Source organism: Choloepus didactylus, chromosome 2 (genome assembly GCF_015220235.1).
Source record: "Choloepus didactylus isolate mChoDid1 chromosome 2, mChoDid1.pri, whole genome shotgun sequence".
NCBI classification, from domain to species: domain Eukaryota; kingdom Metazoa; phylum Chordata; class Mammalia; order Pilosa; family Megalonychidae; genus Choloepus; species Choloepus didactylus.
The window spans coordinates 6,785,612-6,857,700 of NC_051308.1; the positions used below are offsets into that span (position 1 = coordinate 6,785,612).

The 72,089-nt window shown below is 39.9% G+C and overlaps 1 pseudogene; it reads right to left on the bottom strand.

The window, feature by feature from the left end:
- Nucleotides 1–1,497: 1,497 nt before the first annotated feature.
- LOC119528234 lies at nucleotides 1,498–24,490 on the bottom strand (annotated as a pseudogene).
- Nucleotides 24,491–72,089: the final 47,599 nt, after the last annotated feature.

Genomic DNA, 72,089 nt, shown 5'->3' on the forward strand with positions numbered 1-72,089 from the left:
CATTTGCCTCTCTACTATTCGCATTGCCCAGCTCAGTGGCCCAGTGTTCTAGTTTGCTGATGCTATGGAATGCAACACACCAAAGATGGATTGGCTTTTATAAAAAGGGGGTTTATTTGGCTACACAGTTACAGTCTTAAGGCCATAAAGTGTCCAAGGTAACACATCAGTAATCGGGTACCTACACTGGAGGATGGCCAATGGCGTCTGGAAAACCTCTGTTAGCTGGGAAGGCACATGGCTGGCATCTGCTCCAAAGTTCTGGTTTCAAAATGGCTTTCTCCCAGGACATTCCTCTCTAGCAAGCTTGCTCCTCTTCAAAACATCACTCACAGCTGCACTGAGTTCCTTCTGTTTGCCAGCTCATTCTGTTTGCCACCCTGAATGGGTGGGGCCATGCCTCCATGGAAATATCTCATCAGTTATCACCTACAGTTTTGTGGGGCACATCTCCATGGAAACATCCAATCAAAAGGTCACACCCTAATCAAAAAGACCAATCAATCTGCCCCACAAGATTACATCAAAGATAATGGCATTTGGGGGACACAATACATTGAAACTGGCACACCCAGCTTCCAGGAAGACAAACAGGGTGGACCTGGGGCTCACCTTCTGTCCAGCCCCTCAGGTGATATCCTAACACACTCACTCCTCATACCCACACAAAGGTCCAGATCCCAGTGATGCTTGATTACATTACTTTCTTAAGTTTACACCCTCACCCCAGGTTCTAAGATTGGCAGACAGATGAAAGCTGATGTGCCAGTTTGGATACATTGCATCCTCCAGAAAATCTATATTCTTTAATGCAATCTTGTAGGAGAAGACTGATCAGTCTTTTGATTAGGGTGGAAAAGTTTGATTAAATTGTTTTATTGGAGATATAGACCTCACCAGTTCAGGATGGGTCTTAATTAAATCACTAGAGTCCTATAAGAGAGCTCACAGATAGAAGGAGCTCAGAGCAGCTGAGAGAGACTTTTGGAGAGATGCTTGGGAGCTGACAGAGATGCTTAGAGATGCATGGGGATGCAGACAGAAGGACGCTTGGGTATACTAAGCTAAGGATGCACAGGAGCTGAAAGGGGAACTGAGACACAACCTGGGACAAGGACATGCCAGCCACGTGCCTTCCCAGCTGACAGAGGTGTTCCAGATGCCATCAGCCTTTTTTCAGTAAAGGTATCTCTTGTTGATGCCTTACTTTGGACACTTTCATGGCCATAGAACTGTAAATTTGTAGTAATATAAACCCCCTTTATAAAAGCCAATCAATTTTTGGTATTTTGCATAATGGCAGCATTAGCAAACTGGAACAGTTGGTTTTATGGAGAATTCAGAGCTTTGGGAATGTTGGTGCCTCCTCCAGATGTGACAGCACAGCTCCCAGGGGGATCTTGGCTCCCCTGAAAATTCTTCTAAATCCTGCAGGTCCATCTCTCTTGCAAAGTGCTCAGGGATGCAGAGCATTTGGGTGCTGATGACCACCTGGGTCTAACAGCTGGGCCCAGGCCTTTCTGGAGGCAACTGTGAGCAATACCTCCTGCTCTCCCTCCAGGGGTGGAGGGCTTTCTTCTAGGCAATGTCCACCTCTGTGTCACTCTCACAATTTCTCATCTAGCCTCAAGTGCACCTTCGTCATCAGGAAGCAGGTAAGGTGGTTACACAAGGAGACAATGGTGAAGGAGAGCTTCCCTGCCTGCAGACATACTGCTTCTTGAAGTTCTCCAGATTGACCACAGACTCCTTGTGCACCATGGCTTGTTGGTTGTTCACTGGCATGATCCAGGGGTGCTTAAGAGCCTCCTGGACTGTGAGCTGCCTCTGGGTCTCTTTAACCAAAAGCTTCTGAATGAAGTCCTTGGCCAGCTTGCTGATCTGACTGAAGAATTTCTCATTAAAGTTATAACTCACTGCTATGATATTTGCCAGTGTTTCCTGCTTTGTGTCTCTTAGGAAAGGGGATGTTCCACTTAGGAGAATGTAGGTGATGACACTTACGTTCCACATGTCAGCCTCCAGCCCCAGGGGCTCAATAGTTCATGATTTCCGGAGCAACAAATTCCAGTGTCCCAAAAATGTTCTTAAACTCAACTCCGTCTTCTATTTCATGAACCAGGCCAAAGTCAATCAGCTTGATGTGTGGAATGGGAATATTCTTGTCTAACAACACAATGTTTTCTGGCTTGAGATCAAAGTGAGCAATTTTCTTGGCATGAAGTTAGTTCACCCCATCCAGGATCTGCTTAATGAAGATGGTGGCCTCCTCCTCACTCAGCAATTCCTTCTGGGCCAGGCAGTCAAAGAGCTCTCCTCTGTACACTAGCTCAAGGATGAGCACCACGTCAGCGCGGTTCTCATAGATGTCATGCAGCATGATGACGTTGCGTGCAGCACCTGCCACAGGATGCTCACCTCCCACTCAATCTCCTCCTGCGCATGCCCCTGCTGGTTGTCCTGGCTCTACCACTTCCTGATAAACTTGGCTATGTACCCAAGTCCCTGTCCTTTTTTTCCCAGCACTACTTCATGATGGCACACTGGCCGAGTTTTGAGGCCATGAAAATATCCAAATCAAAGCATGATCTATGTGATGCTTTCTTCCCGAAGATGAGCTGCTGGAGATCTTTGGCAAAGCACATGGTGGGGTCTACTGGTCTCTCCTTTCTCTTCTGGGTCTCATTAATTTCACCTTCTTGCTTCCATTCTCTCCTGTTGCTCATTTTTATGTGAACTTTGTATTTCAAACTTTTAGAAGGTGGTATGATTCAAATAGATTTTGTAACTTCGCTGAATTCTTTCCCCTGTTGCTTTTATGCAGTGCTAAAAATATGGTGACTTGTTTTCTGAGATTTCTTGGTTACACATTTATCTGTATCTTCCTTTTTCTTTCCTTTCTATGGTCACTGTCTTGCAGAATATTGATATCACTTCCACCTGTTTCTTTTCAGTGCAGTCCTTAGCTTGTCAGCTTCAAGAGTTCACAGGTTACAGAGCTCCATCCCCTTCAAGCCTTCTGCACTTCCCTTGAACTTACTCAGCATTAGTGGGAAACTCCCCTCCCCCATTTTCAGTTGTTTTCAAATCAGCCCTCCATATTTTCCAATGAAAACCTTTTGGCTTCTTTTACGTCTCTTGTTTTCAAGTGCATCATACATCCATTGCTTTCTTCTGATTTCACCTACACAGGCAGATAGCCATGCAGATCTTGTGGCTGTGGTTCATTCGTCCCCATCCACTAGTATTTTGGCATTTGTAGGGATAACTTGATTCCTTTTCGCCACATTTTGTGATGTTTCCTATGGGTGTTTTATTTTGTTATCTACTTGCTCACTTTGTTTTTATGTAGGAATTTGTAAAGATACAAAACTGTACACCACTGCCACCACCTTTTTCCCAGTATGGAATTTATATCATTTTACATATAGTATATGAGCCCCATTTGTAATCTTGTCCTTGACCTAAAATGTATGGATGAGTCTGCTGAGGAGGTAGAACTTCTATTTTGACTGGATGTCTACGATAACTGAATCTTCTGCTTATAATTTTATACAATTGGTTATTAGAAAAATCCCCCACAGACTAATTTCTTTCCCTGTTAATGTCTCTTCCATTTTCCACATACTCCTGGTGCTAAGTGACATAAGGATATAGATATAATCAAAATATGGCTTTGGCCTGAACCAGGTGTGGTAGATTATTTAATGCCCCCCACAGACATGGAAGGAGAAGTCAGAGGAGGAGAAAGAGGAAAACAGATGCCCATGTGATGGATGCAGAGATTGATTGCTAGAAAGCCAGCAGCAGAATGCTGCTGACTTTGGAGAAGGCATGGCCGGCCAATACCTTGATTTTAGATTTCTAGTCAGCAACCTGTGAGAAAACACATTTCTGTTGTTTAAGCCAACCTGTCTGTGGTATTTGTTATGACAGCCTTGGCAAATTAAGACACCAGGTAAATCCGCACGGCGGGAGCTAAGAATATTCCTAGAAGCCAATCTTACCCAAGGACATCTGGAAAGACCTTAATTATTTATAGGAATTGACTGAAAAACCACATAAATATGTTCTAATTAGCCTACATGTAATGGATCTACAGCCCAACTTTTCCTTAATTGCATCACAAAATTCTCTCTGGTCACCCAATGCCACCCAACACAAGGGAAAGTTTGACAGAGGGGAAGTTGAGTTTAAAGGAAAGAATGGTCTCAACCAATTGTGGTTAAAATATTTTACTTTTACAATTACTTTATTTTTACAAACATATAATTATATGGAAACATTGGAGGGACCCTGAAAGTTAAGTTTCATTTGCTTCTCAATAAATCTACCTCTAAACCTTTCACTACTGTTCTTTTCACACACACACTCATTACTGGAAAACAATCTGCTATATAATTGATTGTGGAGGGAGACAAGTGTTTCATCCATTGCAACAGACACAATGAGGCAATTATTGAATTAGTGGATAATTCCAAAAAATAGATTTCTTACAATATGTATAAACTTTAGAACAAAGTACTTTTAAATTATTCAAAAATGCATGGTCTGCTATTTTGCAACATGTTAAATCTGTAAATAAGTTAATCTGTTCCCAGATAATGAAGTAAACTGCAAATTTACTTCATTATCATGAATATGATAATGATTCATATTATCATGAATATGAGTAGAAATCTAAGTATACTTTTTAGATGTTTAGCCCAGTAGGCTGCTTATGGAAACATGGAGAATACCTTATTAATTAACATGCCACTAAGCAGTACATTTCATCTATCAGTCAGTTACTCTGCACAACCTAAATTAACTCACATTTGAGGTTTATATCAATGACTGCTGCTAGAACCTGAACGCCTTTGAAATCAAAGAAAAATATTCATAGATATGTTGATGTTTAGTTAATTTCTTTATTCTCTGATTCCTGAAAATTGATAATTTACTTACAGGGCCAAATAAAATAACAAATGTTTAACATTTATTGACTTCTTACTTTGGGCTGAGAACTGTGTTAAGTCTTTATATATCTATATCATTTAAACCTGAAAGCAATTCTATGCTGCAGATACTATTTTACCTATTTTACAGATGGGCTTTTGTAATTAAGAATTTTGTGCAAGGCCATGTGGCAAATGGTAGATATGGAATCCAAATCCAGGCAATTTATTCACAAAGTTAAACCTCTTAACCACTATGACAACTCTCCATTGATAAGAACATGTGACTAACTTTAACTTTACAATTCCTATCTGTGTGAGATAATATTGTATCACATACTTTCATGTAATTATATATGTATTTTTTTACTTGTTATTTGAAGTATATTCAAACTTACAGGACAATTAGCAAAAGTAATACAAACCCCAAACAGAGAACTCCAACAATATCCCCCCTCCCTCCACATACCCAGAGCCATCAATTTTAACATTTTGCCACATTTGCTGCATCTATCTATCTATCTATCTATCTATCTATCTATCTATCTATTTATCATTGATCATCTATCTATCATCTATCTACTATCTACTATCTATCTATCTGTTATCTGTCTGTCTCTCTATCACTCTATTTTCTGGACACTTGAGTATAGTTTGTATGCATCATGCTCTTTGTTTTTGTTTTTTTTTTAATCTTCATTTTATTGAGATATATTCACATACCACGCAGTCATACAAAACAAATCGTACTTTCGATTGTTTACAGTACCATTACATAGTGGTACACTCATCATCCAAATCAATCCCTGACACCTTCATTAGCACACACACAAAAATAACAAGAATAATAATTAGAGTGAAAAAGAGCAATTGAAGTAAAAAAGAACACTGGGTACCTTTGTCTGTTTGTTTCCTTCCCCTATTTTCCTACTCATCCATCCATAAACTAGACAAAGTGGAGTGTGGTCCTTATGGCTTTCCCAATCCCATTGTCACCCCTCATAAGCTACATTTTTATACAACTGTCTTCGAGACTCATGGGTTCTGGGTTGTAGTTTGATAGTTTCAGGTATCCACCACCAGCTACCCCAATTCTTTGGAACCTAAAAAGGGTTGTCTAAAGTGTGCGTAAGAGTGCCCACCAGAGTGACCTCTCGGCTCCTTTTGGAATCTCTCTGCCACTGAAGCTTATTTCATTTCCTTTCACATCCTCCTTTTGGTCAAGAAGATGTTCTCCGTCCCACGATGCCAGGTCTACATTCCTCCCCGGGAGTCATATTCCACGTTGCCAGGGAGATTCACTCCCCTGGGTGTCTGATCGCACGTAGTGGGGAGGGCAGTGATTTCACCTTTCAAGTTGGCTTAGCCAGAGAGAGAGGGCCACATCTGAGCAACAAAGGGGCATTCGGGAGGAGGTTCTTAGGCACAACCATAGGGAGGCCTAGCCTCTCCTTTGCAGCAACCGTCTTCCCAAGGGTAAAACCTGTGGTAGAGGGCTCAACCCATCAAACCACCAGTCCCCTATGTCTGTGGTCATGTTAGCAACCATGGAGGTGGGGTAAGCGAACACCCCTGCATTCTCCACAGGCTCCTCAAGGGGGCACCACATCTTTTTTTTTTTCCTTGTTTTCTTTTTTTTTTTTTTTAACTTTCCCTTCTTTTTTAAATCAACTGTATGAAAACAAAGTTAAAAAGAAAACAAACATACAATAAAAGAACATTTCAAAGAGACCATAACAAGGGAGTAAGAAAAAGACAACTAACCTAAGATAACTGCTTAACTTCCAACATGTTCCTACTTTACCCCAAGAAAGTTACCTAATATAGCAACATTTCTGTGAACTTGCTCCTACTACATCCATCAGAAATTAACAGACCATAGTCATTCCTGGGCATTCCCAGAACGTTAAATAGCTTATCTGTTCTACTTGGATTATTGTTCCCCCTTCCTTAATTGCTCTCTATTGCTAGTTCCCCTACATTCTACTTTATAAACCATTTGTTTTACATTTTTCAAAGTTCACATTAGTGGTAGCATATAGTATTTCTCTTTTTGTGCCTGGCTTATTTCGCTCAGCATGATGTCTTCAAGGTTCATCCATGTTGTCATATGTTTCACGAGATCGTTCCTTCTTACTGCTGCGTAGTATTCCATCGTGTGTATATATCACATTTTATTTATCCACTCATCTGTTGAAGGACATTTGGGTTGTTTCCATCTCTTGGCAATTGTGAATAATGCTGCTATGAACATTGGCGTGCAGATATCTGTTCGTGTCACTGCTTTCCGATCTTCCGGGTATATACAGAGAAGTGCAATCGCTTGATCGAATGGTAACTCTATATCTAGTTTTCTAAGGAACTGCCAGACTGACTTCCAGAGTGGCTGAACCATTATACAGTCCCACCAACAATGAATAAGAGTTCCAATTTCTCCACATCCCCTCCAGCATTTGTAGTTTCCTGTTTGTTTAATGGCAGCCCTTCTAACCGGTGTTAGATGGTATCTCATTGTGGTCTTAATTTGCATCTCTCTAATAGCTAGTGAAGCTGAACATTTTTTCATGTGTTTCTTGGCCATTTGTATTTCCTCTTCAGAGAACTGTCTTTTCATATCTTTTGCCCATTTTATAATTGGGCCGACTGTACTATTGTCATTGAGTTGTAGGATTTCTTTATATATGCAAGATATCAGTCTTTTGTCAGATCCATGGTTTCCAAAAATTTTTTCCCATTGAGTTGGCTGCCTCTTTACCTTTTTGAGAAATTCCTTTGAGGTGCAGAAACTTCTAAGCTTGAGGAGTTCCCATTTATCTATTTTTTCTTTTGTTGCTTGTGCTTTGGGTGTAAAGTCTAGGAAGTGGCCGCCTAATACAAGGTCTTGAAGATGTTTTCCTACATTATCTTCTAGGAGTTTTATGGTACTTTCTTTTATATTGAGATCTTTGGTCCATTTTGAGTTAATTTTTGTGTAGGGGGTGAGGTAGGGGTCCTCTTTCATTCTTTTGGATATGGATATCCAACTCTCCCAGCCCCATTTGTTGAAAAGACCATTATGAATCAGATCAGTGACTTTGGGGGCCTTATCAAAGATCAGTCGGCCATAGATCTGAGGGTCTATCTCCGAATTCTCAATTCGATTCCATTGATCTACGTGTCTATCTTTGTGCCAGTACCATGCTGTTTTGGCAACTGTGGCTTTATAATAAGCTTCAAAGTCAGGGAGTGTAAGTCCTCCCACTTCGTTTTTCTTTTTTAGAGTGTCTTTAGCAATTCGAGGCATCTTCCCTTTCCAAATAAATTTGATAACTAGCTTTTCCAAGTCTGCAAAGTAGGTTGTTGGAATTTTGATTGGGATTGCATTGAATCTGTAGATGAGTTTGGGTAGAATTGACATCTTAATGACATTTAGTCTTCCTATCCATGAACATGGAATCTTTTTCCATCTTTTAAGGTCCCCTTCTATTTCTTTTAGTAGAGTTATGTAGTTTTCTTTGTATAGGTCTTTTACATCTTTGGTTAAGTTTATTCCTAGGTACTTGATTTTTTTAGTTGCTATTGAAAATGGTATCTTTTTCTTGAGTGTCTCTTCAGTTTGTTCATTTCTAGCATATAGAAACATTACTGACTTATGTGCATTAACCTTGTATCCCGCTACTTTGCTAAATTTGTTTATTAGCTCTAGTAGCTGTATCGTCGATTTCTCAGGGTTTTCTAGATATAAGATCATATCATCTGCAAACAATGACAGTTTTACTTCTTCTTTTCCAATTTGGATGCCTTTTATTTCTTTGTCTTGCCGGATTGCCCTGGCTAGCACTTCCAGCACAATGTTGAATAACAGTGGTGACAGCGGGCATCCTTGTCTTGTTCCTGATCTTAGAGGGAAGGCTTTCAGTCTCTCACCATTGAGTACTATGCTGGCTGTGGGTTTTTCATATATGCTCTTTATCATGTTGAGGAAGTTTCCTTCAATTCCTACCTTTTGAAGTGTTTTTATCAAAAAGGGATGTTGGATTTTGTCAAATGCTTTTTCAGCATCTATTGAGATGATCAATTGATTTTTCCCTTTTGACTTGTTAATGTGTTGTAATACATTGATTGATTTTCTTATGTTGAACCATCCTTGCATGCCTGGAATAAACCCCATTTGGTCATGGTGTATGATTTTTTTAATGTGTCTTTGGATTCGATTTGCAAGTATTTTGTTGAGGATTTTTGCATCTATATTCATTAGGGAGATTGGCCGGTAGTTTTCCTTTTTTGTAGCATCTTTGCCTGGTTTTGGTATTAGATTGATGTTAGCTTCATAAAATGAGTTAGGTAGTGTTCCATTTTCTTCAATGTTTTGAAAGAGTTTGAGTAAGATTGGTGTCAGTTCTTTCTGGAAAGTTTGGTAGAATTCCCCTGTGAAGCCATCTGGCCCTGGGCATTTATCTGTGGGAAGATTTTTGATGAGTGATTGGATCTCTTTTCTTGTGATGGGTTGGTTGAGGTCTTCATTTCTTCTCTGGTCAGTCTAGGTTGTTCATATGTTTCCAGGAAAGTGTCCATTTCCTCTACATTATCCAGTTTGTTGGCATACAGTTGTTCATAGTATCCTCTTATAATTTTTTTAATTTCTTCAGGATCTGCAGTTATGTCACCTTTTTCATTCATTATTTTGTTTATATGGGTCTTCTCTCTTTTTGATTTTGTCAGTCTAGCTAGGGGCTTGTCAATCTTGTTGATCTTCTCAAAGAACCAACTTTTGGTGATACTTATCCTCTCTATTGTTTTTTTGTTCTCTATGTCATTTATTTCTGCTTTAATCCTTGTTATTTCTTTTCTTCTACTTGGTTTAGGATTGGTTTGCTGTTCATTTTCTAGCTTCTTCAGCTGATCCATTAGTTCTTTGATTTTGGCTCTTTCTTCCTTTTTAATATATGCGTTTAGTGCTATAAATTTCCCTCTTAGCACTGCTTTTGCTGCATCCCATAGGTTTTGGTATGTTGTGTTCTCATTTTCATTCGTCTCTATATATTTAGCAATTTCTCTTGCTATTTCTTCTTTAACCCACTGATTGTTTAGGAGTGTGTTGTTTAACCTCCAGGTATTTGTGAATTTTCTAAGTCTCTGATGGTTATTGACTTCTAATTGTATTCCACTGTGGTCAGAGAATGTGCTTTGAATAATTTCAATCTTTTTAAATTTATTGAGGCTTGTTTTATGTCCCAGCATATGATCTATTCTGGAGAAAGTTCCATGAGCACTAGAAAAGTATGTGTATCCTGGTGATTTGGGATGTAATGTCCTGTATATGTCTGTTAAATCTAATTCATTTTTCAGATTGTTTAGGTTTTCAATTTCCTTATTGGTCTTCTGTCTGGTTGATCTATCTATAGGAGAGAGTGATGTGTTGAAGTCTCCCACAATTATTGTGGAAGCATCAATTGATTCCTTCAGTTTCTCCAGTGTTTCTCTCATGTATTTTGTGGCACCTTGATTGGGTGCATAGACATTTACGATTGTTATTTCTTCTTGCTGAATTGCCCCTTTTATTAGTATGTAGTGGCCTTCTTTGTCTCTCAAAACATCCCTGCATTTGAAGTCTATTTTATCTGAGATTAATATTGCTACACCTGCTTTCTTTTGGCTGTAGCTTGCATGAAATATTTTTTTCCATCCTTTCACTTTCAGTTTCTTTGTGTCCCTGTGTCTAAGATGAGTCTCTTGTATGCAACATATTGATGGTTCATTTTTTTTGATCCATTCTGCAAATCTATATCTTTTAATTGGGGAGTTTAATCCATTTACATTCAACGTTATAACCGTGAAGGCATTTCTTGAATCAGCCATCTTAGCCTTTGGTTTATGTTTGTCATATTTTTCCCCTGTCTCTATTAATATCCTTTATTGTGCCCATACCGAATCTCTTTAGTACTGAACCTTTCTCCAAGTCTCTCTGTCCTTTCTTTGTTTCTCTGTCTGTAGGCTCCCTTGAGTATCTCCAGTAGGGCAGGTCTCTTGTTAGCAAATTCTCTCAGCATTTGTTTGTCTGTAAAAAATTTAAGCTCTCCCTCAAATTTGAAGGAGAGCTTTGCTGGATAAAGTATTCTTGGCTGGAAATTTTTCTCACTCAGAATTTTAAATATATCATGCCACTGCCTTCTCGCCTCCATGGTGGCTGCTGAGTAGTCACTACTTAGTCTTATGCTGTTTCCTTTGTATGTGGTGAATTGCTTTTCTCTTGCTGCTTTCAGAACTTGCTCCTTCTCTTCTGTTTTTGACAGTGTGATCAGTATATGTCTCGGAGTGGGTTTATTTGGATTTATTCTATTTGGGGTTTGCTGAGCATTTATGATTTGTGTATTTATGTTGTTTAGAAGATTTGGGAAGTTTTCCCCAACAATTTCTTTGAATACTCTTCCTAGACCTTTACCCTTTTCTTCCCCTTCTGGGACACCAATGAGTCTTATATTTGGACATTTCATATTATCTATCATATCCCTGAGGTCCATTTCGATTTTTTCAATTTTTTTCCCCATTCTTTCTTTTATGCTTTCATTTTCCATTCTGTCATCTTCCAGGTCACTGATTCGTTGTTCAGCTTCCTCTAGTCTTGTACTATGAGTGTCCAGAATCTTTTTAATTTGGTCAACAGTTTCTTTAATTTCCATAAGATCATCCATTTTTTTATTTAGTCTTGCAATGTCTTCTTTATGCTCTTCTAGGGTCTTCTTGATTTCCTTTGTCTCCCGTACTATGGTCTCATTGTTCATCTTTAGTTCTTTGAGTAGCTGCTCTAGGTGCTGTGTGTCTTCTGAACTTTTGATTTGGGTGCTTGGGCTTGGGTTATCCATATCGTCTGGTTTTTTCATATGCTTTATAATTTTCTGTTGTTTTTGGCCTCGTGGCATTTGCTGAACTGGATAGAGTTCTTTTAGGATTTGTAGACCAATTGAAGTCCTTATCTCTAATTTATCAGATCTACAGCTTCGTGGAGTACACTTTCTCTAACTAACCAGCAGGTGGCGTCCACGAGCCACCTGTTCTCCACAAGCCAGTTCTCCCCTGCTTAGCCTTTTGGTGAGTGGGGGAGTGAGTCTTGTGGGGTCCAATTGGTGTACCAAGCTTGCGTGTGTAGTTGATGTTGCCTGCCCTGTATATGGGGCGTGTTTCTGGGCAGTCAGGGAGGGGGGGGTGGCTCTAACAATCAAATCTCCCTGGTGATCCTAGAGTTTTAAAGCTGCTGCAATAGTCTAATCCTTCAGTTCAGTCCTGCCACAGTTTGTCTCTGCCACTGACCCACAAGTCCTTGGTATTGGCGTATGGCTCCTGAGACTTGCAAGTGGGCCCCTCTTCCAGGCCATGCACCCCGGTTCCTCTGTTGAGGGATGACTGTGCTATGTCACAGGTGAGTGCCATCCCCCCAGGGCAGTTCTGGGCTGCTGGGCTGTGTAGGGAAGCTCCCAGTCTGCTGAAATGATGGCTTAATGGGGCTTTGTTAATTCACACTTCTCTACCTTCCCAACTCTGGGACAATCAGCTGAGGTTGCAGGGAAGGCTAATGTCCACGCCCAGTTTTGTGATGTGTGCCTGTTATTTGAAGCACTTCCGTCACACTGGGTTGTCTGGGGCAGTTCTGGGCTATGGGGCTGGCGATGGGCAGGAGTGTTTCCTGTCCACCAGGATGATGGCTGTGAGCGGACACCCCCCTTTTCTTGGGAAGTTGTGGTGTTTAGTGAATTTTCTCAGCCACTGGATTATTGCGTTTTGTCTCAGAGCTCTCCTAGTTCTGCTCTTGACTTGACCTGCCCAAATTGCAAGTCTTTGAAGCTTTCTGTATTGGGCTTCTTAGAGTAATTGTTTTAGAAAAAGAAAAAAGGATTAAAAAAAAAAAAAAAAAAAAGGGCCCTCCTCAGAGATCTAATGGGTTATTGAAATGCTAAGAGACAAAGCAAACAGGGCCATTAAGGAAAGGTCCACAGGGCAGAGAGATCAGCTTTTCTTCGGGATTTGCATATGCGCCTCAGGGCCTGAGCTTGGGCCTGAGCTCTGCCCTTCCCCTTTCTATGTTCACCAGAACTCCAAAAATCCTCCGCTTTTATTTTGGAGTTTTTCGTGTTGTTTTTTTTCTATGCCTGTCTCCTCTCTGCTGGGCTGGCTGCTCTCAGATTCTCTGGTGTCTGGTCTCCGTCTATCTATGGTTGGAGTTTGGATCAGCAGAATGAGTTTCCGATAAGGGCTGCCACTGCAGTTCTCCCTTCTCCTTCCCGGAGCTGACAGCCCCTCTTCCCACGAGACTGAGCCTGGTAGGGAGGGGCGCGGGTCCCCTGGCTGCAAAAACTTACAGATTTCGCTGATCTCAGCAGTTCCACGTTTTCATGAGTGTTGTATGAAGTATGCCCAAAGTCAGATTGCTCTGTGGTGTCCAGTCCACGCAGTTCCTGGCTTTCTACCTACTTTCCTGGAGGAGTAACTAAAACATACAGCTCACCAGTCTGCCATCTTGCCCCGCCTCCCCATCATGCTCTTTGGGCACTTAATACTGCCATGTACTTTTCTTAAGAGCAAGAATATCTGGCTATTTAACCCACCTGAAGTGCAGCTATCAAGTTCAAGAAATTTAACATTGTTACAAAGCTTACAGTCTGTAGTTTAATTTTTTATCATCCCAATAATGTCAATTTGAACCTTTTCTCCTCCTTTGCTAGATCCAACCCAGGATTATACATTGCATTTAACTGTCATTATTCCTTTAGTTGGTCTGTTTTTTAAAAAAAAAATTGGTGGAAACATATATACAACATAGATTTTCCCATCTCCCAAACATACTATTCAATGGGATTTATCACATTCACAATATTGCAGTATCCTCACAACCTTATGTTACTAAAACTTTCCCATTTCCCCAAACAGATACCCTACAATCATTATGCCTTAACTCCCCATTCTCACTGCCCCCTGCCCCTGGGAAACTGTATTCTAATTTCTGTCTCTATAAGTGTGCATATTCTCTGATATTTTCTTTGCATGGGGCTCAAATTTAATATCCTAAAATTGTAACAATCTTGATTGCTTAACTTCAACAATATTCACAAAATATATTCCTATACCTTTCCACCCCTGTCACCTTTATGTATTTCTTGTCACAAACTACATGTTTATTCATTATGAGCCCCAAACCACTGATTTATCATTCCAGTTTGTGCATTTGCCTTTTAGATACTCTAGAGAGTAAAAAGGGGAGTTACAAACCCAAAATACAATAGTACTGACATTCATATTTACTCATGTCATTAACCTCACTGAAGATCTTTATTTCTTCATGCAGCTATTGTCCTTTCTTTACTCTCTTTAGCATCTCTGGCAGGGCTGGTCTAGTGGTGATGAAGTCCCCTGGCTTTTTCTTTATCTGGGAATGTCTTAATCTCTCCCTCATTGTTGGAAGTCAGTTTTGCCAGATATAAAAAATTCATGGTTGGGAATTTTTTGCTTTCAGCACTTTAAATATGTCATCCACTGCCTTCTTGCCTCCATTGTTTCTGATGAGAAATTGGCACTGAATCTTAATTTAGGTACCCTTGGACGTGACATATTACTGCTCTCTTGCTACTTTCAGAATTCTGTCATGTATGGCATTTGACAGTTTGATTTTACTATATCATGGTACAGGTCTATTTGAATTCAGAGTTCATTGAGCCTCTGGATGTGTACATTCATGTCTTTCATTAAATGTTGCATAGTTTCACCATTATTTCTTTGAATATTCTCTCTCTCCTTACTCTCTTTTTTTTCCTTCTGGATTTCTATGATGTGTTGATTGGTACATTGGATGGTATGCCATGGGTTCCTCAGGTTCTGTTCACTTTTCTTCGTTCTTTCTTTTTTCTGCACCGCAGACTGAATGATTTCAATTGTTTTATCATCAAGTTCTCTGATTCTTTTTTCTGCCAGCTCCAATTTGCTGCTGAACACGTCTAGGGAGTTTTTAATTTCTGTTACTGTGGTCTTCAGCTCTGTTTGGTTCATTTTAATAATTTTGATCATTCTATTGATATTCTTTTGTGTTCCTCTATTGTTTTCCTGATTTCCTTTAGTTCTGTGTCCATGTTTTCCTTTAGCCCTTTGAGCATATTTAGGACCATTTTTAAAAGTCTCTGTACTATGTGTCCCAGTTCTGCTCCTTCTCACTGATGATTTCTAATGCTTTAATGTTCTCCTTTGCCTGGGCCATCACTTCCTGTTTCTTTGTATGTTTTGTAATCTTTTGTTGAAAAAGAAAATATTGGGCATTTTGATATTTTAATGCGTTATCACTGGAATCTAGAATACAAGCCATCTGTTCCTTAAGCTTGTACCCAGCTAGTGTTATGAGAGAGCTTTCCTTGTAAGTCAAGAACTAATGAAGGAGGAGAAGGAGAAGGAGGAGGAGGAAAGAAAACACCTTTCCCAGTCTGTGCAGATTGACTTGTGGTGAGTGCTCTCCTTTAGCGTCTATTACAATGAGTTTGGAGACTAGCCCTAGGTCAAAATGTAGGGGCATCTCTGAGCCTTTCTGCACATGCATCTTGTCTTGGGCATATGTGTGTGGGCCTAGGATTTCTGCCATTTACACAATTCTGAATGTTCCCTCATGGTCCCAGCACTGCCCTGTATGTCCTTCGGCCTGCAATCCCTTGCCCTCAGCAGCATGTCTTGATTGTTCCTCCACAGTCTTCTGTAGGAGCGCTCTATGAGCTGCCTTCCACACACAGGGCAATTTCTACGGCACGAGTCCCTTAGGCCACCACCAGACAGGTTGGTCCAGAAATACACGCTCCCAGTATGTGCGGGAGAGTTACTCTGCTCCTTCTGGCCTGAGGTCCAGGGATCCACTTACTGGGAACACAGGCCAGCTCTGTGCTGAGCTACTGAGGAGTAGGGGAGGGGCTACCAGGGCACCACAAGATCCTACCACCTTTAAGTAGCCTTTTTCTTGATTTGGTGCTCACCCTGTTACTGAAGTTCTATAACTTTTTTCTGGAGATTTTCAAAAGGGATTTCTGCCTTTCCTTGCTGGTTGTTCAAAGCTTCTGTAGGGGAATGAACCCTTGGAGTGAAGTGTCTCACTCTGCCATCTTGATTGGGGCAAATTCAGAAATATAGATTTTGGTAGAGTCAGAAAGTTCTTTCACTATTGGGCTGAAATCTCTTGCAATTTTTTGCAGCTGCAGGGATTGGCAAATCCAAATTCTGTAGGAAAGGCTACAAGATGGAAACTCAATGAAGGTGACATTGAATTCCCTAGGAGAAGCTGGCTAGCTGAAGTAGAGGTACTAGTTCTTCTTTCTAAGTACCCATTTTTTAAAAATGCAATTTTATTGAGATGTAATCACATAACATACATTCAAAGTGTACAAACAGTTGTTCACAATATCATCATATAGTTGTGCTTTCATCATCACAACCAAACTTTGAACATTTTCATTACTCCAAAAAATAAAATTAAAATTAAAATAAAAAAAGAATATCCAAAACATCCCATTCTGCCCCCCACACTGTTCACTTACTTTTTTAAATACAGTTTAATTGAGATATATTCACACACCCTACATTCATCCACAGTGTACAATTATTCACAGCACCATCATACAGTTGTGTGTTCATCACCAGAATCAATTTTTTAACTTTTTCCTTACTCCAAATTAAATATAAAAGCAAAATAGAACACCTAAATCTTCCCATCCCCTCAATCCCACCTATTCATCTAATTTTTGTCACCATTTTTCCACTCATCTGTCCATGCACTGGATAAAGGGAATGCGAGCCACATGGTTTTCACAGTCACACAGCCACATCATGCAATCTGTATAGTTACACAGTTGTCTCAAGAATCAAGGTCACTGGGTTGCAGTTCAGCAGCGTCATTCCAACACACTAAAGACTAAAAAGTGATGTCTATATAGCGCATAAGAATACTTCCAGAGTGACCTCTCGACTCCACTGGAAATCTCTCAGCCATAGGAACCCTACTTTGCTTTCATCTCTCTACCCCCTTTTGGTCAAGAAGATCCTCTCAATCCCACAGTGCTGGGTCCAGGCTCATCTCCAGGAGTCATTTCCCAAGTTGCCAGGGGGATTCACACACCTGGGAGTCACATTCCACATAGGGGGGAGGGCAGTGAGTTCACCTGCCAAGTGGCTTAGAGAAAGAGGGGGCCACATCTGATCTAAGTACCCAATTTTTAAGTGAACTTGTTGCAGATTATAGTGTAGTCAGGTAATGAATATAGATTTTGCAATTGGCCAGTGTCACTGTTGGAGGAGGTTTTGCTGATGGCCATGGATTGGTGTCACCCGGTTGAGGTGCAATGATGTGTGGTGTGTTAGACACTCTAGGGTGGTTGTTGGTTAAACAAAGTCAATCCCCAGAAATTCCTCTGGAAGTGTTAATTTGGAGCCATTTCTTTCAAAGAGGTCTAAATACTAAACTGGATTCAAACTATATAATTCTGTTATCATTATTTTCTGTGATCTCTAATTTAAGAGCAATGAGCAAAGGCAGAAAACCAAAACAGTCAAAAGCCTGAATGGGACCTTTTATCTATTAGGAATCTGAGAGCCAATGAAGTACAAAGATTCACCAAAGGTCTACAATGAAGCCAATACTAGAATTCAGACCTTGTTACTCTTATTATAGTGCTTCGTGAACAATAACATACTGCAACTCAATTCAAGCATAAGAACTCATTCATTCACTCAGGCCACAAATATTTATTAAGCATCTACCAGTTGACAGGTATTTATACACACAAGGAGATACATCAGCCAAGAAGACAAAGTGTCTTTTTTTTTCTCACAGTGTTTGAGTCTACATTGGAACATGGATAATGTGTAAAAATAATAGAATGATAATAGTAACAAAACAATGACAAATGAATAAGTAGCAAGTAAGACAATTTTATATTGTGATAAGGGGAATGAAGAAGGTAAAAGAATGAAAATGAAAAGTTACAATAATATTCTCAGAAAAATAAAAGAATTTGATGAAAATGAAAAGTTACAATAATAAAGTATTCTCAGAAAAATAAAAGAATTTGAAAAAGGAAATTAAGTCCAATATTCTTGCACCCATTTCTCTAACAAATCAACAGTTAGGCTACTCTGTTATAACTGTATAAAGACTGGATTAGTGGTTCTCAAAAGGGGGTGATTTTGTCCCCCAAAGGGGGTGATTTTGTCCCCCAGGCTGTGTCTGGAGACATTTTTGATTGTCAAGGCTAAGAAGACACTATTGGTGTTTAGTGGGTAGAGGCCAAGGATGCTGCCTAAACATCCAAAATGAACAAGACAGTACCCCCAACAAAGAATCATCTGCTCCAAATGTCAATAAGGCTGAAGGTGAGAAACTGAACTACACTAAAATAGAGGCTGTTATCTTAGTAATACTCTTAGGTTTATCACCAATTCCTTATTGAAAACGACCTTTAAGTTGATATCTGAACCCACTGTATATATTCATAAGAATTTGCTTACTATACATCTATAGGAAAGTGCATGTATGTCTCATTTCACACTCAAGAACTCCTTCTGTCTTCCTAGTAATATCACAGCTATTATTTTATACAGATTTTTGAACTAAGTGAACTCAGGATAATTGCTGTCAAGTTTTTGTCTAAATCTAGTAAACAGCAGCCTTTTTAGAATAGTATCTTAACCAGAACTGTGTCTGCCAGAGAGTGCTCTGCATTTCACATGCATCAGAGAAAGATGATTCTATATTCTCCTTTGTCCATCAAGCCAAGTAATTTGCTTCCCTATACACTATGAAGATCGAGTCTTTACATGCAAGAATAAGCATGTAAATCTGAGACAGACAGCTCAGCTGAGAGGTGACTGCTAAGGATCAAATCCAAACAATGGGACAAAAGGCATGAAGTAAAATATCACATGGATAATAAATTAGTAGGAAGTGAGGAATGCAGTCAGTACAAGAACCTACAAAGGAGCAAAATTAGAGGAGTCAGACCATACAAATTTATCCCAGCTGAGCAGCACAATTAAGAGATAAGTTTACTAGAAACAGATGAGTGCAAATCCAATATAGTAATGACAGGGCAGAATGAGGAACATTCACACACAATGAAATAGCTCACAAGGCCTATTCAAACTGGCTGACCTTAAGCTGGGAGTTTTGCCTTAAGATAAAGGCAACATGGACCTTTGACACAGGCCCTGCTGAAGGTTGATCAGAGGTCAGATTTGAGGCAGAAAAGTGTGATTACCGAATCCTAGCACAAATGATATTAGACAGAAATTTAAAAAGGCACAGTCAAAACTTGGTGGAATAATATAGGCTTTTTAATCACCCCCAAAGAGCAAATCATGTTTGTAATTTCATCACCAAATTCATCTAATGAAAATTCAGAATCACTCATTAAAAGGAAGATTAAAGAATGATCATTGACTTTCAAAATAAGCCTTTAATTTACAAAGTGATGAGAATTATGATTAACAAAAATATTAATAAATAAAACATATGCTTCTATGAGCCAGGAACAGTATATTATTTTATTTTCTCCTTTAATCCCCATGAGACTCTTATAAAGCAGATACTATAATTTCATTTGACAGTGAGAAAATTGGAAATTAAAGAGGTTAAATAATTAGGCCAATGTTACGTAACAGATAAAGTGGTAGACTTAAGTTTCTAGCATTAGATTTTCTGGTTCTAAAGGTTTTGTACTTTTTTTCTTATTGTTGTTTGCTACATGTTTCCACTGAGAAAGTAATTCATGCACCTGGTTAAAAAAATAAATCACACACTCTAAATAGGTTATACCCATTACTTCCTACTCCAGATCTTCTACTCCCCAGCTCCACTCCCAAAGTATTCATGATTACCAGTTTTTTACACATTCTCTCAGAAAGTCTACAAAACATCTCTTGCTTATACTTTTCATTTTTTGACACAAATGATAGGGTGTAACGCATGATATTTTGCACTTCATAAAGTCATTTTTCTTAACCACTGCCCTAAACTGCTTCCTTCCAAAAGTTAAGCTTTTTGGATGCTATCTAAATTTCATCATTCAATTTTTGAATTTGAAAATAAAAAAATACGTAAATGCTCCGTGGCATAGTCACTAAAAGGCAATCTGTAAGCTTACCTGCAGATAACCAACATTTTAGAGTGGTTGAAGCATGACCTTTCCTATTAGCAATGACCAACTAAGGTTGCTTTAAGGTTATCATGCTGATTTCATGCAGCACTTCAGTGTGGTTGGGGACCCCTGACGGGTTCCCGAGACACTTTTGATGGTCCCCAAGGTCAAAATTATTTTCATAATATTACAGAGATGTTATTTGCCATTTTTACTCTCATTATCTCACAAATGTGCCATGGAGTTTTCCAGAGGCTACATGGTATTTGATAGCACGGCAGATAGAATACAGAAACAGATAGGTGACTACAGCTATCTTCTATTAAGCCAATCATTAAAGACAGATACAAAAACATAAAGCAATGTCACCCTTCTCATAAATTCTTTGTCTTTGGTATAGTTACTTTTCATAGAAAATATTACCTAACATTATTATTATTGCTATTATAAATGTTATTATAAATAAATTGATAAGTATATATTATTATAAATATGATAAATATTTCAAAATGTTCTATTTTTTATTTCTGTTATGGTAAATATTGATAGATAAAACCCAAATAAAGCCACATAAAAGCCCTTTGTATTTCTTGATATATTTTAAGAGTTTGAAGACATTCTAAGACTAAAAAGTTTGAGAACCACTAAGTTAGTGATTTAGAGACTTGCTCACTGTATCACAAAGAGCTTTATCTTGGCTCTACTTATAGAAAAGTGATCTGGCCATGGATGTCACAAGAATTAAAAGAAGAGAAAAGTCCATAAGAAAAGCTGCTATTCTTCTCTAGTTGCTAAGAATGGGCTAAGAATATTTTGTCATCTAAAAACAACAGATTTTTTTTATCCACTTAAAAACAGAAGGAACACTTTTCTCCTTTTAAAATTAGAAAAGAGAGTGGAATTAGCAGAGAAGCAGTTGAATAGTTAATGTTTGGTGGAATGTATTTTGGTGGCATTAAGATAAAAACAACATAACTCAGCTATTTGAAGAGAAAGAAAGCTTCCCAAGCTTTCTCATAGAAGCCACATTTAATGCCAGTTGCCAGTGCCATTGAGAAACATTTACAGTCCCTTTGAATTCATTATAAACAGAATGTCTTAATATGACTAGAATGGAAACCATAGGACGAAATTTCGAAAAATAGAAAAGATTTTTTTTTTTCAGGATTAAAAAAGTGGTCTCTACCAGGGCTCAATTTACCTTTGTGCAAAGCTCCTGACTGACAGCACAGAGCTGAAGATAAACTGGGCCCCATTCATCAAAACAATGGGGGACACAAGTTTGTCTTCTAGGTCTCTCATCTTTCCTTTTCTTTCCTTTTGCCTTCAGCAGTGTCCCCTCCCCACTTTCCTCCCATTTCCACCCCAGCATTTACTGCTTCAACATCTCCCAGCGTCCTCTGCTTTCTTAACCCGAGTGGGGGTCCTGGCTTGACCACTACTTGCTGTGGGACCTAAGACATATCACATCTCCTCTCTGAGCTTCAGTTTACTCATTTATAAGGCAGGGGAGGAATTAATATCTACCATACAGGGTTATTAGGATCAAGTGAGAAAGCTCTTTGCAAATATAAAACTGCAAACAAAATTGGCATATTCTGAAATTTGCATCACTGTAGAATATTTATACTCGGAAGGGTAGGGGTGCGGAGACACCTCTCATGCAATGTATCCTGAAGGTGATCCATTTTCAAGTTTAGTGGCTTTGGGCCCGTGGGTGGAAATGCTGGGCCAGGAGGTTAATATAGTGCTTGTGATAAGCCTCCTCCTTTCTTCCTAATTCCTCTCCTTCATCTCACCCAAGGATCACCCATCTAATCCCAAACCCAAGGATTAAGGGGACCTACCTCTTAATCTTGTGCATTCTCTCATTCCTGTATAGCCACGCTGAACTTTGGCTTCTCTTCTCTTTCTCAACATCAGATCATTAGCCCCTTACCTCCCCACTGTTGGTGTCCAAAGCCCAAATCCAGAACTTCTGCAGCCTCCAGCTTGCTGACCCCATGTTCACTCCCACTGGTTCTTGGGGCTGGAGGAATGTCTCCAAGGCCCTGTCAGAGGGAATGGGTGGGAGGACAGAGAGACAGGTTCATTGGAGTGCCAAGGCAGTACCAGGAGAACTTGGCCATTGGGTGTAGGGAGGGTAGCACGGGGGCAAGGGAACCCCAAATACACTGCAAGTTGACACAGTTAGATTCATTGTGAAGTGATGGTTGGTGATGGTGATGATGACAAAAAGGAATGGTAGGTGATTTCAGGGAACATTCTGGACTGATTACAGATACACTAAAGCAAGAAATTAAAAATTTGTGTTGTGTGTGTGTGTGTGTGTGAAAAGATTATAATAATGACAGCAATGTATATAAAATTATCATGCAGCTCTGTGATGATATGTGTGATAACACATTTCTTGTTTTCTTTGACAACAATAGCAATCAGCTGCATCTGTGTGTTCACGTGTTACCTGTGGGCATCAGTTCCCTGCCCTGGCAAGACCAACAAAGGCCATGAAACAGCAGCCGTGCTTGCAAGGCAGCAGCAGAAGTGGGGCCCTTGTTAATGTGCAGGATGTGTGTGGTGTGTATGGTGTGTGACTGTGTAGGGCGAGTGTGTGTGTGTGGTGTGATCTGTGTGGTATGCAGTGTGTGTGTGTGTGTGTGTGTGAGAGGGTGTGATGTGTGTGTGTGGTAAATATGCGGTGTGGTGTGGTTTGTGTTTGTATGGTATGTGTGTATGGTGAGTGCACGTGTGGTGTGTGTGCGGTGAGTGTGTGGTGTAATTTGTATATGTGGTGTAGTGTGTGTGAAGTGTGAGAGTGGTGTGTGTGTGGTGAACATGGGGTGGGGTGTAGTTCATATGTACGAAGTGTGTGTGTGGTGTAGTTTATGTATGTGATGTGTGGCATGTGTGTGTGTGGTATGTGTGTTGGTATGTGTGTCCCCATCTCTGTGTTTTCCATCTCTCCCTTTTATTGAATTACTTCAGTTTAAAGAAGAGCAAATTTGATGGTCTTGAATACTTGCCCACAATAACAGCATCTGGAATAGTGATTTAAGAGTTATTTTAATGGCAGCAGCAAACTAAAACATTCAAACAAAAGGGTCCTTACACAATTTTTAGCTGTAAAGGAATCCAGAAAGATGTCCTGATTTTACACTATGTATTTTTTCCAATTGTTCACATTATTTAAATAAGTGACTAATGGCATAAATTAAGCTTTATTTCTTTCTAGAGGGTTTATGTTGACAATGACCTGACTACTTTTTGTAATTCATCTCCCAGAAAAAAAAAAAAGAGCAATGATGAGAAAGATTTTTCCCCGAATAATTTACATGACTAGTTATGAGCCAGTGGAAACACAAAAATAAATAAAATCTAGCCCTAATTTCAAAGGCATTACAACATAGTACCTGGGTCAGCAGCCGTAAACACTAACTGCGATATAAGGAGATATAATGGCCTTTGCCTGTTTAACATTGCACTAAGAAATTGAGGAACAAAAAGTTTTATATTTTCATTAAAGTTTTAGCTTAAAAAATAAAGGGAGAACCAAGAATTCTCATATTCCAATATGTTACTAAAAATCTACTGAGCAGAATTAGCAATCATCAGTCAGGATTTTTTTAAAGTAGCAAATCCTCTGTGGAGTCGCTAATCAGTGAAATGAGCTGTTTTTGTTTTGTGTGTGTTTGTTTGTTTGCTTTCAGCTTTTAAATACTAAATTCCTCCTCTAACACAAGGTCCTTTATGCCAAATTCTGGTAAAAGTAGATTGGCTTCTATATGACATTAAGGCAATGGCAAAAATTTGGGACAGTGAACATGAATTATGACACATTTTATGGGGATTAATCAGCAAAATGGAAGCTGTGATTTAGGAATAGAAAAAAATAGGTAAAGCAGAAGCTGAGGTTTTGTACTGAAGCCCTGTATGGATCTTGAAGCAATGAGAGAATACCTGGGAAAGCAGAGTGAAGACCTAGCCCTGTTCTCTCGCATGTTAGGGGGCGAGAGGTGGGACAGGCTGAGGAGAACCAGAGCATTTGACGTGAAGTCATCAAGGGCAGCACTGAGGCTATACAACCGTGGTCCCAGTAGCAGTTGAGGATAGGGGATTGGGTAAATGAGAAGTGCTTAGCTATGGAGTCTTAGTTTGCCAGGACTGGTTGGCTTAAAGAATCAGAATTAATTGTCTCACAGTTTTGGAGTCTGGAAGTCCAACATCAAGGTCTTGACAGGGCTTGCTTTCTGCCAGAGCCTGTAGCATTCTGGAGCTGGCTTGCCACAATCTTTGGGGTTCTGTGACTAGCAGCTCTGAGTCTGTCATGTGATGAGATCTGTCTCCTTGGTCTGTTCCTGTGGCTTTCTCTGACTTCTGGCTTCTACTTCTGTGTCCAGTGTCCTTCCTTATAAGGACTTCAGCCATATTGGACTAAGGGCTAGTGTGATGGCTTGGAGGCTTTATGGACCCCAGGAAACTATGTTCTTAAAGTGAATCCATTCCTGTGGGTGTGGACCTATTGTAAATAGGATTTTTTGGTGAGTAGAATCTTAAGTTAAGATGTGACCCACCTCATTCGGGGTGGGTCTTAATCCTTTTAATGGAGACCTTTATAAGAGAATGAAATTCAAACAAACAGGAAGACACAGAAGCTGAGAGGAAGCCACTGAAGCCAGAAGCTGGAAGCAAAAAAACCTGGAAGAGAAGGGACAGACCAGCAGATACTGCCACGTGACTTGTCATCTGACTGAGGAGTCCACGATCACCAGCAGCCTGTCTTCAGGAAGAAGTTACCGTCTTGATCATGCCTTGATTTGGACATTTTCACAACCTCAGATTTGTAAGCTCATAAACTAATAAACTTCCATTGTTAAAAGCCAGCCCATTACTGGTATATTGCATTTCGGCAGCCTGGCAGTCTGAAACACCCACCCTGATTTGGTTTGGCCCCACCCTAACTAACAACAACATCTTCAAATGTTCACACCCATAGGAATGGGGAGTGAGACTTGAGCATGTCTTTTGTGGGGGACGTGATTCAATCTCTAACATATGTCAAACAGCTTAAATAAAGGTTTCTCCAATCCTTTTCCATCTTAAGCATTCAAGTCTGCATCTTTTGGGATCCTGCCAGAACCTAAGAGACAGTCATCATCAGCCCTGGACCATAAAATCAGAGAGGCACAAACATGTGAATGGGCAATCAGAAAGGGAAACAATTATTCTGAGTACCTATTTTGCTATAAAGTACAATATATTTATTTAAGATCTTAGTGAAAGAGAAAAATAGAAAAAGATAAGAACAGTGTATGACACAGAGTGCTTCATTACCCGTTATTTTTTCTTTAACATATATAGGAAGTCATTAAAAAACACTTACATTTAATGTGCTCTTTTATTAAATGTAAAATTATTCCCAAGGGACTCTGTCAATGCCAAATAAATGTTTCATCACGTAAATATTGCTCCTTATTGACCTTTCTCTGTTTTATACAGAAAAGGCACTTCTGAGGCTCTCTTACAGAGAGGGCAGGTGTGAAATTCTAGTTTTATCAGAATAGTGTATGTGTGTGTGTATATATATATATAGTATGCATATACATGTATCTTTATATATAGTGTGTATATGCATATATGTGTATACAATATATACATATATGTGTACATATGTGTGTACACACCTACATGATATTATTAAGGTATGATAGTGACAATTAACCATTATTTAGACATTCTTTGATTATAATGATTTTTACATTAGCCAGCTTTTACTTTAGCAATTTCTTACAATGGATTTTTAAAAATCTGTTGGTGAAAAACACAGCCATGATTTCCTCACAACAGCTCCTAAGGTACATCTTCTAAGAATTGGAATATGCTATTGATCATGCTTCTACCCCTTCCTGCCACGGAAATCTCATCTCTCTTAAGAATGTCGGTGATACAACTTCTTTTGTGGTTTAAAAGTCACATCAGTAGCACCCAAACCGGCAGATCTCTCAATGCTTCCATTTCCACCACATTCCAAAAAACCCTCGTAACAGCATCATCTTCTGAGAAACTTTGAAAAATGTCCTAACTGTAGTTATACAAATACAAATATCTCACAACTCCTGTAGAAGTTTGGGGTGTTTTTGTGTGATTTCCATCAGCTGGAGTTAGTAAATCTGAGGATGGAATATATATACTCAATCATGGCCCCAATCTCCCAGCTCTGTTTTATTTTCCCAAAAGACCTGAAGTTTCTGAACCGTGAATTCTCTCACTACAGTGTCTTCTGCACCTCAAGTCTAGGAGAAACTTTAGTAAAGAAAAGCACAACTGAATAGAGCAACTGTGATCACAACCTAAGAGTGCTATAGTTTTCTAAGAGTGAACCCCATAATCATGGGACATGCCTAAGTTATGATCCAGGGGCAGGGAAAATACTCCCCCTGAGTACATTTTAAAAAGGAGCGAAAGACAAAAATAAAATTGTATTTTGAATACATCCTAAGACTTATGTTCAATGTTCCAATTTCATTGTTTTTAAATGAAGTAGATCTGCCAGACATGAAATACATTTTTTTCATGATGACCGAAATTTGTCCATTGGAAATATATAGGAATCAGTTTTTCACACACATTTCAAAATTACTGTCTCCTCCATGCTAATCATTGGAAACATCCAACATAGGATTAAATTGTGGTTCCTATTCTTAGGTGGTGCATTCACCTTGGTGTACTTATCACAAGGTCCTTTTTCTTGGCTTTTATAGACCACTTCCCTACCAGGCTGAAAACTCCTTCTGATCTGCAGGCCAGTGACCACATTTTATTCATCTATAGAGATGATGTTCCATATTATATGGTATAAAGTGTTGTGCAGTGGATTCTTAATAAAATCTTGTTATGTGAATCTCCTTTCCTTTTCATAAGCTTCTTTTTGAGGGCTTGCCACTCAGAAGTCTCATAAGTGTGACTAGTATCCCATTTCACAGACGAGGAAACTGAGGCTCAAAGGACTGATGAACTAATGCAAGATCCCACAGAAAGAGTTGGGCCAGAATTCACACCGAGGCAGATTGACTCCAGAGCCTGTACTCGTAATGACACCGCTGTATGCCTATGCCTCTTGGGTTTATTCAGCTGGCAATATGACGAGCACCTGCTGTCAGCCACATGTGGTTCCAGATGTTGGAGATACAGCAGCAACCAGACAGACCAAGCTCAAACTTTCGTGGAGCTTACTGTCTACTGTAAAGAGTCTGAAAATGTATGGAGAGAGATGGGATGGCAGAGAGGAGGGAAAGAGAGAGTCAAAAAGAAAAAGAGCTGAAAAAAATTAAGCAGGCAGCTGTGGCAATCCCAGGGGCAGCTCATACTAACTCTCTGTCTTCAGATTGGGTGTTTGGGGTGGCCTCTCTGTAGAGGTAGCATTTACACAGAAACCAGAAGGGCAATAAAGGGTCAGCCACAGGATCTGGCACGTGAGCATTCCAAACAAAAGGCACAGCTGTCCCTTGGGCCCTAATTCAAGGATGAAATCTGCATTTTTGGGTAACAATAAAAGGCCAGTGTTGCTTGGAGCACAGAAGCAAGGGGGAGAGATGAAGCTGGCTACGAGTCTGGGGTTTTGCCTAAGTGTGATGGAAGCCTTTGGAGGATTTTAGGCATGGGGATGACATGATCTGATTTATGCTTTTAAAAGAACACACTGGCCGTTCATGATAGAGGCTGTATTGTTGCAAAGTAGGAGTGGATATTGATGGCCTGAATATCTACGCACATTGATCAAAACAATGGTAAACTATCTAAACTATCACGTAAACAACAATAAAAGAAAACCCTGTGTCAGGTATTCGTCTAAGAACTTGATGTTGTTTTCATGGATGGTGTTAGAATGACAGTGCTTTTTATTTTTATATTTTTAAAAAACTTTGTATGTTTTGTATGTTGTCTTTAACATGTTAAATTCCATAAAGGTTTTTTTTAAAAAAATTGTTCCCTTCTGCCAGTGGGAAAGGAAATTACAAACAGAAGACAAAGCAATTATCCTTATTTTTTAACAGCTTTATTGAGAGAATGTGCTGGTTTGAATCTATTATGTCCCCCACAAAAGCCATGTTCTTTAATGCAATCTTGTGGGGACAGACTTATTAGCCTTTATTTTTAATTTTTTAATTTTTTTTATTGAGATTATTCAAATACCATACAACTATCCAAACATCCAAAGTGTACAATCAATTGTCCATGGTACCATCATACAGCTGTGCATCCATGACCACAATTATTTTTTTTCAATTTTTAGAACATTTTCACTACTCCAGAAAAGAAATAAAGACAAAAAGAGGAAACTCAAATACTCCCATACCCCTAACCAACTCCCCCCTCTATTATTGATTCATAGTTTTGGTATAGTATATTTGTTACTGTTGACGAAAGAATGTTAAAATACTACTAACTGTAGTATATGGTTTGCAATAGGTATACATTTTTTTCCTATATGCCCATCTATTATTAACTTCTAGTTATAGTGTCATACATTTGTTCTAGTTCATGAGAGGGATTTCTAATATTTGTAGTTAACCATGGACATTGTCCACCACAAGATTCACTGTTTTATACATTCCCATCTTTTAACCTCCAACTTTCCTTCTGGTGACATACGTGACTCTGAGCTTACCCTTTCCACCACCTTCACACACCATTCAGCACTGTTAGTTATTCTCACCACATGCTACCATCACCCCTGTCCATTTTCAAACGTTTAAGATCACTCTAGTTGAACATTCTGCTCATAATAAGCAACTGGTCCCCATTCTTTAGCCTCATTCTATATCCTGGTAACTTATATTTCAAGTGTATGAGTTTATATATTATAATTAGTTCATATCAGTGAGACCCTACAATATTTGTCCTTGTGTGTCTGTCTTATTTCACTCAATATAGTGCCCTCAAGGTTTCTTCATCAACCCATTTTTTTAAGAGAGTTTTGTTCACACACCATACCTTCCATCCTAAGTAAACAATCGTTGGTTCCCTGTATAGTCATGTATTTACGTATTCACCACCATTGCCACTATCTATATAAGGACATCTCCATTTCTTCCACAAAGAAGGAGGAAGAGTCAAAGAAGGTAGAGAGACAAAAGAAAAAGAAAAAAGAAACAGAAAAAAAAAAAAGACAGCTAGAAAGCGACAAAAGGAAAGATAGCATTAACCTAAAGTAGAATAAAGAGTCAGACAACATCACCAATGCCTGGACTCCCATACCCTTCCCCTATTCCCACCCCCCACCCCCCACAATATGCATTTAGGTTTGGTACATGACCTTTGTTATATTAAAGGAAGCATAATACAATGTTCTGTTAATTATAGTCTCTACTTTGCATTGATTGTATTTTCCCCCCAATCCCACCCTATTTTTAACATCTTGCAATGTTGACATTCATTTGTTCTACCTCATGTAGAAACATATTTGTACCTTTTATTACAATCATTGAGCACCCCAGGTTTCACTGAGTTATACAGTCCCAGTATTTATCTTTCCTCTTTCCTTCTGGTGTCCCACATGGTCCTAACCTTCCTCTTTCAACCGTACTTACAGTCATCTTTGTTCAGTGTACTTACATTGCTGTGCTACTATCTCCAAAATTGTTTTCCAAACCTCTCACTCCTGTCTTTTCCTTTCTGTCTGCAGTGCTTCCTTTAGTGCTTCCTGTAGAGCAGGAATCTTGTTCACAAACTCTGTCAGTGTATGTTTGTCAGAGAATATTTTAAGCTCCCCCTCATATTTGAAGGACAGTTTTGCCAGATATAGGATTTTTGGTTGGTGGTTTTTCTCTTTCAGTATCTTAAATATATCACCCCACTTCCTTCTTGCCTCCATGGCTTCTACTGAGAAATCCACACATAGTCTTATCAAGCTTCCTTTGTATATGATGAATTGCTTTTCTCTTGCTGCTTTCAGAATTCTTTCTTTACCTTTGACATTTGATAATCCGATTATTAAGTGTCTTGGCATAGGCCTATTCAGATCTATTCTGTTTGGGGTATGCTGTGCTTCTTGGATCTGTAATTTTATCTCTTTCATAAGAGATGGGAATTTTTCATTGATTATTTGCTCTATTATTGCTTCTGCCCCTTTTCCCTCCTCTTCTCCTTCTGGGACACCAATGGCATGTACATTCCTGCATTTCCTTTGTCCTTAAGTTCCTGGAGGTGTTGCTCATATTTTTCCATTCTTTTCTCTATCTGTTCTTTTGTGTGTAGGCTTTCAGGTGCCTTGTTCTCCAATTCCTGAGTGTTTTCTTCTGCCTCTTGAGATCTGCTGCTGTATGTTTCCATTGTGTCTTTCACCTCTTGTGTTGTGCCTTTCATTTCCATAGATTCTGCCAGTTGTTTTTTCGAACTTTCGATTTCTGCCTTATTTATGCCCAGTGTTTCCATTATACAGTTCATCTCTTTTGCCACATCTTCCCTAAACTTTTTGAATTGATTTAGCATTAGTTGTTTAAATTCTTATATCTCAGTTGAAGTGTAAGTTTATTCCTCTGACTGGGTCATAACTTCATTTTTCTTAGTGTAGGTTGTAGTTTTCTGTTGTTTAGGCATCTGGTTTCCTTGGTTACCCCAATCAGCTTTTCCCAGACCAGAATGGGCTCAGGTCTTAGAAGGAGGGAATAGTATCCGGTTTCCCTGAGGGTGTATTAGAAGATTGGTACACCCTGTGAGGCCTCATGTCACTGTGCTTTTCCATCCAGCAGGTGGCGCCTGTCAGCCTATAGCTCCAGACTAGTGTAAAGAGGTGTGGCCCATGGCTGTTTTTCCCCAGGCTCTGGGGTCTGGTTCTGAATAGAAGGCGGGTAGTAGAGCTGGGCCCCACCTCTTTCCTCTTAGGGAAAATAGACCCCCTGGGGAGAGGTCATTAGCATTTGAATGGTCTCTCTCTGCCTGTGCTATCTCCACCCTTGTCTGGGTCAGAGTGCTGGGAACTGAAAATGGCTGAGGCTTTCTCCACTGAGCCAAAAAAGGGACAGAAATTCCCCTTCAGGGCCAGTCTGCAGTCACCTTCTGGCTCTCCAAGGTCAGTTGTCACCCAAAGCCTCTGTCTGCTTGTTGGGGATTCATGGCTGGTAAATCCCAGTTGGAGCTCAGCTGAGCTATATTTGCTTTCTGGGAGAGTGCTGCTCTCCCAGCAGTTTGGGCTGTGGGGGAAGGGGGGTCCCAGCTTGGATCTACAGTTTTAACACTGCAATCGTGGGCATTCCTCCCAATTCAGGCTGGCGTATGATGAGTGGACATCACATTTGTCCACCTGCAGTTATTCCAGATTATTTACTAGTTGTTCCTGGTTGTTTATTATTTGTTTCAGGGAGACAAACTAGCTTCCACTCCTGTCTATGCAGCCATCTTCTTCCATCTCCTAGACTTATTAGCCTTTTGGTTAGGGTAGAAACTTTTGATTAAGTGTTTCCATGGAGATGTGAGTAACCCAATTGTGGGTGAGACCTTTAATTAAATTATTTTCATGGAGGTGTGGACCCTACCCATTCAGGGTGGGTCTTGATTACTTCACTGGAGTATTTAAGAGAGTTCAAGAGCTGACACAGTTGCTGATGCTTGGAGATGCTTGGAGATGCAAACAGAAGGATGTTTGGAGATGCTAAAAGAAGCAGCCCAGAGTTTGTCTGGAGATGCTAAGAGAGGACCCCCAGATGCTTAGACAGAAATGCCCTGGGAGAAAGAAGAAAAGACACATGGGAGCTGAAAGAGGGGAGTGAAGACAGAAGCCCAGAGACATTTTGGAGAAAGCCATTTTGAAACACAGCTCAGGAGCAAAGAACCAGCAGATGCCAGCCATGTGCCTTCCCAGCTGACAGAGGTGTTCTGGATGCCACTGGCCTTTCTTCAGTGAAGGTATTCTCTTGTTGATGGCTTACTTTGGACATTTTCATGGCCTTAGGACTATAAATTTGTAACCTAATAAATCCCCTTTATAAAAGCCAATCCATTTCTGGTATTTTACATAATGACAGCTCTAGCAAACCAGAACAGATAAATTCATGCATGATACAGTTCATCCCTTTAAAATGTACCATTCAGTGGTTTTTAGCATATTTACAGAGTTTTGTAATCAACACCATAAGCAATTTTAGAGCATTTTCATTACCCCAAAAGAAACGCCACTTCCTTAGTTATCACTCCCAAATCTCTCCTCCCCCTCAGTCATCAGCATCCACTAATCTACTTCCTGTCGCTATAGATTTGCCTATTCTGGACATTTCATGTAAATGGAATCATACAATATGTAGTATTTTGTGACTGGCTTCTTTTGCTTAGCATAGTGTTTTCAGGGTCCATCCATCTAGCAGCATGTAGCAGAATTCATTCCTTTTATTGTTGAATGATATTCCATTGCATGGACACACCACATTTTGTATATCCATTCATCAACTGATGGACAAATTTGGGTTGTTTCCATTTTTTGGCTATTATCAATAATGCTGCTAAGAATATCCATGTACAAGATTTTGTATGAACATATGTTTTATTTCTCTTGGGTATATACTTAGGAATGGAATTGGTGGGCCATATGGTAATTCTACTTTTAACCCTCTGAGCAACTGTCATATTGCTTTCCACAGCAGCTGCACCGTTTTATGTTCCCACCAGAAATGCATGAGTGTTCCAATTGTTCTGCATCCTCGCCAACACTTGTTATTATCTGTTTTCTTTATTATAGCCATGATTAGCCTCACTTTTTATTTCTGACCTAATTAATCATGAAACAAAGCTATTGGATAATGCCATGAATCAACTAGATTAAGAAAAAAAAAGAGAACACATCCTAAGTTTTGGAGCCCTGCTTATTCAGCCTTAATGTGGAGCAGCTGAAGCCCTCCTTCTGTCTCCCCAGGGACAATAGTGGGGCCCTGCATGGACACTTGGTATCCAGGACAACCCCCGCTTTTGCAGACAAGTTTCCCAGAAGGTCTTTAAATGATCAATCAGTGAGGACCCTTCTTTCCATGTCTTCCTCCCTGCTGTGTCAGTGAAAACAAGGTAATACACTAACTCCTTAAACAGCCAACAGAGAGCCAGCTGAAAGGTATAGGCTTGCCTTCTCTCTTTTCTGCAAATTTACATTTTACAGGAAACATACCTCATTCAAAAAAAAGTGGATGACCAGTGCATTAGATCTTAACCAGGAGAAGAGAGCCACCTCTATTTAAGGGGCTGATATCAGATTTGGGCTCATTTTTAAATTAAAGAACTCCAAAATAACAAGTGATTCTATTTGGGGGTGGGGGTGGGGGTGGGGGTATTTTTACATCTTAAATAGAATTTTTATGTTTTAAAAGACATATTCCAACTCTTGGGGAACAATTATTTTAAGACCTGGCCTAAAGCAAATAAACAGTGTGCCAAAACAAGTGGTACATCCATTTAACAATGAGGTTACACATAGCACATAAAATAATTGTGCTGTCTAAAACCTTCAGCATAGAATCTTCAGCCAGAATACATTCCTGAAGACAAATCGCTACAAGCAAAACTATGGATCTGTAATAGGAACAAGGAACTGACTCTATATGGGATTCCCCGTTTTATTTGTTATGATTAAAGTATTGCCTTTAATGCAATAAACGGCCAAGAATTTTTTGTATTAAAGGTCAAGAAAGGAGTAATAGGGGATTAAAACTATGGCTTCCTGCCACTTTAAGTATGAAAGAACATCAATAAAATGTAACTGAAAAATCTTACATGAAGAATTCTTTAAGTAGTATTTACATAAAAGCCTTGTTTCATGTTTTTTTTTTTCACTTAGTGCTTTGATCTTACTACTATTTTTTCTTGTTGGGAACTCCCACTGACTCCAATTTAAATAAATAAGTTTGTTTTGAAGGCACTAGTGAAAAGCCTAAAATGCACTCAGAGTAGTTCTTCTTTTTGCCAGACACATGGAATACTTCACATTCCTTTTCCAACAAAATGTGATTTTCAATATGATAATATATTAAAATAATACTTGAAAAAATTTGTGTCTTTCATCTTGAGATGACATAAAACTTGGCTTCATTAATGCATCTCTTGTCTCTCCCGCCATGAGAGTATTAGGTATTAACTTTTGTTTGCTGAGAAGGGTAAGGTAAGAAGGTTAAGAATTTTCAGGCAGGAAAAGTCCTTTAAGATGATCTCTAGTCCATCAGTCTCAAAATGTGGTCCTCACACAACCTGGAAACTTAGAAATGCAAATTCTCAGGCCCCATCTGGACCTATTGAATCAGAAATTCAGGGTTGGGCCTAGCAAACAAGGGTTTAATAAGCCCTCCCCCCCAGGTGATTCTGATGCATGCTAAAGTTTGATAACCACTGATTTAGGCCAATCCATTTGTTTTCCAATTGAGGAATCTAAGCCACAGGTAAATTAGAGATCTGCCTGAAATCTCACAGCTCATTAAAGTCAGTACTGGCCTTAGAATTCAATCCCTTAACTTCAATTCATCCCAGTTTGCAGACTTTAAAGCTGTAAAACACATCTAGGCAAACCTCAGCTTCTTTTTCCCCTTGACCCTACTGGGTTGGCTTTACCAGTTCTGAGTTCCAGTTTCCCAGCAAGGCTCAGATCAGCAAAGAGATTTTGGTGATAGTTGTTTTCAAAATCCAGTCCTAATCTCTTTTGGTCCCTGCCGTAGATTGAATTGTGTCCTCCACAAAGACGTGTTCAAATCCTCACCCCAGTCCTATGGGTGTGAATTAATTTGTAAATAGGATCTCCGCAGATTTTAAAGCCAAGTTGAATGAGAGTGGACCTCAATCCAATATGACTGGAGACCTTACAAGTAGAGGAAACTGTACACAGGAGGAGCAGAAACCACTCTTATTAGTCTTTTGATTAGGGTGGAACATTTTGAATGTTTCCATGGAGATGTGACTCACCCAACTGTGGGTGAGATCTTGGATTAAATTATTTCCATGGAGGTGTGGACCCCGCCCATTCAGGGTGGGTCTTGATTAGTTCACTGGAGGACTTAAGGGAGCTCAAGAGCCAACACAGATCCGTATGCAACAGAGGATTGTTGAAACCAGCACCAGAACCCTACAGCCTTCAGGGGAAGCATGGCCTTGCTGACGCATTTGGATTTCTAACCTCCAAAACTGAAAGCCAATAAATTCACATTGTTTAAGCCAGCCAATGTAAGGCATTCATTCTAGCAGCCTGGCAAATTACAGTCTCCCTAACTCAGCTTACATTATTTGTTGTGTAGTGAAAAAGAGCATTGAAATTGGAAGCCAGAGAATTCAGTTCCAGTCCTGTCTCTATTGCTGGCTGGCCAAGTGGCCTCAGACAAAGCACTTCCCTTCTCTTCTGTTTACATGGTCTTTGGAAAAGAGAGATTCATATTAAAAGAATTTAACATTTCCTATAGCACAGAAATTTCATGATTCCCTGACCCTGCTTTCTATGCAAATTTTCTCATTATCAGAAAATTTTCTCATTGTCTGTGCCAGATGGAATAAGTTCAACTCCTGGTGATCAGAAAATCTGAATTCCCAATGCTTTTATTTCATTTTCTCCTCTACCCAGAATCCGTTTTTTATAATATCCAGCATACTGCCATTTTTCAAATGTGAAACAATGATATGGTTGTGGTCATTAAAATGGAATTTAAATAATTGATCATAAAACTAACCAGGAGAAAAAAGATTGCGCAAATTCTGAATATTTTAACTTTCCCAGGAATAAAATTTTAACATACATGGCAGTTCAGTCTGTATTAATATTCCCATAATTACTCTGTAGATTTGACCATTATCCAAAAACTACGAGAAAAAAATTTTTTAAATACCCCAAATATATAGGATAACAGTGTTACAATATAGACTAAAACATTGACAGTTGACAAAGTCAGCTGCTTTTTGGCTTGTTCATGTGGAGCACCTGTTTATAGACATAGTGTTCAGTGCCTAGGTGCCATTGAACATCTACACAAAACAATTTACAACTTCACATAAACTGAAGAGAACTAATTTGCACAATGGAACCACAAAGACTGCCAAAAGGGAGATGCAGTGACTGAGTCAGAAGATGTATGTCCCGTGGACCGCGAGGCCATTCCTCTCCGATCATGTTTTCAAGCCAGAACTCTGAATGGGATATCAACATCCGGAGTCCTGGTGTATTTCTTGTGCCTTAAATCAGGGAAATGGCTTCATTAATTAACTCCTCTGTAGTGTCTTCTTAGCTCTACTTATAACTCTCCTAACAAAGTCTATTTAACAAAGGCCAAAAAGAGGCCATACACATTGTTTCCTAACATAAAACACAGCAACTGTAAAGTCATACATTTATTCTGGATTTATAATATCTGTGGAAGAAGACTTTTTTTTTTTTTTAAGGATATTAACCATATAGTTAAATACAGAAATAAGTGAAGGATGTCTCAAGATTTTAAATTAAATTTTGAAAGTATGTGAGAAAAAGGAAGGGAAGGAAAAATAGCAGTACTTCAGGAAATTTCACAAGCTGTTTGTTAAAATAAGATCCAGCAATTTATAGAAAAGAAAAACTGTGAAATCAGTATCACAAGGAATTAATTATCTCCTTGTGTTAATACCTAAGTGAAAATACTTGGGCATTTTGTTGTATTTTCTGACATAAAGGAAACGAGAAGTACAAAGGAAATTTAATTCACTTGAGGACTTCATCCAATGATAGTGGACCTTGAGGAAAAACAATTTTTAACAGAAATATATATATATGAGTTGAGTAAAGAAAACTGGGTAAAAAGAAAATAGAAGCATTTGAAAGTAATTTTTTAGAACAGGAATGTTTTATGTATATTGTATGCTATTGATATGTTTTTTTTAAAGAGAATGAATTGGGTATTTAAAGCCATCAAATACACCCTGCGACACTGTGCCATATTGATTATATAGCAAAACAATGTATATCATGCTTTAGTCCTCACTCTCTCTTCTCTCTCTTATTGGATGTAATTAAACCCCATGACCCTCTCCGTAGAGGAAATCCACATCCGGATTGGACCCAGAAGTAAATGGACATAGGGACCCCCTGTTTCAAAGGTAAGGTCAGTTCAGAGTCCTCAGGCCAGGCCAGCCTCAGGTCAGTCTTCAGGGTGGATGGGGAGAGAGAATTGAAGAAAGCCTCCTCATTAAAGAAGGCCTCTCCCAAGCAGACCCAGGGGCACTTCCCTCGGGTACCGCAAGAATCTTACAGTTGTAATATGACTTTTGTTTTGTTGGTGGGACTTGTGTTGTTCTTGGGCTTCAAACTGAGATACCTTGGTTGTGGACGAAACTGTTGGTTTAAAAGAAACCCTTTAAGAGGAGAAGAAAAAAATCACTGAATCACAGAATTAGCAAGACCTTAGAAGCTTTCTACAGGTTATTACTCTCCTCCTGCCTCTGAGCCCACCCTTACCCCCAGGACATGATTCTCAGATAATTTCCTCTCCTGCTTCACCAAGGGAATACAGCCCATGGAGAGGAAATCCCTTCAACTTCTTTGGCCCCATTCCAAAACTCGTTCTCTCTCCCCATACGCACAATCTGCTGCCTGCTATGGGGTCAGGCGTTAGCCAGGTCCTCAGCATGTATGAGCTAATTTAATCCCAACAACCCTAAGAGGGTCACATTCTCTGTTTTATAGAGAAGGTTCAGAGAAGTTTGGGAATTTGCCAAAGTTGCAGAACATTTCTACATTTATATTCCTCCTGCTCTATGTCTAAGAAGTATCCCTAATCAAATCTTATTCCCTTCCCCTTATCTGTGCTTCCTTCTAACCTCTTACTCTTCTGGAGACTTGCTCTATCAGTTATTCCATTCTCATGTGACTTCCTTTTGTTCTCGTCTGTGTTTTCCTTCAACCCCACATCCAACCCATCATTAGGTCCTGACGATTTTACATGAAAAAAATGTCCTGAATTCTACCACTGCCAACTTCCTAGTCCAAGCCCCAGCAACCTTACCCTGTCCCCTGCTATAGCCTCCTGACCATTCTCCCCGAGACTCCTCTTGGCCCCCAATAAACTGTGCTCCAAGAGTAGCCAGTGTGCCTCCAAGAAAAACATCAAACCTGATCAATTCTCTGTTTAAACTTCCAGTTGTTTGCAAATGCAATTAAAATAAAAGCCGAACTTTTCTATATACCCAAATGAATTGAAAGCAGGGACTCAAACAGGTATATGCTCACCAATATTTATAGTAGCATTATTCACAATAGCCAAACGGTGGAAGCAACCCAGGTGTCCACTAAGAAATGAAGAGATAAAATGTGGTATATACACACAGTGGAATATTACTCAGCTGAAAAAAGAATAAAGTTCTGATTGATGCTACAACATGGATGAAAGTTGATGACATCATGTTGAGTGAAAAAAGCCAGCCACAAAAAGACAGATATTGTATGAGCTTCCTCATAGGATGTGGTGGCATGGAGTCGTGTACCCCAGAAAAACGTGTTCTTAATCTTATTCCATTCGTCTGGGTGTGACCCCATTGTAAATATGATTTTTGATGAGGTTACTTCAGTTAAGGTGTGGCCCAACTGAATCATGATGGGTCTTACAGAGAAGGCGACAGAGAGAGAAGCCACGGGGTGCACCCAGAAGCTAGAAGCCAAAGGAACATGGAAGAGAAAGGATAAGATGCTACCATGTGCATTGCATGTGATGGAAAAGCCAGCCAGCCAGGAGATACTGACTCTGGAAGAAAGCAAGCCTTCTCACTTCTAAAACTGTTATCCCATAAATTTCTAATGTTAAGCCAATCTATTGTATGGTATTTGTTTTAGCAGTGAAGAAACTAAAACATATGACTTTTAAGAAACAAATTTCATAGAGAAGGATATTAGATTATAAGTTACCAGAGGTTGGAGGGGAGCAGAAGAGAGAAAAGAGAATTATAGCATGGTGCAGAGTTTCTGCTTAAGGGGATGATGAAAAGTTGGAGTAATGGATATTGGTGATGGTAGCACAATTTGTGAATGTAATCAATACTACTGAATTATATACCTGAAAATGGTTAAAAATGGGAAATTCTGAGTTGTGCATCTGTTACTACAATAAAAAGTTAACAAAAAAAAATAATAAAAAATTAAAAGTCAAATAGTTTGCCTTAGCAGCAAGACCCTGCCCACTGCCTACAATTTCAAACCTTACCTCCAGGCCTCTCTTTCCCTCCAACATGCCAAGTCCACTCCTTCCCGTCTCTTCACTGCTTCTCCTTCTGCACAGAGGGCTCGTCCCCTGGATGTGTACTCAGCTGTCCCCTGCCCCATCACTGAGGCCTCAGCTCAAGTGTCCACCGCAGAGAGGTCCTGGCTTCCAGATAAAATAGGGCCTCCTCCACAGCTTCCGTTTTTACGTTGTTTGTAGCATTTATCAACTTAGGAACATTTGTGTGTATGCTCTTAGCTTGTTTTATGTCTGTCTCTCTCCACCAGAATGTAAGCCCCCTGAGGATAGGGTGTTATCCACTCTTCCTCACCCTCCCCTCCCCCTAGTAACAGTGTCTGCAACAGAATAGTTATTTAATAAACATTTCCTCAAAGAATATATTTAATCCATTGGCATATTCATTGCCATTTATGCACAAGCTTATGTGTACTCCCTAGAACATGTCTCCTTTCTGATGTGAATTCCTATGGACCCAGTACTTCACCCTGGATTTCCTTGAAAAAGGAGACTATTCTCAGTTCCCCTCTTCTGGTTCCACGTCAGCTACTGCAATTTTACCTATGATCCCATCCTTTATTAAAACCACACTGTGTCCTCCCAGTGGCAACATCTAAAGGCCTCTCCCTAGTTCTCATCCTACCCAATTACTTTGCAGCTTTTATATTTTCAACTTTTTATCCCCTGATCATAATACCCATGTCAGGCCCATAAGAGATGCTTAATATGTTTTCAATGAATTTAATAATTAAGTAATTTCACCCACATTATCACAGACTCTTTCTTGAAACTCTTCCCTTGTCTTCCACAACACTGTCTTACTTTTTTTAATCAGGGCCTCCTACTTGACATATTACTACAACAGTCTTCTTTCTTTCATAGACTCCTTCATTGTCCCTTTTTTCCTCTAAAAATATATTCTTCTCACTATTCCTTGGGGAGTAGCACCAATCCCAATAGCTTCATTTATCACTTAAGTATGGAAGACTCTCCAATCTTTACCTCCTGTCCCAGTCTCTTGCTTAAACTCCAAGTAGATATTCCCAGCTTCCAAGATGTATCATGATATTGAAAATGCATAACTGCGTCAAGTTAAACTTGCCCAAAATGTAGCTCATAATTATGTTCCCGATTCCAAATCCACTCCACTCAATTACATGTTGTTAGCAGCAGCCTCATTCAATCAATTGCCCAAATTTGGAACCTCAGAACATTGCCTCTCATTCTCCACTGACTTTGTAAAACAGTAGAAACAGAAGAAAGAGGAAAAGGGAATTGAGAGTTGTGTGTGCTACCTTATATTATTACTCTTCTTTGAGATTTACAAATATACCAGGTTTCAAAAATGTATCACACACTTCAAATAAGATGTGCAGAGAAAATGTAATTTCTTTGTTGCTGCTCTTTTTTCTAAGTCCCCAGCTGCTGGTTGACAGGAAAACAAACTAAGCTAATGTTCATTTCTGTTAAAACTAAGTATGGTCCAATAATTTAAATAGACCATTTAGGGAATGCCAAGTCTGTCTTGCAAAAAAAAAAAAACCCAGTGTCTCAGGAAGCCTTGCCCTCTTCTGCTTCTTTTTTGAAATGTTTTCCAGAAGAGGCATGTGATAGATGTGTCTTTGAGGTTTAGGGAGAAGCTGGGGTTCTTGGATCCACACCAGTCTTAGGGAGAGAAGCTTGTTCTTGGGTGCACACAATATCTGTTGACGATGGAATCTATAATCTGGTTCTTCCAGCTTGGTCAGGGCCTAGACGGTTCCTTGGTAAACTCAATCTCACTTTGGCTCCTGATGGCTGTTTTCCCCTGAGCCCACTATCCTGGGCTCAGAGACTACCTTGCCCCATCTCTTCAAGCCCCATCACAGACTTAGCGTCTATCCTACATAGGAACTGAGGCAGAACTTCAGAAAGTATCTGCATTGCCATGTGTTTCTGAGGCTGCACCCCGGAGCAGCTGTGCCAATGCCCCCCCTCTTTGCCTTTGGGTTTACCCACCTATTTAACGTGCTCCTACTCTGAGTGAGACTTAGGACTGGCTATTTGGCTTCCCTCACTCTCTCTTCCCTCTTCCCTTCTCCCCACAATCTCCCGAGCTGGGAAATGGTGTTCTTTTCCTTTACTTCTCCCATGACCTGTCCTCCTCCTTCCTGACTCCATCTATAATAGGGGGCAGGAGTCTCCCCTCGTTACTGTGGGAGACTATAAACCCACAGCTCCAAGCCAACTTGTTGAAATGCTAAAAAAAGAATTAAAGGAATTTGAAAAATATTTTCTCAAGATAGCCTGACAAGTCAGATACAAATTAAGGCTGGCTAGTGAACTTTATCTGGCAGGCTAAGGAATTTTGATTGATTCTCAAGGAAAGATGAGGAGCCATTACATGCTATAAATATGATTATATTTGTACTTTCAAAAATCACTTTAGCAGCACTGTAGACAGTGGATTTGACAGAGTGTTTCTCAAGCTTTTGCACCCACAACACCTAGGGAAAACGGCATAATGAGGGTACAAAGAAGGTGGTTCCAGGTCCTGCCCAGTTGCCAGGAGGCCTGAGGGGATGGACACACCCGTGAGCCAGTCACAGTTGAGCCACTGATAAAGTAGGAAGTGCAAGAGTGGAAAGCAGGGAGCTAGTTAAAAGGCAATTACATTAATTCATGCAAGTGATGATAATGTCTAAACATCAGCTCTTCATGACATGGGTATGGAGAGAAATGTATAGATCAGAGATACCAATTAGACAGAAGAAGGACTTTGTGTATGGTTGAGCTGCTGGGTAGATGGTAGTCTCAACTTGTTGAGATCGGAAGGAGTTTCCAATGGAGGTGGAAGGCAGGGAAAGGATAACATTCTTGTGAAGTCTGAAATAAAAGATGTTACTAGAGGGCAAAAGGATTGCTAATAAACATTACTTAAAATTTTTTCTAAGTTAGAAAAAAACCTAGAAATTCTGCTACCCAACCTGCCCATTTTACAAATAATAATTCTCCCTGTTTACTGAGTACTACCTCCTATGTGTTAGGCAGTGATAAAGTTGCTTTATAAACGTCATCTCATTAATTCACAGGTGACTCTATGAGATAGTTGTTATTTCAGAGTGAGGAAATGGTATCCCTAAGAAATTAGTAACTTACCTGGGCAATTCAAAAGACTCAGATCCTGAATTCTCTTATGCCCCAAACAGTGATTTTCCCATTATCCTCCATCTCTTTAAAGATACTACTTTACAATTTGTTTTGAAATTTACAAATCTGCAGATGTTTTACAACTTCCAAAATACTTTCATTTCATGTACAAAGTCATAGAGCTGGTTCATAGTGACCAGGATTAGACCCAGGATCTGTCCCTGATGTGAAGCTTCTTTCCATGCCCAATGCCCTGAACTTGTTGAGCAAAGCACATCTAGGAAACAATGAGATGGTCTTTTGTCAGTGGCCCCTGGAAGCTCAATGTTTCAACTTTACAACCACCTGTCCACTCACAGAAGCCTCCCATCTCCCATTTTATTACCACACTATCTATTTCTGCAGAGACTCCTGGGGTCTGGACTTCAATATCCCCTTTTCACAGAACCTCCAAATTTAACCATGGTAGGGTACCATCCAGAGCCAAAGAATGGGGGAAACGTGGACAAATTCAGATTCAGACTATTATTTCTATGAGCCCAATTCTGTGAATCAAAGATTTAAGACTGAGGAACTAAGATGGCGGCTAGCTGAGACAGGGCGAAAAAAACGCCTCCGTGAAAAACACTAGCTAAAAACCAGAAAGTGACCTAGAATACCGGTTACAGCGATACACCAACTGGATGAGGGCTCCTAGCTCCAGAGGGGCCGTATACTTGGTGAAACTGGGAGTCGGCATTCTGAAACGAGTGAGTAAGCTGGCTGGAAGACCCGCAGCCGCCTGGTGGGGTGGGAAAGCCAGGGTTCAGCGTATGGAGACCAGCTGGCTGTTTTAAAAAAAAAAAAAAATAAAGGAGTGGCTCCAGTAGCAATTGTGGGAGCCATGCAGGAAAACACAGCAAGTGGGGGCTGGGCTGGCCTCTTGCTGTCTGGCTGGGAAGATAGCCCGCAGCAGATACCCTTGGGTTCAGGGGAACGGAGGAGAGAGCCGGAAGCAGAAAGAAACCCCGCGGCTTGCAGCTGGCCCCCGGAGGGATAGATAAACTCCTGCCCGGGGCCGTGCCCACAGCCCAGAGCCCCGCCAGTTGTCCTGGAGCTGGGAAGGAGGAACAGTGCAAGCAGGAGGGGGCTGAGACGTCCCGCTCGGCCATTTTTGCTTCGGGCTGGGAGTGCGCCGCCACACGGCCCAGCGGCCCGGGGCTTCCCTTGAGGGACGGTGCGCACTGATGACGTAGCACAGCCTTCCCTTGGCTGAGCTCCTGGAGGAGCATGGCTGGGAGGGGGGATCCGCTCAGAGAACCCAGGGACACTACGCCAAGTCCGGTGGTTTATGGATCAGTGAGAGTGAGAGGCTGGGGCTGAACTGAAATGAAGGCTTAGACTTGTGCAGCAGCCTTGAATCTCTGGGATCCTGGGGGATTTGAACATTAGCTACCCGTACACACGCCCCACATTCAGGGCGGACAGCTACCCATACACACGCCCCACATTCAGGGGCTACCCGTACACACGCCCCACATTCAGGGTGGACAGCTCCAGCAACACACCCAAACTGAGTTCTCCAACTGAACCCACAAGAATCATTTCCCCACACAAAGCGGAAAAAAGGTTGAGAACTGACTCGAGGGATATCGGTGACTCACAGACGCAATCTGCTGGTTAGTTAGAGAAAGTGTACATCACCAAACTGTGCTCCTGAAAAATTAGATCGATATCCCTTTTTCTTTACAACTTGAAAGAGCCCTATCAAGCAAAACAAATGCCAAGAGGCCAAAAACAACAGAAAATCTTAATGCATATGATAAAACCAGAAGATATGGAGAATCCAACTCCAAACACACAAACCAAAATATTGGAAGATACAGTATAGCTTGCAAAGTTAATCAAAGATCTACAATCGAGGAATGAAAACATGGCAAAGGATTTAAAGGACATCAAGAAGACCATGGCCCAGGATATAAACTACATAAAGAAGACCCTATAAGAGCATAAAGAAGACATAGCAAGATTAAATTAAAAAATAGAAGATCTTATGGAAATAAAAGAAACTGTTGGCCAAATTAAAAAGACTCTGGATAGTCACAATACAAGACTAGAGGAAGCTGAACAACATCTCAGTGTCCTAGAAGCCCACAGAACAGAAAATGAAAGAACAAAACAAAGAATGGAGAAAAAAATAAAAAAAAATTGAAATGGATCTCAGGGATACGATAGATAAAATAAAACGTCCAAACTTAAGACTCATTGGTGCCCCAGAAGGGGAAGAGAAGGGTAAAGGTCTAGAAAGAATATTCAAAGAAATTGTTGGGGAAAACTTCCCCAACCTTCTACACAATATAAATACACAAAGCATAAATGCCCAGCGAACTCCAGATAGAATAAATCCAAATAAACCCACTCCAAGACATATTCTGATCAGACTGTCAAATACTGAAGAGAAGGAGCAAGTTCTGAAAGCAGCAAGAGAAAAGCAATTCACCACATACAAAGGAAACAACATAAGATTAAGTAGTGACTACTCAGCAGCAACCATGGAGGCGAGAAGGCAGTAGCATGCCATATTTAAAACTCTGAGAGAGAAAAATTTCCAACCAAGAATACTTTATCCAGCAAAACTCTCCTTCAAATTTGAGGGAGAGCTTAAATTTTTCACAGACAAACAAATGCTAAGAGAATTTGCCGATGAAAGACCTGCCCTACTTCAGATTCTGAGGGGAGCCCTGCTGACGGAGAGACAGGGAAAGGAGAAAGAGATATAGAGAATTTTAACAGACATATATAGTACCTTACATCCCAAATCACCAGGACACTCACTTTTCTCTAGTGATCACAGATCTTTCTCCAGAAGGGACCATAAGTTGGGTCATAAAACAAGCCTCAAGAAATTAAAAAAAAAACAAAACATTGAATATACTCAAAGCACATTCTCCAACCACAATGGAATACAAATAGAAGTCAATAATTTTTGAACTGTAATTCCACTAGTTACTTCCTACATGATAAAAAATACACAAACTCTAAGGACAAATCAGTGGTTTTGAACTCAATGTAAAATATGTAATTTTAGACAACTATATAAAGGTGGGGGAATGAAGGAGTATAGGAACATAGTTTATGTGTCCTATTGAAGTGAAGGTGGTATCAAAGAAAAACAAGATTGATATGGATTTAAGAGGTTAATTTTAAGCTCCACAGTAAACACAAAGAAATTGTCAGAGAATATAACCATAGAGATGAAAAGTAGAGTTTGGGTTAAGAGAAATGGGGGAAGGGTCAATGGGGAGTCAAGAAATGAGTGCAGGGTTGCTGTTTGAGGGGAAGGGAAATTTCTAGTAATGGATGGTGGGAAAGAGCATTACAACATTCTAAACATGATTAATCCCACTAATGAAAGGCTAGGGAGGGAGTGGAATGGGAAGATTTAGGTTGTATATATGTTTCCACAACTGAAAAAAAAAAAAAATCAGTCTAACTAGATGACAATTGAATACTAAGGATGAACTTGGATGGGACAGGAGGATAGAGGACAGGTGGCTCAAAGGGACACAGTTGAGACATAAGGAAAAGGAAATATAGAATGTTTATCATTGTTGAATCTATTGTACTTCTTAGCTGCGCTTAATGGGATTGCATGAAAGAATGTTCTTGTTCATGGGAAGTGTATACGTGAATTATAGTGAATGCTCAAGGATGTGTGCAGCTAACTGTCATATGTTCAGACGACAGAGCAATAGATGATGGATGATAGAGGGAGGGAGGCAGGGAAAGAAATAGCAATGTGACAGCAAGTTAAAGTTGGTGGATTGAGCTACCGGGGGAGGGGGGGTCAGGGTATGATGGAATTCTGTTTATGGGGCTAGTACTGTTTTTGCAACTGTTCATATAACTTTGAATTTATTTCAAAATTAAAAAAAAAAGATTTAAGACTGAAAATTATTTTCACTGGATTCAATTTAAACCTGCTGTTTTTTTCCATCTCATGGTCAGTGACAGTAGAGAACTCTCCCCATTATTAAGAATACAACGTACAGTACACCTACAGTCAGATGCTCAAGCCAAGTCAGGATGATGTCATTTCTCTGTTCAGTTTAACCACGCCCTAGCCCAAGGGGAAGGACTTGTCCTTACTCATCATAAAAAGTCTTAGCTTTGTACCTAATTTAGGATAGGCTTGGTAGTATGATTTCATTTTTGATCTGTGCCATTTCTCATGTATTAAGCGTAGGCTTACTTAAGTTTTTTGGTGTGTGTGTGTGTGTGTTAGTATAAAAAATGCCAATCTCACCACCAGCACTGTCAGATTCTTTTCGTGCCATAGCGCAATCATGAGAAAGGAGTTGTTGCAAGGTAATTACACAGTGCGGATTAATGTGTAATCTTTAAGAGCAATAACACTCAAAGCCAAGTATGAACTCTGCTTTGTTACTGTGGGGGAGAGAATTCACTTGGGTCAGGGGAAATTCCAGAACATGGGCATTCACCTAACTGAACAGACTTTGGGTGATGAGTTAGTGTTTTGATAACTGAGAGCAACTTATACTCCTGAATAGTAAGCATTCTTCAGCCATCCCTCAGATTGGCGCTACCCCAAAGGTGTTTTCCTGGCTACAGAGAGAAGAGATGGGCAGCCTTAGGAGGTCTCTTCTAGAGTACCAACTAGCAGCTGTTCCTACAAGTATCACATGTATTTTCCAGAGAAGAGAGAGATTTTTTTCTATTTGTCTTTCTTTATTTCATCCTTTTCACTTTCTAATTTGGAAAGATTATTCAATATTTCCTGAGGAGGATATCATATGGAGAGACACATATTTAGGCCAAAACTGCTTTCTAAAAATTCTGACCAAGTAGATGGCTAGCACATCAGAGTAGGAAAAGTTATAATTATTGCTCTGATTGAAAAGTTTTCTACTATAAACTACCATGTAAGGATTTTATGAAGGAGAGGTAAAATGAAAAATGGTCTCCCATTTCAAGGCAGGGTTAATGGGAGGGAGAAAACAATTATCAATACATAAAACAGATGATCAGGCATCTAAAATAATTGCCTGGAAATTTCCACTTTCTGTCCCATTAGAATTCCAGAGACTCAATGACAGAAAATGTCTGTAGATGGACACGCTGGATTCGTTGCTGAATGGGTCTGCTATTTCTCTGTTCGTTGTAGGTCTCCCTGATGATAAATATTGTTTATAGAAAACAGGGATGGATTTTTGGAGCATAAAGTTGAGTGAAAAAAAGCAAGTTGCAGAGGTCTTCATACAACAAGAAATCATTTTTTTTTGGTGAAATTTAAAACAAGCAAACCCAAAAATATCTTGCTTAGAGATGCATACTTGTGAAGTAAAACTAATACTAAAAAGTTAAAAAGAGCAAGGAAATACAGCATCCCTCCCTCTGGAGCTGGGAGGTAAACGGATGGGCTTTGAGGGGGTAGACAAGGTAATTTCAGTGATATTGGTAAAGTTCTACTTCTCATGTTGGGTGTGGGTTCATGGATGCTCATTTTACTAAATCATAATGTCTGGATTTTAAAAAACAAACACGATAACAAAAATCTCACCCGTGGTTCTAATGTCCAATCAGGGTTGAGGACCACTGAGGTAAAATAGCTCCTTTGGTTGGCCCTTGTTGACCTTCAGGTTCACTGCTTGCCCAGTGGATGGGTGAGCCAGGCTGGCTGCCAAGTGGAGGGATGGAGTGTGCAGTCTGGGCTCAGGGCCTCGGGGGAAGTTCCTCTACTAATCGGAAGGTTTGCAGAGCTGCTCAGTGCCCTCACTGCTTCTTCCCATCTTTTGGCTTAAAATGAGGTCTTTATGGTGAGGAAGTGGGGGTAAGAAGTGTCTGTCAGTGTCACCTTCGGGAATAAATGAAGAATATGGAAATGTCAGCAAATGGAGCCCCCCGGGAATGTGACTATAAAACCCCTATAAGACTTAATTTGCCTGTGTCCTTGCTGGGACCACCACAAAATCCCAAAACAAAAGCTGCTGTGAATCTGTCTTGAGGAGAGCAAAAGTGGAGCCAAGGTATTTGTTTCAGTCTCAGCAGCTTCTCTTAGAGGGAGAAGAAAGTCAAAGCACATAATGAGTCAGGGCACCTTAAAGAGAAAAAAATACACCCAGCATTTTGAATCCCTGGGGCTTGGTGAATAGAAGAAAATGGGTGTGAGCTGAGGGACTTAGCAAAAGGCAGGTCCGCAGTTGCCAACAGGGAGTGTAGTCCAGAAGCTGGATGTGTTTTCCAAGCTTTCCCCATCATGCTCTTGTCCCATCAGGTTTCCCCAGAAAGCTCAATCACCCGGCCTTCTCCAGAGGGGTCCTGGTAAGGGCAGGATCCTCTGTCACTTCACCCAGCTCTCTCCATCCTCCTGTCCCCAGGGGCTGAGCTGGGCAAGCAGCCAGCATGAAAATCTTCCAAGTTCCCAAATTGTCAGACGCCGAGAAATGGCATTTTGAAATATCGGGACACGTCTGAAGGCAAAAGTCATGTTTAATTCACACAATCACCACAACCAAACTGCTGCCAAGTGCTAGGGAAGCAGTTAAGAACAGCATTCTTCCCTTTGGGGATTTACTGATTTACGAGCTTCACCAGTTGATATTTGTCTTTATTCCATCACGACCTAGCTCCTGCTTAACTCTGGGCACACTGAACTGCTTGCAATTTCTTAAATGTCCCCTCATTTTTCCCCTCCTGTCCCCCTAGCCAACTCTTACATGTTCTTTAAGACTCCACCCTGAAAACTAAGCTCCACGCCCATCCTACCTTCTTCCTTCAGCACTCTGTCTGGGCTTAACTCATCAACTATGCGAAGTTGCCTGTTTTTCTACCTTCACTATAGGCTTTTTGACACAAAGCTCCTTAAAGGTTTCAAGGGCTAGGTCTCCTTCACTGTATCAGGATGTCTAGCTGTTTCAGTTTGCTAATGCTGCCGAATGCAAAACACCAGATATGGATTGACTTTAATAAAAGGAGGTTTATTTCGTTACACAGTTACAGTCTTAAGGCCATAAAGTGTCCAAGGTAACACATCAACAATCAGGTACCTTCACTGAAGGATGGCCAATAGCATCCGGAAAACCTCTGTTAGCTGGGAAGGCACGTGGCTGGCGTCTGCTCCGGAGCTCTGGTTTCAAAAAGGCTTTCTCCCAGGAGGTTCCTCCCTAGGCTTCAGACCCTCAAAAATGTCACTCTTAGTTGCTCTTGGGACATTTGTCCTCCCTTAGCTTCTCCGGAGCAAAAGTCTGCTTTCAAAGGCCATCTCCAAAATGTCTCTGTAAGCTGAAACTCCTCTCTCAGCTCCTGTGCATTCTTCAGAGTGTCCCTCTTGGCTGTAGCAAGCTCGTTCCTTCTGTCTGAGCTTATATAGTGCTCCAGTAAACTAATCAAGGCCCATGCTGAATGGGCGGGGCCACACCTCCATGGAAATTATCCAATCAGAGTTACTACCCACAGCTGAGTGGGGCGCATCTCCGTGGAAACAACCTAATCCAAACATTCCAACTTAATCAACAGTAATATGTCCATCCCTACAAGATTGCATTAAAGAACGTGGCTTTTTCTGGGGGACGTAATATATACAAACCAGTACACTAGCACAGCATCTGCAATGCGGTAAGTGTTGGAGAACATTTGCTATCATGAATGATTAAATGAAGTTCATTCTTGGGACCAGCTCTTTGCAGATGTGATGTGTGTGTGTGTGTACGTGTGTGCAGGTGTGGGCTTGCTTGTTGCTAGAACAGTGGTGGACACTGTAGCCTCTGCAATTCGAATCCCTGTGTTACCCCTGCTGAAAAGGGTGGACATAAAACTCTCATAATGTTTTCAGACAAAACAACAATATGTTGGCCCCCATAATACTGGAGAGTGAATCTGGTCTCATAAAACCAGAGCTTCCCACACAGGATTCTCTCTCCCCATCTATTCTGTCTGCTTCTGGATAAAGCAGATGGGCTTTCTCCAAACAGTGGGAGAAATGGCTTCCAGAACACTGAGCCCACATCTCCCCGACTTGTCAGGAAAGCAGCCCTCTTGCCCTGATCCTAATTTTTACCCTGGAGAATGACTTTCTTGTGTTTTAGTTCACTCGCCTTTGTCCCCAGCTGCCACATTCATTGTGCTGAGCACTTGGTAAGCCTTTCAATATGAAAATGCATGCCCTTCTAATTTTGTGAAATAATACAGTTTGCCTTTTTTTTTTTTTTTTAATAATCTCCCCCCTTGTTTCCTCTGTTCTCTCATTCTGATATGTTCCTTTCATTTACTTATCTTTTGTATTGCTATTTCTAAGTCCATTGTCCTTTCCCACCTTGCTATTTTTGGGCAGGTTTTTGCAGCCCTGTCTTTCATCCCTTTTATTTAATTTTTTTTCATGTGCCATCTTAGTTTTAATATCCAGGAAGATCTTTCTTGTTCACTGAGTGATACTTTTTTTTTTTTTTTTAGCACTTAGCCTTCTTACATGCAATTTCAATTCTTATCATTTCTTATCTTCTCTGGGGATATTAGCTAATAGTGAGTGGTTTATTTATTTATTTTGTTGACATTTTCTTCTTTCCCTTACATTGTCTGTTTCCTCCAAGTTGCTTTTCTCTGGCCTCTGTCTTTCATCTTAGAGGTTTTCCTCAGACATCTGGTCATCCCTGGCTATCTGTTCATATTTAGCAGAAAAACACCAAAGTCTTGTTTGTAAATCCAGAGTGCAGGGGGACTTCAGGATAGGGTGACTTAGGGGAGCACCAGGAAATCCCCAAATGTCAGTAGGTCTTTCGTCTTGGCTGGTCTGTTTCCCAATGGAGGGATCCTCCAATCTCCTACACAAAGGGTATATACCTGGCACTCACAGATGGGGGATTGGAAACCAAGAGTTTCATCTTTCTGTAGGAATATTTGCATTTAATCCCCATGTCGTTGGTACAATGCCTCACTCCCTCCACCCTGAGCTGTGCCTGGCATCTCCAGCCAGCCCACCCAAGAAATAAACCTCAGGTCTTATGTTGGGGATGGAGGTTGTTGCCTGGCCACACTGGGTTAAAGAAGGAACCTGAAGAATTATATCCCCCTTTAAAAGTTTCTAAACAATTCTGTGATAATCAGATTCTACCCTGCAGTGCCATTCAACAACCTGCTTTCAGGTAGGAGATGCCTCAAATTTCTGCACCTTTCTGGAGTTCTGCAGTGTACAGATAAGCTTGTGTCTGCTTGGGTTCCTCCCAACTCCTGCTACCCCAAGCAGGCTCTTAGCTTTCAACACTCTCTAGTCTAAGTCAGTTACCATTTCTCTACTCACAGTCTAGTTTCCAAAATTTTATTAGGATCACTTGTTATTTCCTCTCTTGCTTGTTCTTTTTGTCCTTAGGGTTTTATGGTTGCTTTTTTCTTATTGTTTTGGGTTTTTGTTTGTTTTTGTTTTTTTTGTTTGTTTGTTTTGGGCTTGGTTTTTACTGTTTACTCCTTTACTGCTAGGTTAGTGAGACTTTGGGAAGGAGCAGAGATAAACATATCTGTTGCTCTGTTCGGTTTAAGCAGAATTTGCAGGGTCATCTTAACACACAAAAGACAATCCATGGACTGCTAATGGGCTTGGGGTTTCTTTTGGGGGTGAAGGAATGTTCTAAAATTGATTGTGGTTATGGGTGCATAAACTCTGTGAACACACTAAAAACCATTGTATTGTACACTTTAAATGGGTGAATTGTGTGGTATGCAAATTATATCTGAATAAAGCTGTTATATTTTAAAATATAAAACTAAAAAGAAGACAGTTATGGAGCTGAAGTCTTTAACAATACTGTGCCAGTTTGGATGTATTATGGCCACCAAAGCACTATTATCTTTGATGCAATCTTGTGGAGGCAGACATATTAGTGTCGACTAGATTGGAATCCTTTGAGTGTTTCCATGGAGACGTGACTCAATCAACTGCAAGTGAAATGTTTGATTGGATACTTTCCATGGAGGTGTTACCCTGCCCATTCAGGGTGGGTGTTAATTGGATCACTTGAGCCATATAAAAGAGTTCACAGACAGAAGGAGCTCAGAGCAAATGAGAGTGACATTTTGAAGAGCAACCGAGAGTGACATTTTTGGAGAGCAGCTGCAGCTAAGAGAGGACAAAACACCCCAAGAGCAACACTTTGGAGAACACCATTTTGAAATGCAACCTGGGAACAAGCAGACACTAGCCATGTGCCTTCCCAGAAACAGAGGTTTTCCAGAGGCAAATGGCCTTTCTCCAGTGAAGGCACCCAATGGTTGATGACTTACCTTGGACCCTTTATGGCCTTAAGATTGTAACTTTATAACCAAATAAACCCCCTTTATAAAAGCCAATCTGTTTCTGGTATTTTGCATAATGGGCAGCATTAGCAAACCAGAACAAATGCCAAGGATTAAAATGCATACACCAAGTTCAAATGTGGATGGGTATGGAGATTATTGAGACAGTGAGAAAAGAAATAATACAATTCAAAATCTTTTCTAAAATCTGCCATACTCCTCTAGAAAAACACAATTAAGTATTTCAAATAGCATGTTGTGATATGATACAGAACCAATATTTAGGTTTGAAAGTGTGAACCCATAACCAATAAATTGAATCAGGTAAAGTGATTTCACACAGTCCATCAATTTAAAAATATAAAATTCAGGGTGCTAGAGTAAGTTCACTTTAGCTGCTTATGTCTTAAACAGCCATCAAAGTAGCATTTTGTGGTGGATATCTTTTCAAATAAACTTCATTGGATGGAAAGTTTTGGATCTTTCTGCACACACCAGCTGTTAGGTTTTGGGGAAAAGCATCTTGTAATTTGAGGACATGTCAAAACCAGAACGCATCAGTTAAATTGCTGCCAGGGAACAGAAGAGTATTCTAGAAATCTAAAGAGATAGCCTGGTGTTTCAGTCACTGCTTTGTGGATATAATGAGGGGAAATGAGCTCCGAGAAGAACAACATCTGGAGATGTCCAAATGCATGACTCCAGCCCTGGGCAGCATCACTGTCATAGAAGGGATGAGACCATCATTTAAAAATATGTTTCTGCTTAAGTGCCAACTTGAGTTGGAAACTGTGCGATACTGTGTGGCATGGAACATTGGCTCCCCAACATCCTGAAAAGTAATATTTGTTTTTAAGTTTGTGTTTTTACAACTGGGTAATATTAAGTTCTTATTTTGCGGGCCAAAGCCTCAACCCTCAAGAAGCATAAACAAACCCTCTCCCCAACTCAAACCAGGCAATAATCAGACCAGCTGGCCCCATGTCTCGTGGAAAGGGAACCGAGGTGGCCTCCCTCTCACATGCCCAGCCTCCAGCCCTGGTGGCACATTTGCTATTTGTGTGAAACTTATCTGGGCACAAGATCTCCAACCTCCAGTTTCCACATTTACTAAAGGGGTATAATCAGGCCCGGCTATACATGGAGATGTGACCCACCCAACTGTAGGTGATAATTTTAATCAGATTATTTCCATGGAGGTGTGGCCCCGCCCATTCAGCATGGGCCTTGATTAATTTACTAGAGCACTATATAAGCTCAGACAGGAGGAACTTGCTGCTGCAGCTTACAGAGACTTTTGAAGCCGGCTGTTGAAAGCTGATGCCGACATGTTGGAGAACGCCATTTTGAAACGCAACCCGGGAGTAAGCAGACACCAACCATATGCCTTCCTAGCTAACAGAGTTTTTCCAGATGCCAATGGCCTTTCTCCAGTGAAGGTACCCTTTGTTGATGACTTAGCTTGGACACTATTATGGCCTTAAGACTGTAACCCTGTAACCAAATAAACCCCCTTTATAAAAGCCAATCCATTTCTGGTGTTTTGCAAAATGGCAGCATTAGCAAACTAGAACAGTGACTTACAAGGTTAACATGAAGAGCGAAGAGCTATTGGGTACAGATGTGATTTATGAATTACAGAGTATTAAAAGTATAAATTATTATTTTAAGTGGACAGGGATATGTAGGAGAGGGAAAAAGGAGAAATAATAAGTGAAGACTTCCTACAGAAGGAAAATTTCCCCTCTAATTCTATAATTTTAAGATTAATAGGATACCTAAAGAATATCTACTTTAGAGATAATCTCTTGCTGCTGATCTTACGTGAGAAGAGGTTGCTTTCATCAACTGTTAGGCAGGAGATCAAGTGAGGGGTTGCCAGAGCCTATGAGACATAGCTATGCAGTTTCAAATTAGGCACTAGCTAACTGATCTTATATCCTGCAGCGAACACAGAAAAGATCAGCTTTATCAATTATAATCAGAGCCAAGCAAGAATTATGTTTAAATCTCATTTGTCTTTTGATAACTAAAACTTGGTGCTTCCAACAATGGCAGAATTATTTAATTAATCTAACAGGCCCCTTGATAACAACCTTCAGGAAGTCAGAGAAAGCAATTGCGTTGTTATATTCCGTCTCTGCAGCTGGAGAGACACCCCATCAACTCTGGGGTGGGAGGAGGGGATTGGAAGAAGAGAGTGAAATATTAATAACAGATGGTGTTGTCTGAAATGTGACTCTAATTCTTCCAATCTCACTTGCAAGTCCAATCTTCCGTAGTTACTTTCCCCCACAACTGCTGCCTTTGATCTGAATAAGATTTCACCAGGACAAAAATGTCAGGATTAAGGACAAGAGATCTCCCACATAGTGTTAAGTTTTTAGGGTTCCTGGCCCCACATCCTCGTAGGTAGACTATAAGTAGTTGTTAAGAAAAAGACTGCATGGATGCAAACCCCACCTTCCTTATTTCCTCAGATTGTCTGGATGATCTTGAGCAAGTCACTTCATCTCTCCAACTTTCAGTTTCCTCATCCATAAATGGGAGTTTACAAACAACAGTACCCATCTTAGGAGTGTGTGTGTGTGTGTGTGTTAAATGCTCAAAGCAAGTACATGTTAAAAATTATTATTGTTTGTGTATTTATTAATGAGTTTTGTATTTGTGAATTATTTTCAGGAATAGTTAAGCAGGGTGTTGGGGATGATTATAGTCTTCAAAGCTTCAAGAAAAACGTTCTATTAAAAGAGGCAAAAAAAAAAAAAATCATTGGCTTTGTCAAGAGAGCTCTTGTGGCTCAAACAATCAGCTTCTTGTTCATCTTCAAGTTCGGTAAAAGTGCGAAAAGTTCTAGAGACCTGATAAGAATATTTACAGGTTTCTCCTAGGTCTCCTTTCCATCACTGACTCAATATTTGCATAGTCTTTCTGTTAGCTGCTTTGATTGTCTTATATATCTCTTTCATCCTCAATCCAGGATATATGGGGAAAACTTCTAAATTAGAATGTACACTATGACAGTTGCTCTACGTTCATGTTCTGGTTTTAATAATGAGACAGTATTATTCTAGAGAAACCTTTCATAAATGGAGCAGTGTTTCAAAAACTGCTTATTTACATTTCTGGTGGAATTTTCTGTGGTACTCTCTGTTCGGTAGGAAACAGCTGCCTGTGGGGTTTTCATCACCACGAGGCAGTTTATTCAGGACATGGCATGCCTGGGTGCACATAGATATCTTCCTGCCAGGGATTGTCTGGGTACATGTGTTCACAGTGACATCCACAGCCAGAGCCTCACATAAACACTCATGTGCTCATGAGCAGAGAACATACCAAAGTCTGGTCCAAGAGAACATGCCCCCTCACCCCATCCAGTGTTCCAAGGTAAGTGTCTATTAGTGATAAGAGACAAGCATGCTGCTAGGACACAGTCTTCAGCATCTGAGTGACATTGTAAAGCTGGTGCTCTCACTAAAAGTGAGCTCATGGCTTTGAGTAACATGCACTTTGGAAAGTCTGGATTTTTAACACTATTAACTTCCCGTTGACATCTCTCATTCTCAGGGAATTCCTATGTGAGAAACGCAACAAGAATCTTTTCCATTGTGTTTGTATAGACCTGGACTTCACATATGGGACTGGCAAGTAAAATCCTCTGGTTTCCAAGAATTAGATCATAGACACCAAGGATTTCAGAAAAAAGGAAAATTACAAAGATGACTGTTCCTAAAGCCAAGGCAACCTTCCCAAACATAGATCAATACTCATTGGTTATTTTTTTACATCCATATATGTTGTTAGTTTTTAATTGAATTTGTTGATTAAAACTTTCCAATCTTGGGGAAATGGAGAGTTAAAGCATAATGGGTAGAGGGTTTCTATTTGGGGTCATAGAAAAGTTCTGGTAATGGATGGTGGTGAGGCTAGCATGCATCGTCAGTGTGATTAGTCCCACTGAATGGCAGGGTTTAGTGTGACTGAGATAGGAGTTTATGTTGTATATATGTTTCCACAATTAAAAAAAAAGAGCAACTAAAGAGATGGTGATGTTAAAAGCCATACATGATCCTATATGGTATATGATAATGGAGAAGTCTCAAAAAAATAAATAAAACCTTTCTAATGTTACTGCCCTACTCCCCACTAAACTAGCATTGCACTTGATAAGAAAATAAAGTGACCCTCTCAACTTTCCAAAATGATGGTTCTAACTGTGGTACACTGGAACTGGCCCCTACCAGCTCACAAAAGCCAATTATGTGCTTCTCCTTCCAACTCTGAATTCAGTGGTACCACACTGGGAACCTGAAATCAGCTATGGTGGGAGTATTTACACCAGAGGAAGCAGCATTGCTACAAATCAGGGCTTGATTTCCCCCAGATAGCTGGGTGTTGAACCTTACCAGCACAGCCCTGTTTCCAAGTCTGCCTTGTGAGCTGATGCCACGTGAAGAATGCTGGCCACAAAGGGGCCCACTGGACAGCCTAGCCTCCGGCTGGCCTTGTTTCCCTGCTATAACAAAGTAACGTGTAGAGAATCAAGGACAGCGTAGGATGTAGAAATCACTAAGTTTTAGGGCTGAACTTTCAAGGCTGCCTACTGAAGGAAAACTGCTAGAGTGAGGATTGGGTTATTTCTTCCATATATATAAATATATATTCCCATTGTGTGTGTGTATACACACAAACACACCACATATCTATATACACACACACACACACATACCTAAGGCTTGACTTTGTAGGTTTTTTTGTATTAGATTTTATCTTAGTGAATTCAACTCATTTTTCCAGATATGTTCAATATTTTATTTGGATCCAGGTTCTGTTAGGGAATACTAACCTGAGTGAAAGTAGTTTTTAAACCATAAAACCCATATAAACATTAAATATTGCTGGTATTTTCATGCAAATTTGACAAGTATGCATTCAATATTCATACCTGGGTCATGATACTAGTGTTGAAAAGCCCAGTGTGTTGGTTCAGGTTTCCCAAGCACAGGCCTGATGAGGACTTGGGTATGGATGGTTTATTGAAGAGGTGTCCCCAGGATGCCAGAGAGAAGGAGCAGGAAGAGTGAGATGGGAAAGTAGGGAAAGATAATGAAAGGTATGTAACAGAGCTATTTATCTCTGTGAACAGCTGAGCACAATCCTGCTAGAGACTCTCTTAGCAGCTCTGTAAGGGGCATAGGTTTTCTGGAGGAGGAAATTCTGGGGCACTTATCCACTGACTCCCTTCTTCGATTGGTTAAGGGTCACCCCTGCAGACAATAACTCCCTTACACTTCTGGGATCTGGGGCAACTTCCCAAACTTCTGAGAATGTTGTTTCAGTTTGCTAAAGCTGCCAGAATGCAATATACCAGAAATTACTTTTTTAAATATTTTTTATTGTAGAATATAACATATATACATAGAATTGATAACTTTCCAAGTGCAATGTAACAAGTAAAGAGCAAATTTCAAAAAATGTTATGGGTTACAGTTCCAGTTTCTGTAATTTCCTTATTGTGAGATATAATATATATACAAAAAGATAATATCTTTCAAAGTATGATTTAACAAGTATTTATATAGGAAATTTCCAAAAACATAATGAGTTACAGCACCCTAGTTTCAGTTATTTCTTAATATGAAATATAACATATATACAAAAAGGTGAAAACTTTCAAATTACAATTTAACAAGTAGCTATAGAACAAATTTCAAAGGATGCTATGGGTTACAGTTCCACCATTTCAATTCTTTCCTTCTAGCTATTCTAATACCCTAGCAACTAAGAAAATTATATAGAGAATCAATGTTCATAATCCTTTGTTAAATTCCTTCTTGTCTGTTGCTACCCCTTCCTCTTGTTTAATCACTTTCCTGATCTTGATCTTCGAGGATGTCCAGGCAGTGACCACCCTAACTCGTGCATGTTGAAAAGGGATGTCGACTTTATGTGAAAAGGGGACACATCTGGTTGATGTTCCTGAAGAAGCTACTGCCTCTGGGTTTGGGGACATAGCTGGCATAGGGGTTCTCTGAAGGTTTTAATTTTCTGAAGAATAAACTTAGTGAGTGAAACTTTTATAGTTTCAGATGGGGATCTGGGTATTCTTTAGGGTTTTCAGGACTACTGTTAGCTTGGGCTTATCATACTGTGGCCATTTGGCATATCTAGGTGAAGCTTGCATAGGAGCAACCTCCAGGACAACCTGTGGACACTTTGAATTCTCTTAGCCACTGAAACCTTATTTTGTTGGCTTTCTTTTCCCCCTTTTGGTCAAAAAGGCATTCTCAATCCCTCAATGCCAGGGTCAGGCTCATTCCTGAAATCCACACCCCATGGTGCCAAGGAGACTCATTTTTCTGGGGGGTCTTGTCCCACATCAGGGGAAGGGTGATGAATTTATTTGCAGAGTTAGGTTTACAGACAAAAAGTCCACATTTGGTGACTCTTAGGCATAATTATTGGTGGGCTTAGCCTCCCCTTTACAACCATAAGTTCCACCAGAACATGCCTCATGAGCCAGGGCTTGAATTATAAACTAAAGGATTCCTAAATTCACATAGCATATGTTCTGTCCACATAATCCATCCATATGTCACATTATCATCATTTAGTTGTACAATCCTCATCACTCTCCACTGTAAACGATTCTCATGACCCAAAACATCTCGTAGCTCTTTTCAGTCCTTAATTATTTGTCCCTAGTATTTGTGTGGTATTAGCATGTTATTCCTATTAATTAGGGTCCCTAATATGCTACAGATAGATTTTTCCCAAATATCCTTCTGTTTACAACTCTCTATGCTAGTGTCATACCTTAGAAGTATATCATACAACACCTCTCTATATCTGTGGTGCTGATCTGTGGGATATATATGCCTTTAAACAACCCCTTTCAATCCTCTTTGCTTTTAATACAGCTCTGATACTTATAATCCTATTAACAATCATCACCCCTATACATTCCAATACCTTTGAATTCACTATCATTAACATATCTGAATATATTAGATTATCATTCCCCCTCACTACCTTCTGTCTATCACTAAGTCCTCAATATTCTATGTTATAAGACATTGACTTTACATTGTTCAGAGAGTTCATAGAAGTGGTAACATACAATATCTCTCCTTTTGTGTCTGACTTACTTCACTCGGCATTATATCTTCAAGGTTCATCCATGTTGCCATATGTTTCAGGACCTTGTTCTTTCTTACTGCTGCACAGTATTCCATCGTATGTATATAACACATTTTGTTGAAGGACACTTGGATTATTTCCACCTCTTGGCAACTGTGAACAATGCTGCTATGCACATCGGTGTACAAATGTTTGTTTGTGTCAGTGCTTTCAAATCTTCTGGGTATATACCGAAAAGTGGAATTGCCAGATCATAGGGTAATTCAATATCTAGTTTTCTGAGAAACCACCAAACTGTCTTCCATAGTGGTTGTACCATCATACATTCCCACCAGCAATGAAAAAGAGTTCCAATTTCTTCATATCCTCTCCAGCATTTATTGTTTCCTGTTTGTTTAACAGCATCCATTCTTAGTGGTGTGAGATGATATCTCATTGTGGTTTTAATTTGCATTTCCCTAATAGCTAGTGAAGATGAACAGTTTTTCGTTCATTTTTTATCTATTAATATTTCCTCTACAAAAAAGTACCTTTTCATATCATTTTCCCATTTTATAATTGGGCTGTTTGTACCATCATTGTTGAGTTGTAGAATTTCTTTCTATATGCAGGATATCAGTCTCTTATCAGATATATGGTTTCCAAATATTTTCTCCCACTGAATTGGCTGCCTCTTCACCTTTTTGACAAAGTTTTTTGAGGCACAGAAACTTTTGATTTTGTGGAGTTCCCATACTTTTTCTTTCATTGCTTGTGCTTTGGGTGTAAGGTCTAAGAAGCCACCTCTTATTACTAGGTCCTGAAGATGTTTCCCTATATTATCTTCTAAGAGTTTTATTGTGATGTCTCTTATATTCAGGTCTTGATCCACTTTGAGTTAATTTTTGTATAGGGTGAGAAATGGGTTTCTTTTTACAAAGAGAATTTTTTTTTTCAGACTTGGGGTTTATTGGCTTTTTTTCTGTTATTTTTTAATGCAATTTTATTGAGATATAATCACATAACACACATTCACTCAAAGTGTACAATCAGTTGTTCATAGTATCATTATACATTTGTGCATTCACAGTATCATCATACATTTGTGCATTCATCACTACAATCAATCTTTGAATATTTTCATTACTCAAAAAAAATCTCATTCCCCTCCTCCCCCACATTGTTCATTTACTTTTTAAAATACAGTTTAATTGAGATATATTCACACACCCTATAGTCATCCACAGTGTACAATCAATTATTCATAGCACCATCATACATTTGTGCATTCATCACAAGAATCAATTTTTGAAGCTTTTCCTTACTCCAAAATACAAATAAAAGCAATAAAGAACACCTAAATCTTTCCATCCCCTCCATCCCACCCTATTGTTCATCTAATTTTTGTCCCCATTTTTCCACTCATCTGTCCATACACTGGATAAAGGGAGTGCGAGCCACAAGGTTTTCACAATCACACAGTCACATTGTACAAGCTACATAGTTATACAATCATCTTCAAGAATCAAGGTTGCAGTTAGACAGCTTCAGGTATTTCCCTCTAGCCATTCCAACACATTAAAAACTAAAAAGTGGTATCTATATAGAGCATAAGTGACCCCTTGACTCCATTTGAAATCTCTTAGCCACTGGAACCTTATTTTGTTTCATCTCTCTTCCTCTTTCTCATCAAGAAGATCCTCTCAATCCCACAGTTCTGGGTCCAGACTCATCCCCAGGAGTCATTTCCCGCATTGCCAGGATTTACACCCCTGGGTGTCATGTCCCACATTGTGGAGGTAGTGAGTTCACCTGCCAAGTGGGCTTAGAGAGAGGGGGCCACATCGGAGCAACAAAGAGGTTCTCTGGGGGGGGGGGGACTCCTAGGCACAACTATAAATAGCCTTAGCCTCTCCCTTGCAGCAACTAGCCTCACAAGGGAAAGCCCCCAGATCAAGGGCTTGGCGTACTAAATTGACAGTCCTCAATGTTTGCAGAAAATCAGCAATAACCCAGGTGGGGAAGTCGAACATTTCTGCATTTCTCCCCAGTTCCTCAGGGGGCCACACAAATACACTTTTACTCTCTGCCCATATCACTCTGGGATGTATTGGGATTTCACCCCAACCTACACAAACTCACCAAATCCCACTTCCCATTCATAGCTCCATGCACCTATGGTGTTCAAACAAACTGATTGTACAAGTTAAATTATCTAGTATGCTACAGAAAATATAGATCCTGCACCAAATAAACATCTCCTTCCTTGGTCTCACATAAAAGTGGTAGTTTTAAAACCCAGTCAGTATCGTCCTTTACCCTTGGGCCTGATTTGCCTTAGTCCTAACCAGATTTGCTTCATTCATATCTCTAATTGAAGTCTCAACTCTTTTTCAGCTCTTTCAACAGTTGCCTTATGGGGTAATACTGACATTCATAGCTGCCAAGCTCTAGCTCTGAGTCTCAGATGTCACACAGATACCCAAAGTTCCAGAGACCTACAGGTTATACACAAGGAGCTCAGCATCTCGGGATTTAGAGATAACCATTATAACTCAGGAATAGCTGTGACTGCTATAGGAGCTTACAATCTAGGGGCCATTACAACAAGCATTCCCCTGATAAGCTGCGCTCTAAGATTCAGTTCTCAGAGTTTACACATTGTCGTTAGTCCATATTAGTGAGGCATTATAATGTTTGTCCTCTTGCTTCTGGCATGCTTCACTCAAAATGCTGTACTCAAGATCCATTCACCCAGTTGCAGGTCTCAGCTTCATTTCTTCTTGTAGCCATTCAATATTCTGTTGTATGCACACACCACAGTTCATCATTCTGTTCATCAGTCATTGTACTCTTAGGCCACCTCCGTCCATTACAAATTGTGAATACTGCTGCCACATAAGATGGGGATTTATTAACTCACAATTTGCAGTTCTAAGGCCATGAAAATGTCCCATTAAGGCATCGACAGGATGATACCTTGATTCGGAAGAAAGGCTGCTGGCATCTGGGACATCTCTGTCACATGGGAAGGCACACGGCCGCTGGAATCTGCTGGACCTTCACTTCCCGGTTCCATTGCTTTCAGCTTCTGATTCCAGTGGCTTTCTCTCTGAGCATCTGTGGGTTCCTTCTTAGCATCTCCAGGGCCTTTTTCCCTCTGTGAGCTCTCTCTCTCTGGGTATTTCTCTCTTTGAGCTCTCTGGGCTTTTTCTGTCTTTTATCCTCATAAAGGAATCCAGTAAAAGGATTAAGACCCACCTTGAATTGGCCTGGCTCATATCTCAATTGAAACAACCTGATCAAAAATCCCATCCACAATAAGTCTGCACCCACAGGAATGGATTAGAAAAACATGGCAATTTCTGGGGGTACATAACAGCTTCAAACCAGTACAAACCTGATGCAGAAAAACAGAAGGTTCTGCCTGAACTTGTGGTGAAACAACATCAGCATGTACCAAAAATACCCATGACAGCCACAGCTAAAGGCAGAGGAGTTGAGGGGGGCACGGCATGGGGCACCAATAGTATCTGCTATGGACAGAACTGAGAAATTAGTTTGGGGAATGGTTTGCTAATTCAACAAATATTTACTGAATTGTTTTGTAATTGGTCGGCTTATCAAATATTTACTAAGAATCGATCATTTCCACTGTTCTAGGTGCTGAGGATACAGAAGTAAATAAAAGAGATAGGCTCCCCACCCTGAATAAGCTTATATCCTGGTGGAAGGAGGTGAGAAACCTGAGGTCAGGGTGTGGAGTGCTGTTTTAGAAAGGATGATCAGGGAGGTATCTCGGATGAAGAACCATTTGAGCAGAGTCTTACATGAAGTTCTGAGGTGTCTGGGGGCAGGTGTCTGGGGGGATGGCATTCAGATAGGGGAGAGTCAAGATGTAGTCCTAGAGGACTAGGGTCAGGGACTGTGTTAGACACTGGGCCACAGTGTGAATAAAAGACATATGCTCTGACCCGTGTCGAGGTAAAAGTCTATTGGAGGAGCCTGCCATTAACTTAAAAAACAATCACACAAATAAAAGCAAATTTACAAATGGTGGTAAAGGCATAATCATATGTGAGTTTAAATCAGAACTGCAGTGAGATACCACTTCACACCCATTAGGATGGATATTAATTAAAAAAAAAAAACAGGAAATAAGAAGTGCTGGCAAGAATGCTAAAAAATTGGAACATTTATACATTGCTGATTGCATTGTAAAATGGTGTAGCCACTGTGAAGATCAGTTTGGCAGCTCCTCTGAGAGTTGAACATAGAATTACCGTATGACCCCACAATTCCACTTCTAAGTATATAGTCCAAAGAAGTGAAATCAGGGACTCAAACAGATATTTGCACACCAATGTTTATTGCAGCATTATTCACAATAGCCCAAAGGTGGAAGCAACCCAAGTGTCCACCAACAGATGAATGGATAAACTAACTTTGCTATACACATACAGTAGAGTATTCTTTGGTCATAAAATGGATGAAATTCTGATGCATGCCACAATATAGATGAATCTTGAAGACATCATATTGAGTGAATTAAGCCAGACACAAAGTGACAAATATTATATGATCTTGCTCATATGAAATACCTAGAAGAAAATTTTATAGAGACAGAAAGTAGATTATAGGTTACCAGCATCCAGGGAAGAGGGCATCAGTGCAGAGTTCTGTGTGAGGTGATGAAAAAGTTTGGGTGATAGATGTTGCTGATGTCAGTACAAGATTCTGAATATAATTAATACTAACGAATTGCACGCTTGAAAACAGTTAAAATGGGAAAATTTGAATGGTATATATGTTACTAAAATAAAAAGTTAAAAAAAACAAAAAGATGGCTCCGGCTACCGTAAGGGATCCCAAGCTTGTTGCCAGTCTACCATTTGACATTGCCCATTTACTTCTTACCATCAATAAACTGCACACAGCCTAATGTTTGCTTTGCTTTGTGGCAATCTGCTTTGTAACATGGTTTCCTAGAAACACATTGGTTTGTAAAACTGGAAACTGCCTGTATCCTATCCTCCAACTCTGCACAGAAAAGCTGAAGGCAACCAACCTGAAACTCATATATACTACTGATTTCTAATGACATGCCATTTAATACCTAAGGTTTCAAAATCCAGGGTGGCATAGTAGAAGGAACATAGCATTGGAATTAAACCTGTTACAGTTCCAGCCCTAATTATTAACTCTGTGGCTTTAGACAATTTATTTAACCTCTCTTAAGTATCAGATGTAAAAGGGAGACAATAATGCCTACTCTGGAGTATTAGGAGATTAAATCAGATAATGCATGTAAAGCATCTAATTCATGATTCTGAGAAACTGGTTAATATTATTACCATATTGATCACATGGTAGGAGCACTGTGACTTGTGTATTTTCTGTTGAAACCATAAAAAAAAATTAAAACAGTGCATGCAGGATTGAAGCTAAGTAAACAAATACACTGAAGGGGGCCTGTAAATAGATCTGACAAGCCAGTTACGTCCAATCATCCCAAGATACATATTTTATATCCGTGAGAAACTGCTGGGGGTAGTGAGCAAGGGACACAGTGGAAAGTGAAAGTCAACCGCATGTGGATGAGTTCCTGGAAAAGTGTTTCTTTCCAGATCTCTTGTTGGAAGATAGGTCAGACTGGCACTGAAACACAGATGCTGAAACCACAAACCTAGGAATAAGATTCTACAAGATCTGATCCCTAAAAGGGAAATGCATTTTGATGATCCAGCAAGAAATTTGTATTAGCATGGGAGCACAAGCCTGCCGTCTGTCAATGGGAGGCTCTAACCGCGATTGACTCCCACACAATGAGCAGAGCCATAATCATCTTTTACTAGGCCTTAGAGATCACAGGAGCAGGCATACCCCAGGATTGGCATCAGCCCTGCAAAGTAAGCAGTTCACAGGTGTGTCTGGGTCTAGTTCAGGTTGGTTAGTTTGAGACAGCCACCCAGGGACCTCCCCAAAACCCAGACTGAGATGGGGTTCAGCCCCAGCTGAAGCTCCCTCACCAAGGAAGAGAAGCTGGGGCATCATTTCAACTACTTCACTGTCTCTTGAGCACCAAACTTAATCATATTTACTCTAGACTGCAAGCAATGACCTTTTCCAGGTTCAAATGAGAAATGGAAGTTGGAAAGAGTATCTAGAGCAACAGATTATTGTTCAATCAGAAATTGTTGTCTGATATGTTATATTCAGAAGTGCAGGCCAAAGGTCTGTAGAATTTTCAGGCTTTGGATCCTACCAACAAGGTCACTGACCTTACTCATTGTTGCTTACTGCTTCAGCAATATATCTTATATAGTCCTGTATGGTTTGCATATCATTCTGACATACATGATGTTATTATAAGCCTTATAATAACCTCATGAAGAAGGTTATTATAATATTAGAGTTGAGGTCATTGAATCTCAAGAAAAAATTAATTGCCTCATCCTGGGACTCACCTGAACTAGATTTCAGGTCAGCGATCTGAACTCTGAGCTCCTGATACCAAGTTTTATTTCTGTGGCCACACATTTCATGGTGTCACAGATCCCTAATTTCTGAATTTAGTCATACTGGTATTACAGCTCTCTGGTGGAGGTGGGACAAAGTGCATTTTACCTGTTACCCTGGGATGAGGCTGCAACACCACAGCAAAGAAACTGTAGCCCATGGAGTCAGTCTAAACAAGCCAAGTAGCCAAATCTAAGGAAGTGTGGTCTGAATGCAGTAATTTCTCAAAAAGCCAAGGTGATTGTGGGCAACTGAGCTCAGTAAGAGAACAGACTTCATCCTTTCTTTCAAGTAAAGCATGAAGGCTGGCTTTGAGCAGCATTATTTGAAGATTTCCTTGAACCTAGTAATAGGGTTGAGGAAAATCATGAAAATATTGCCTGAAGGTCTAGTCTTCAACTTTGTGCAAGCATTTCCTCAGAGTAAAGTCTTTCAAGTGTGGAGTCTTGACCAAAAGTTATGGATGGAGGGTTTTGCTTCCATTTTATATACTCTCTAAAATTCTCGTACCCTATTTTACTAATTAAGAGAAATATAGTATGATGTGGCAACTCTTTTCAATTTGAAGGATATATGGGTATTTCCTTTAGTGACCACAGTTTCTTTGTTATGAAACTTGGTGAATACATAAGCTCCATGAGGATAGGAATTTTTGTCTCTTTGGATCATATACCCTCAATACCTGGCCCATAATAGAAGCTCAATAAAATTTGTTGAATGAATGAATGAATTGTGAAGATGGTGGGGACATTTTAAATTGTCATTTGGCAGAAACAGTTACTCATTTGGAGGTCAAATTAAAACAGATTTCTTTTTATAAAGTACCATGATTAACTTGGTAAAACAACATTAAGTATCTTTCCCTTTCCCTGATAACAGAAGCTGTGGTTAAGGCATACCTATTTGTCCCTTTTCTAATAGCATGTAGGATTCAAAATTCTCACATGGGTATGCATGCAACAGATGAAATATGTGAAGCATGAGATGTACTAATTTTGTACACAGTGTTTGTGATAGGGGCCATGCATGCTACATCAAAGTCCTACAAAACAGATTATTTTCCCACATCCTGCATAAATTTTCTAAGTGGAAAATCTATTTATATTATCTGAACCCAGAACCTAATACTATTATATATATAAATGCAAGGTATTTTTGCTCCAGTTAACTAAACTATATGAGTAATATCACTTAAATCTAGGGAAGTTTGAGGCTTGTTTTGTATGGAAACTTACCTAAGGTAGTTTACCATTGAAGAAAATCACCATCAACAAATACTAAAGGTATTAGAGGCAACAATAGAAAATACCTAAGTCAGTCTGTTTTTGTAACTGTTACAGTCACAGTAATACTACACTAAACTTCAAATATACTTATTTGGAATTTCATTTCAGCTAATGAAGGATGAATGGCTATAGGAATTGTCCTCCTGCCATACAAAAATTGAAAACTGGACAAGATATATGAAACAATTGTTTTGAGACATCTAACAGCAGGCAATGCATAACTGTGGTACCTGAAAGAAGAGAAACAAATGAAGTGAGAGATGTGTCCTATGATTGCCTCGGCTTATTGCCTGGGGGCAGTTTTCCCACCACAGCACCAAGCCCAGTAGTCTCACTGAGTCAAGGAGAGAGAACTCAGGGGCAGGGAGTCCAAGAGTATTTTGGGGGAAAAGTATTGGAAAAGAGAGTTTTGCACACACTGATACAGAAAAGTCTAAAGATGTGCAAAATGTTCTCTCAAATCTTTGGCTGAGCATTGATGACAAATATTATATCTGATATGAAAAATGCACTAGATAGGACTAGTAGCAAAATAGACACTGCAGAAGAGAAGATCAGTAAACTTGAAGACATTGCAATAGAATTTCTCCAAAATGAAGCACAAAGAGAAGGACTGTAAAAAATAAACAGAGCATTGGTGACTGTGCCAGTTTGAATGTATTATGTCCCCCTAAATGCCATTATCTTTGATGCAACACCTATTAGTGTTGATTAGATTGTAATTGTAATTCTCCATGTTTCCATGGAGCTGTGACGCAATCAACTGTGGACAAGACCTTGATTGGATAATTTCCATGGAGGGGTGGCCCCCCCCATTCAGGGTGGGTGTGAATTAGTTCACTGGAACACTATATAAGCTCAGACAGAAAGAGTGAGCTTGCTACAGCCAAGAGGGACACTCTGAAGAAAGCACAGAAGTTGAGAGAGGAACTGCAGTTTACAGAGACATTTTGGAGACAGCCTTTGGAAGGAGACTTCTGTTCTGAAGAAGGTAAGAGAGGAAAAATGCCCCAAGAGCAACTGAGAGTGACATTTTGGAGAGAAGCTGAAGCTTAGCGAGGAACATCCTGGGAGAAAGTCATTTTGAAACCAGAACTCTGGAGAAGATGTCAGCCACATGCCTTCCCAGCTAACAGAGGTTTTCTGAACACCATTGGCCATCCTCCAGTGAAGGTACCCGATTGTTGATGCATTACCTTGGACACTTTATGGCCTTAGGACTGTATGTAACCAAACACCCTTTTGTAAAAACCAATCCATTTCTGGTGTTTTGCATTCTGGCAGCATTAGCAAACTAGAACAGTGACATTTGGAACAACAGGAATTGGTCTAAGTCATATATAACTGGAATATCAGATAGAGTGAGTGGAAAGAACAGGAAAGAAATAGTTAAAGAAATAGTGGCCAAAATTTTCAGTTTGACGAAAGCTATAAACTCTCATATTCAGGATGTTCAAGGAACTCCAAGAAAAATAAATACAAAGAAAACAAAACTAAGGAATATCATGAAATCATCAATAAAGATAAAATCTTAAAAACAGCAAGAGGAGGGGGCAGAGGGGACGCATTACAAATAGAACAAAGTCAAGAATAATAGCAGACTTGTCATGAGAAATGTTGCAAGCCAGAAGGCATTGGAGCTGTGTCTTTAAAGTACTGATGGAAAACTTCTGATCTAAAATTTCTATACCCAGAGAAAATAGCTTTCATAAAGCAGAGAAAAATAAAGACTTGTTCAATCTTACAAAAGTTGAAAAAATTCACTACCAGCAGACAAGCACTGTGTGCATAGTGAAAGGAAGTCTGTCAGACAGAAGGAAAATGATTCCAAATAGAAATTTGGGTCTACAAAAAAGAATGAAGAGAATGGAAATATATAATCATGAGAACATATAAAATACATTTTTCTCATTTTAATACTGTTAAAAGATAATTTACTATTTAAAGCTATAATAATAGCAAGGTATTGTGAGGCATGTATGACAAAAACAGCACAATGTATGATAACCTATAAGAAATTATAGCACAAAGGACAGGAGGAAAGAAATGGAGATAAACTATTCTAAGGTGCTTACATTATATATGAAGTGATATAATATTATTTGAAGGAGAACTGTAATATGTTAAATAAGTATATTGTAAACCTTAGAGCAAACACAAAAAATATAAAACAAAGATATAGAGCTGACAAGCCAATAGGGAGAAGAAAACAGAATACAGGCATATCTCATTTTATTGTGCTTTGCAGATATTGCATTTTTTACAAATTCAAAGTCTGGGGCAACCCTGCATCAAGCAAATCTATCAGTGACATTTTTCCAACAGTATGTGCTCACTTTGTGTCTCTGTGTCACATTTTGGTAATTCTCACAATATTTCAAACTTTTAAATTGTAATTGTATCTGTTATGGTGATCTGAGATCAGCGATCTTTCATGTTAATTGTTTTGGGGTGCCATGAATCACGTCCACATAAGATGGCAAATTTAATCAATAAATGTTGTCCGTTCTGATGGCTCCACCAACCAGCCCTTCTCTTGTCCCTCTCCCTCTCCTCAGGTCTCTCTATTCCCTGAACACAAAGACATCGAAATGAGGCCAATTAATCTTGCAATGGCCTCTGAGTGTTAAAGTGAAAGAGTCATACATCTTTCACTTTAATTCAAAACCAAGACATGATTAAGCTTAGTAAGGAAGGCATGTAAAAAGCCAAGATATGCTGAAAGCAAGGTCTCTTATGCCAAACAGACAAATTGTGAATGCAAAGGAAAAGTTCTTGAAGGAAATTAAAAGTGCTACTCTACTGAACACACAAACAATAAGAAGGTGAAACAGCCTTACTGCTGAGATGGAGAAAGCCTTAGAGGTCTGGAGAGAAGATCAAAGCAACCACAATATTCTCATAAGCCAGTGCCTAATCCAGAGCTAGACCTTAACTTTCTTCAATTCCATGAAGGCTGAGAGAGGTGAAAAAGCTGCAGAAGAAAAGTTTGAAACTAGGAGAGGTTGGTTCATGAGGTTTAAAAGAAGAGGTAATCTCCATAACATAATACTGCAAAATGAAGCAGCAAGTGCTGATGTAGATGCTGCAGAAAGTTATTGAGAAAATCTAGCTAAGATCATTGATGAAGGTGGCTACACTATAAGTGAGAGATTTTCAATGTAGACAAAACAGCTGTACAGTGTGTGATGACTAGGTTCATGTGTCAACTTGGCCAGGTTTCTGGTCCAGCAAGCATTGGCCTAATCATTACTGCAAGGATATTTGTGGCTGGTTAATAAACCAGAAGACTGGTTTATTAAATCATCAGTCAATTGACTGCAGCTGTGACTGATTATATCAATGAAGGCCATGTTATCCACAATGAGAGAATTCAATCAGCTGGATTTCATCCAGTCAGTTGAAGACTTTTAAGGAAGAGAGGGAGAGGACCTTCACTTCTTCTTTGGCTAGCCAGCCAAGCATTTCCTGAGGAGTTCATCAAATGCATTTATCAGAGTTGCCAGTTCACTGCCTGAGGAGTTCACTGAACACCTTCATTGGAGTTGCCAGTTTGCTGCCTGCCCTATGGAATTTGGATTCATGCATACCCACAGTAGCATGAGACACTTTTATAAAATCTTATATTTATAGATATCTCTTATTGATTCTGCTTCTCAGGAGAACCCTAACTAATACAACTTGGTACCAGGAGTGGTTCCTGAGAAACAGAATCTTAAAGTGGGCTTTTACAAATAGTTTTCCACTCTGATTAGATTTAAAGGCACTAATGACTCCATTTCCAATAATCAAGATGGGACTGACAGTCCATGACAGGAGTTGGCAGTGGAGAGATGCAAAATATCGCCTTTTGATTCTCCTAACCATAATCTTGTATGAAGCAAGGCTCTGGGTGACAGTGTTTTTGACACCTGAACAGAGTTTTGCAGAGTTAAGAGGTATAATGATGTTGGCTGGTTGTTCTTAGATGTGCTGGATAAAGTTATAGGAGAAAGGGATAAGCTAAAGGCTTCAAATTTGAAGCGTAAGTGCTGTATGGCAGATGTAAAGGTTTCTATGTGTGCCCTGAAAGGAAACCTTATTTCCTATGGCCATATACTTGAGATTTCTGAAAAACAGACCCAGAGTCTCATTGTGTGAGTAGCAGAATTACAATGTAAACTAAAATCTCAACCTCACAGGGTGTCTGCTGTTAAAGGAAAGGCACTGACTAGAAAAGAATGGGATCCTAAAACTTGAGATGGGGACATATGGGTTGATAATAATGGCAGTGAGGACACTGGAACCCTGGATTCTGCTGAGTCTTTGTTAGATATACCTGTAGTGGCCTTTCCTGAGGAAACAGCCCCCACCCCCCACCTCCAGTCTGCCTGAGGAGACAGCTACCCAACCTCCAGCCTGCTGTGAGGAAACAGCTTCCCAACCTCCAGTCTGCCCTGAGGAGCCTGCCATCCAACCTCCACCTAAAGAGATTAACCCTTCAGTGCCTGCTAAATCTGTAATCAC